A 72,089-nucleotide genomic window follows, 5' to 3' on the forward strand; every position below is an offset into this window, starting at 1 on the left:
AGACACCAGAAACAGCACATTCTGAAAGGGACTGCAACAGAGGGAGGGTGGGAGGCAAGAATCTATCCCTAAAAGCTATTTTCAGCAAACAGCTTCAAAAACATTTTATGTTTTAAGTTTTATGGAACTCATAGACCAGTGTTAACTTGTTGATAAAACTTGGCCATCAATATGGCTCCCACAGGAAGGCTGCAGGGCTGCAGACAATGTCATGCCATGTCACTGTCTAGCTCCTCGAACTCACCCCTGCCCAGTGCCATGGAGGCTCTACTGTCCAGCACTGTGGGGGTCCAACCCTTCAAATCAGTGATCCAATTGACACCTGTTCCTGGTCTCTGGTCAGCAGCTCAGTCGACACCTGCTCCAGGTCCAAGGTTGCCCAGTGTCCCTGAGGTCCAGCCCCCCAGCATCCCAATCTACACCTCTCCAGTTCCTGTACTGGAGCAATCCCCTGAGTCAGTGCTCCTGCCATCTCTGGAGCCAGTGCTGCAGTCACTCCCTGAGCCATAGCTGCAGTCATCTCCTGATCCAGAGGCGCAACCCTCCCGTCAGCCAGAGCTGCGGCCATCTTCTGACCATGAACTCCAGTCATCGCCTGAGCCAGAATATCAGTCATCCCCTGAGCCAGAGCCGCATCCATCTCCAGTTCCTGTGCCACAGCCATCTTCTGAGCCAGAGCAGCAGCCATTTCCTGCTGTCCCGTTGCCAGCCTCCAGCCCTGCTGTTCCATTGCTGGCCTCCAGTCCTGATGCCCAATCGCCAGCCTCCAGTCTGGAGTGGACACGTCTACTTCATTGGTGTCCACTCCAACGTCCAGAAGTGCTCAACCTTTGCTGCCAGCCTCCAGAGGGGCTCCGCCTTCGCCGGCAACTTCCAAAAGGCTCTGCCTTTGCCGTCAGTCTCCAGAAGGGTTTTGCTTTCTCTGGCAGCCTCCAGAGGGGTTCCTCCTTTGCTGCCGATCTCCAGAGCAGTTTTTCCTTTGCTGCCGACCTCCAGAGGGATTTCATCTTTGCCCCCCTCGTCCAGTGGGGCTCCACCTCCGTTGACCTTCTCCACAAGGGGTTCACCTTTGCTGGCAATCTCCAGAGGGGCTCCACCTTCACCTCCGGTCTCCAAAGGGGTTCTGCCTCCTTCACTGCACTGTGGCCACTCCTCCTCCCCCTCCTCTGGTAGCTGGTTTCTGTCTTGGCTTGTGATTTCCCATCTTGTTTTTTGTATTTATTGTATGCATTTGTTTGGATGTTTTATTGTGTATTTGTAATTGTATGTATTTGTTTGTATGTACATATTTTATGTACAAATATTTAAAAGTTGTGGATGACCCTTGCAACCTCTGATATTTCACGGATACACTCTGCTCTGGCCTACTGACAGAAAAAGCCTGCTTCGGCATACCTACAGAAAGAGCCTACTGGCAGCTAAAGCTAACTAGCACCAAGGTGCCTCTTTCCTCCACAGATGACCTCTACAAACTTCTGCAGCAGGTTGCAGTGTTACAGTTCAGCTTCTGGAAATAAACACAGATGTGAACGGACCTTGTGGAAATGACAGCACTTTGCCGCTGACTCAAAACAGCGGACTGGAGAAAGCTAACATTCAGCTAATTAGCTCTGATACAGCTCCCACAAAACTAAAGGGCTGCGTACTGGGTAATAAATCTGCCAGTATTATTCCTCCCTGGAATGCTCTCGGGGCAAAGCCCAAGAGTAAAACAGCTGATATGGGCAGACGTCCAATAAGTAGAACCCAGCGCCCAGAGATCTGTGATGCGACAGGCTGGCTTGCGTTATCATCCTCCTCAACACCTATGCAGAGTAAAACACAACCGTGGATAAAAGCTAAAGGCAAGATGAGCAACAAAGCTCCCACACCAGCTAGTGTGCAGTTACAAAATCGGTTTGCTCCACTACTGCAGGACCCTGGATGTCCAACTGAAAACCTGGATAATTTTTTGGACTCACAGAGAAGAGTAGAAAGCTACAAGGAAAGCTACTGACTGGTCCTGAGACTCTGGTTGCTGGTGATTCTGCTATTAAAGATGTGGGACGAATGTACAGCAGAAACACAAAAGTATTGCGCTTTCCTGATGATACAGTCTCCAACATGACCGACCGAATCCTCAGTATTGTTGCAGAAATTCCAACTTTGAAATACCCTGTACTTCACACAGGGGCAAATGCAGTGAGTTCTCTGAATGCTGAAGTCTTCTTCAGTGGGCCCTTACCACCAGTCAGAGGAGGAGGAGAGAGATTCAGCAGATTGTTGGCAGTAAACAGATGGCTTTCAACTGCATGTGATGTCCACACTTTAACTTTTTCTTTTTTCAAAGGAGACGGACTTTCCCTAAACAAGTCAGGAGTAAAACTTTTTGTCTCCAACCTATCTTTCTTCCTACCTCACACTGTTCCCACTCCCAAGGACAAGATACAAGAGGAATCCAAACAAAAGCAGCAAACACCAAAACATGAAGGAGAACCAACTCTCCCCCCGCCTGTGTGCTCTAACCATGAGGGATGCCAGAGCAAAAAAGTGGATGCCTCATGTCCTCCACCAGGGGCCGCTGTTCGTGAGGATTCACTGACACTAAAACTTCACCTAGGTCACCATCTCCAACTGCCCAAACTCCATCTAGCTCATCATCTTCACTGAGTATCCCATCACCCTCCTCCCCCCACTGGAGTTTACTGACCAAATGAACAAACTTGTCAGCGCTGGTATCAGGCTTACTCCTCGCCCATCTGGGATCCTGTCCCCCCAAATTCCACCCCACCCCCTACAACCACCCTGTCCCCCTCTACCACCACAGCGCCGACGGGCACCACCACCATCCTCTCCACGGCTTGATCTGAACCTACTCCAGTCCCCTAGTAAGAGCCCAGCACAGCCACCTATTTGTGTTCTGGGTCTAGCTTTGAAGGCAAATGTTATGCCTAACTTTTCCAAGGAAAAGGCAGGGCCCATTGTGCTGGAAACTTCATTGATTCATGTCACAATAGGGAGGAGAAGAAGATCAGTTCATCTCTCCAGAAACATAACATCATCAAATGTAACATGTATTCCACGTCAGCCACAGTATGTTCTAAAACATGGGGATGTTTGACTTTTTTTTGCACATTTAAGTTAGTTCTTTTAAATGTTAGGTCTTTGGCAGGCAAATCATTCTTAATCAATGACTTTATCATCAAGCACAAGCTTGATTTTATGCTTGTCACCAGGTGACGTGGTGAGGTAAGCGTATCGTCTCGCTTCCTGTTTTCAGTTGTTGCGTGTAGCAGCGTGCGTTTGTCGCTGTTGCTCCTCTGAGTGTAATTCAACATTCATGTTGATAATGTCAATGTTAGGATCTGGCAGTTTGTCTCACCCTTGTGTTTCCTTTTCCCTTTTCCCAGTGTGTTTTTTTGTCTGTCTGTTTTTCCCCTGCTTGTGCAGCTGGGTGTGTCCTGTACCTGGCCAGCTCCGCCTATCTGTGCACACCAGTTGCTCATCAGGCTCAACAGTTTAAAAGGAGAGAGCTCTCTCCTAGCTGTTGTGGGATTGTTCCAGTCTCCTTCCTCCCGTGATCCTTCCAGGCCTGTTTGTGATCCAGTACTGTGAGTACTTTCGCTCTCCAGCTATTGCGAGTGTGCTAATGAGTTTTCTTTGTTCCACCACTGAAGGTGTGTTTTCTGTGTTTCAGTTGCCTGTCTGCCACTTCCATGAGTGCCTTGCCTCAGACCCGTCGTACGGAGCTCCCTTTGTTATCTCCACTCTGTTAGAGTGCGCTTTTCGTTGTTTGTTTTTTCTTCCACTCCTTTTGAGTGCGCGTTTCGTTATTAATAAATTTTTGTTCATTTACCTGCCATCTCTCTGGTCTGCATCATTGGGTTCGGTGAAAGCTTTGGTGAAAACCGCAACACTCAAAGATGGATGTGCTAAAGAACTTATAAACATTCTGGATCATTTTGGCCAATCTCAACAAGTAACACATTCAACACTTAACAAAGGGCATATATTAGATTTGGTTATTTCCAAAGGGCTTAATATCTCTGAGGTTGTGGTGACAGATGTTGTTCTTTCTGATCATTACTGTGTGTCATTTAAAATGGCCACACCTGCTATCCTTAACAAAAGTGGAACAGAGGTAATCAAAAAGCGTTATATTAATGATAACACCTGTGCAGTCTTCACTCAGTCTTTTACACCATCACCAACACTGCCCTCAGCTTTAACTGATGACCTTGTAAATAGCCCCAATTAAGACCAAAGTTTTGTCACGAAGGAAAATGGCACCTTGGAGAAACATCACACTGGTCAAAGTCCAGAAAAGAGTCTGCAGACAGACAAAGCGCAGGTGGCGAAAAACCAAACTCCAGGTTCATTATGAGATTTACAAAAACAGTCTCCACACCTATAACCATGAACTAAAGGAGGCAAGGCAAACATTCTTCTCAGAGATTATCAACAGAAACTGTAATAATGTCCGCACTTTGTTTTATGTTGTGGATAGACTGACAAACCCCACAGCGTCAGTCCCTCCTGAACTGCTATGCAACAAGTCATGCAATGATTTTGCAGCCTTTGTTAAGGATAAAATTTCAAGGATAAGACAAACAGTGTGTAGCTTCAGCTCAGGCAAAATGATAAGTCCATCTGTGCCTTTTTGTTCTCCAGTTAATCTGACACATTTTAACCTTCTAGATCATACAAGGCTGACAGAAACTGTATCACAGTTAAAATCCACAACATGCTGCCTTGATACTCTGCCAACAAAGTTTTTTTAAAAATGTTTTTAATTGCATAGCTCCAGATGTGTTGCAGATAATAAATAATTCTCTTCAGTCTGGTCAGTTTCCACAGGCCTTGAAAACTGCACTAATAAAACCTCTCATAAAAAAGACTAATCTGGATGCTTCAGTAATAAGTAACTGCAAGCCAATATCCAAACTTCCCTTTCTGGGAAAAATATTGAAAGGGTTGTTTTTCAACAAACACATGCTTTCATGATGTAGAACAATCTTTTTAATGCATTTCAGTCTGGATTTCGTCCACACCACAGCACTGAGACTGTACTTATCAAAGTTTTAAATGACTGTGACTGTGAATAATGATGCTTCCAAAACCTCAGTCTTAGTATTATTAGATCTCAGTGCTGCCTTTGATACAGTTGATCATGACATACTTCTTGACAGACTGGAAAAGTGGGTGGGACTTACTAGCACTGTACTAGACTGGTTCAAATCCTATCTACAAGATAGAGACTACTTTGTATCAATTGGTGAGCATGTGTCTGAACGAAAAAAGATGATGTGTGGGGTGCCACAAGGGTCCATTCTTGGACCACTTCTTTTCAATATCTACATGTTGCCCCTAGCTCAGATTATGGAGCATCATAACATTTCTTATCATACCTATGCAGATGATACACAACTTTATATTACTGTGTCATCACATGACTACACTCCCTTACTTTCACTGAGTTTCACTGAGTGAGTGTACTCCCTTACTTTCAATGAGTGGATGTGCCCGAATTTCCATCCATCCATCCATTTCCTATACCGCGTATCCCTTTAGGGGTTGCGGGGGGTGCTGGAGCCTATCCCAGCCGTTAATGGGCAAGAGGCGGGGTACACCCTGGACCGGTTGCCAGTCGATCGTAGGGCACAAACACACAACCATTCACAGTCACACTCACAGCTAGGGGCAATTTTACAGTCACCAATTAACCTAATGAGCATGTTTTTGGTATGTGGGAGGAAGCCGGAGTGCCTGGAGAAAACCCACACATGCACGGGAAGAACATGCAAACTTCACACAGAAAAGCCTGACCTGGGAATCGAACTGGCGACCTTCTGCTGTGAGGCACGCGCACTACCTGCTCCGCCACCGTGCAGCCATGCCAGAATTTTCTTCAGCTTAATGGAGATAAGACAGAAGTGATTGTATTTGGCCCCAAAATGAAAGGTCAAAGATCAGTGCTCACCTTAACTCCATGTCACTGACAACAACAGATAAAGCCAGAAATCCAGTGTAATTATTGATTCTGACCTGAATTTTAACAACCATTTAAAGCTGATTTCCAAATCAGCCTACTACCACCTGAAAAATATAACCAGTGTCAAGGATGTCTGTCCAAAGAAGACATGGAAAAACTTGTTCACACATTCATTTTCAGTAGGTTGGACTATTGAAATGGAGTCTTTACTGGCCTAAACAAAAAATCAATTAGGCAACTACAGCTGATTCAAAATGCTGCTGCACGAGTCCTTACAAATACCAGAAAATGGACCATATCACACCAGTCCTCAGATCACTACATTGGCTTCCTGTGAGTCAAAGAATAGACTTTAAAATCTTACTGTTGGTCTACAAAGCATTAAATGGTCTAGGACCAAAATATATTATAGATTTTTTTAACTCCATATGAAGTATCCAGACCTCTCAGGTCATCAGTGACAGGTCTATTGTGTGTTCCCAGAATGAGAACCAAACAAAGTGAAGCAGCTTTCAGTTATTATGCTCCTCACCTGTGGAACATTCTCCCTGCACACCTGAGGTCTGCACCAACTGTGAGCTCATATAAATCAGGGTTGAAAACATTATTATTTGCTACAGCTTTTACTTAAAGTAAATATATTTGCTCAATGATTTTAATCATTCTAAAAGCTAAATTATTGTCTTTTACTGGCTTCTGTTTTCAATTTTCCTTTAATTGTATTTTATTTTTTTCTATTCTCTTTCTTTCTTTCTTTGAAATGTATGATTTTAATGTATTTTTATGATTCTGTAAAGCACTTTGAATTGCCTAGTGTAGAAGAAGAAGAAGATTTACTTTAATTGATCACTGCACACATGTTACAAGGAGGAGACTGCACACACGCCATGCATTGTTTTTGACCCATCTTGGTCCGTCGTTCCTCCACGGCAGACCAGGAGCAGTGGGCTGCTAGCTGCCAGCCAACACCGGTGCCGTGCCCAGGGACTCATCCTCTTTCATCACCGTTGGTCAGGCGGTGATCCTCTTGCATGTTTTTAGTGGGGGTTATTTAAGGAGGAAACCCCAGGTAAACACGGGGAGAACATGCAAACTCCACACAGAAAGGCCCCTTTTTTTCCTCGAGCAGCAGGCACCGAAGACATGGTGGAGGACACGCCACCAGCGCCCACAGCGGGATTCGAACGGGGGCCTTCTAGCTGTGAGGCAACAGTGTTACCACTTGTGCCACCATATGAATTGTGCTATACAAATAAATTTGCCTTGCCTTGCCTTGCCTATCATAGAATGCTTTGGCTGTTGGTCCAAAAATATGTGATTTGTTGTTTTTGTCACTTGATGAAAATAGTTAAATGATCGTCGATATACAGGCTGCTTAAATATGATCATCTGATTGCGGGAACAGGATAATGATATGTTTATATTAGTGCTGTCAATCGATTAAATATTTAATTGCGATTATTCTCATGAATTTCGTAGTTAACTCACAATTAATCGCAAATTAATCGCACATTTTTATCTATTCTAAATGTCCCTTGAATTATCATTTTAATGCTCTTATCAACATGGAAAAGTGGATAGGCTTGCTTTGTGCAAATGTTTTTTATTGAAAACAACAACGTGTAGTATTATATTTCACACTAACATTCTCACAAATCTCACACAATTTAACACTGTCAATAAACAGATGACAAAAAAATAAATATTTGGTTCCAAAAAAGCCCCTTCAACAACTCTTCTAAGTGATCAAAACACGGTGATCCAAAATAATGTTACAAAGTGCACATCATTGTAAACTAGGACTCAGCCTATAGTGCAGTTAAACCATGGCTTAAACTTTTTCTTTTGAACATAACAGCATCCATATGCCTCTGTTGAAAGCCATCCATTGTTGCCTGGTTTTGACAAGGAGGCGGCGGAGAATTCGCATTCGCCCGTGTTTGGCCATCAAGTGGTATTTCAGACTGGATATGCTACAGTGATAACTCATTTCACACCAACAATACACACAGATAACTTTGGTTTTGTCAGTCAACCCATCTGGCAACTTTTTGAAACTAGACTTTCCATTCAGAATGTTGTTCGCATCCAGCGGTGTTTCACGCTTGACATCCACACAAACCGGTAGCCTACTCTTTTACAGCTAGTGAGCAGGCAAGACTAAAACATGCGTGGGGCGTGCCTATTGTTTTGTTTTCGGTTTACAACCGGATCCTGTAGTTTCTCTTATGTTACTAGCAGTGGCCACAGCTTCTAAAAAACTACAAGTTCACTAGGTCACAGAGAGAGTTAATCTAGCGATAAAAAAAAATGACACTGTTAAAATTGATTTGTGTTAACGCGTTAATCACGCAAAACTTTTGACAGCACTAGTTTATATTCAAAAAGACAAAATGTGGGGTAGCTCCCCCTAAATGAGCAATGGAGATGCATTTGTTCTACTTGCACCATTGCTTGGGCACCTATGCCATGTCTGATGATCTTTCTCAAGTCCATGACACCAAATACAGACCACCAAAGTATGCAGACTGTCTCCACAATTCACTTGGAAATGGCAATCATTTGTACCACTGGGGCCAGCAAATACACCTTGAGCAGCTATTCTGTCAAAAACACGAAACACAAGTAACTGGTATGTCTGATAATGATGCTCAGCCAAACAATCTGTGTGCTGAGAAGATTCATCAGATCACATTATACTAAAAATGAGACTGATTAAGACATAACAGTGGTTCTGCTTCAAAATGCTCCACACCAGTATTTTTCTACATCATGTCCAGTGTGTTGTATGCATAATTTCCGATGGGTCTCTTGAGCATGGGGGGTGGACAATTTGAAACCTGCTCTGTAAAATAATGGCAGCTGTAAGTTTGATAAAAGGAAAATCTTAATGGTGGATGTGTTTCTTGCTTTGTATCTTAGCAAAAATTCATGATGCATGTCTTTCCTTTTTCACCATTCCAACACTGATGTTAACATAAAAGAGGGGCAGGTTTCATAGGTTCACAGACACATATGTCTCCGCCATTGGTATTTCTTTCCTTACCAAACTCTTCCATGAAGTTTTCCTCCCTTTTCAAATGGAGATGATTTAATGTGACTTTCCAGTTCAGGTATGGCATATGTTCCCTCAGTCCCCTTTTTCAAATTGTTATAAAAAGGCAGGCAGTGCTGAAAGAAGTAACCATTTTGTATTCTTGTCCAATGGTATTAGCGCCTCTGCTCAAATGTCTCACGGAAGGGTGGGTATGTTAAGTCAGAAACTGAGATGCTGGTGTCATTTTAGATGTCACCACAGCATTAACTGCATACTGTTAAAATGTATGCAAAGACCTGCAATGTGTTTTTACAGGGCCTAAGCACAATTAATGCAATGTTCTTGACCTGCAGATAGAGAAGAGCAGTCATCTCTTGCATACATGTCTGAGCACTGTTTAGCTGCTGAATGGGAGATAGGCCCTCTTTGATTGCTCTGAAAGCTGAGCTCAGCTTTCCTCTTGAAAAACACAAATGCAGAGAAAAAAAGAGGATTTACCCCAGAGAACAAAGAAAACTACAAAATCACTTCTGTTTTCCAGGGGCTCCTTTTGACGAGAACACCCATGCTAGATACTTAAAATAGAAAGTTAACAGCTCATGTCACTCAGCTGCTGACAAGCAGAGGATAAGAGGCCTTGCTATAATCTCTGTGTTGTATCTGAATCCCTAAACAGGCTCCTGAACAGGGACGGCACTGTGGCAGGGCATTTATGGAAGAAGGGGGTCCTAGAAGCTACTAAGTGGTTCCTATCTGCTTTGGAGAGTGGGCTCTCAGTGCACTCTGACTCATGCTGACATATGCACTCCAGCGACAAAGCCCAGAAATGTAGCTTCAGTTGTTCAAAAAAGTAAGGTGAAAAGCCTGTGATCCTAATCAAATGTTTAATATGTGCACCAATGTAATACATTCACCATTTTGCAATGGTGAACTGTATGGGCTTTCTGTCTCTTGGTCTAAGGGTTTTGCTTGGTACTGTTTACAGATCTTGTCTGAGTATCTGCACACTTCCAAACTTCCTGGAGCAGTCTCACCTTTTTGAACAAGCAAAGCTAAAATTATCTTAAATACAACTAATGCTAAAAGAATTTAATAAAATGACAACTAAACACTGAGTGAACAATATGCATTTGGCACAGTTTTGGTGGTTTGGTTTCTCTGTGAATCTCAGTGTGCCCTATCAGAAGGAGAGTCTCAAGGTGCAGTGATGCTAATCCAGTATCCAAAAGTGAGTGTGCTAGCTTAAAGCACATTGACATTGTTCTATTATATTTTGGCCATTTTATTGAATGAAGGCACACCCATACAAACCTGTCTGAAATTGCACAGAAACAACCCTTTAATTGTGTTTTGTTCATATTTCCACTGTTATTTTACAGTCCTCAACCAGCTGAAATCACACACACACACACACACACACACACACACACACACACACACACACACACACACACACAAAACCCCTTTTTTTTCTAATCATGGTATTATTGCCAGCCTGCCAGAAGTAGGCAAATTAAGTGACTCTTTACAGCCATCTGAAGACAGCAGTCAGGTGAGTGAAGTGATGTTTGGCACTGTCAAATCACAACTGCCTATGGCAGATCCACTGGTTAAATTTTGTACAAGCAGTACCACACAGAGATGTCAGTGCTTATGTGCACTGGCCAAAGCGTCACCTGCAGCTTCACATCCGTACCCTACCCCATACTCTAACCCTAATATTATCACATTGCAGGTAGATGTGTGGCTCTAATGACCGCCATAATGAGAAAGATGAGAGAGTTAAATTTTACCGTGATGTTGGATGAGACAATGATGAGATGTTGATGTTACAATATGTAGATTTAATACATAATAATTTTGTTACTGGGTTGTTACGATCAAGATGTGTTTAAACACACACACACACACACACACACACACACACACACACACACACACACACACATTGAGTCTGTGTGTATGTGAGTGTCCACCTCCACCTCCTCCATGTTAGAGGATGAAACATGGGCCAAACTCATCAAATATTTTTTTCCCAAAGATGGTTTCATACATTTGAGGTATCATGCTTATGTATGTTTTAAGTGTTCATTTTTTGGTTACATTTGGTTAGAATAAGTTATTTGATGCTATAAAAAAATGGGTATGATGTAGGGCTGGGCCGATAGAATGATAGCGATATGTCTCGCGATAGACACGCCATCAATATCAATATAAAATGCGTTCGATAAAGCATTCGATTTTTTTTTTTTTTTCGTCGGAAGAAACCTGGGCCGTTTCTCAATACCAAGTACGCCAAGTTCGGACTTACGAACTTGGCAGTTCGGACTTAGCAAGTTCGACTTGGGAGTACAGTCTCTCCAGGACTGGAGGACGCAGGACAGTCATTCTGCAATTGGGACAGCAGCGTACTTGATGACGTTAGCAGGACAACACATCTCCGAAAACTTTGGAGCAAATTTTAAACTACGCGCTATCGTGATGAATCGACCACAGATTTTAAGTTTTAACATCCACTTTCTCACATAAAATAATCTTAAAACCACATTCCGTACTACTAAAACAGCAGTATTTCCAAACTTGTAACTTATAGTTGTCCTCTCCTCCGGCATCGTTGCGACGAAATGCATTCTGGGATACGTGGTTGCCACAAGTCACCATCCGATGCATCTTCGATAAAGTGGGAGGGGCAAGAACACATCCGGGTATTTGAGTGTACTTGTCGAGATGCGGACTTGAGAATTGGAACAGTACTTGGACTCAGAGTGATGACGTTTCTCAAGTACACAAGAACACAAGTACAGAGAAGAACGCATATTGAGAAACGGCCCTGAAGTTGCGAAGCGAGGTTGGTTGCACGAACAAAGGCACTCGCTCTCAGGTAACTGAGCAACGTAGGGAGTAATCGCTGATCAGTGAGAGAGACACGCTAACACGCCAATCATGTAACATTATCAAGTTCGGTTGCGCCGTGTCGTTGTCACGTGTTTGTTGCTCCGCGAGGAGTGAGATGAGAAATAGAAAGTGAGTCCTGCAGCGAGCGAAGAAATCGTCGATAGAACAGGGAAAGTCAGCTCGCCAGTATTTTGGATTTTATAATTCGGACCGTAGTCAGACCAATGTGGTCTGTAACTTATGCAAGACTTTCGTCCCCACCAAGACCGATAATACCACAAACTTGTTTAACCACCTTAGCCGCGCTCACTCTTTGAAGCGCAGCCGTTTTCGCCAACGTCCGCCAACCGCAGCACCACCGCACAAGCAGCTGACCACCATGCAGAGGTATCTGCTTCTGTGCCTGATGACAAATCATCTAAAAGGCACGAAGACGTAACGGAGGCAGCGGCATATCATATAGCTAAAGACATGCTTCACTGTGCACTGTGGAGAAGCCAGGTTATAAACATCTCTTACACATTTTTACACTTTTTTTTTTTTTTTTTACTTTTATTATTTGAGTGTTTTCCATGGTTGTGTTGACATTTCCTTTCTGCCTTGATAGCTGAGGGGATTATAATCAGAGGAAGGTTAAATTTCAAATAAAAATGTTTAAATTGAATGTATTTTTCTCCTGGGTCATAAAAAATATCAATAATTATCGATATCGACCAATATAAAACACATATCGCAATAGAGTTTTCAGCCATATCGCCCAGCCCAAGTATGATGTCATGACTGACAGCTGAGCCCCTCTTGCTATTGGGTTGGGTGGGTGTATGGGTGGCTTCAAATTACATCACCAACGCAAGACGGCTGTGCCCATATCTGGGATATTTTGGCTTCCTGTTGGACTGTGTGAGGAAGTTGAAAATTTTAAGCCTGTTTCTTCAAACTAATCTGTCATATCATAGTGCAGGGTGTTTCTCCTCTATTCTGAAACTTTGAAAACAAAACCTTAACTGCAGCACAATACCACAAGCAAAAACCTGTAGGTAGCATAAAGTATTTTAGTGTGTTAGTCTCAGCTGCACATGAGCTGTGATGCTCCCATGCTAAAGCTACTGCTTCTGCTCTGGTGGCTGAGCCTTGTGATGGTCAATGATATTTGCACATGAGGTCATCATGTCGCATGTGTGTCTAACAGAACAGATATATTTGTAATTTCTAAATAATTGTAATTCATCCAGCTCCATAACAGCTTGCATTTTAGTACCTCATGTATATTTTCTTCTTTTTATCTGCATAGCTATTGTGAGTTCTGAGTGGGTGAGCTACAACAATATTAGCGTGATTTTGTCAATGAAAATCATGACAAAATATATTTGTCAATGACCATGAGTCAAAACTGACCTTGTTGAACAATAACTGTGACTAAAACTCCATATAATATTGCTGATGAACAAGTTGATAACCAAAATGGAATTTGATAATAAAAACTCTTATCTGTCTTATCTCATTATTTTTCAGTGACAAGAAATGTGGAGATGAGATTACAAATATAGTTTTTTGTTTGTTTGTTTGTTTGTTTGTCTTTTTAATGGCACAAATGAAAAAGGTAACGCCTGGACACAAAAGTTAAATGATGATAATGTTTTGAGCTAAGATAAACGGGACATTCTGACCTGAGGAAGATCCAGGTGGGATCTAAATGTTGTCACTATTAAAATTTTGTGGCATGGAGTTTCTTTTTTCTTTTTTTTTTTTTTTTCCATTTATGCTGTTTTCTGATATCCTTGTACATGTGATGTGCCAATAACAGCTTTCCTTCAACTCTTTTTTTTTTTAAATAATCACATTTTAACAATCACAATAATCAATGATGACATTTTTAATAATCTCTCTCCTTCTTGTCATTAGATGGTGACACATTTTCCTTCATCTGTGCCCAAATAATCCCTCTCGTCACTTTGCACACCAGCAGTGCAACAAGAAAATTAAGTGACAAGTGAGTGTGTAGCAACATTATTGTTGGGAGAGAAGCTCTGCAGTTACAAAAATAGCTGGAGTAATACTACAAACCTTGAGAGACACCACAGGTGCACTACACCAAAAGAGAGGTAACTTTATGTTAGTTTTTAAGTTATATTAACTCAGGTCAAATAAGTTACAAAAGGTAGTGGTATAATATTATTTATTATTAGCATCATAACAATAGGACAGTGCTTATACAGGGGTTAAGCTGAAATGAAAGTCAGTATTCTGTGTTGTTCAATTGGATAAACTAGAAATGCAACCCAATTTATGAAAGGGCTCTCTTTCACTGACTTGACCCAGGATATGTGGAACATAGGGTGGACTCTCATGGAGCAGGGGAGGCTCCACCTTAACGCCATGGGGCTGATTATTCTTGCACTGGGGATGGATCTGATAAACCTGGGAGCCAGCTTTCTGGATTCCATCCTGAGCGCAAGTTCCCCAGTGGACAGCCACACCCTCTGACCTTTGTGGTATTCGGTGCCTGAGTGTAGCAATAGTTGGGGGCAGCAGTGTAGCTACTCACCACATGAAGGAGTAAGGCTCTGGTTCGGGACCAGGTGCCTCAGCAGCAGCAGATGAACCTCTGGACGGAGGAACGGGAGACCTCCCTTTCCAGTGCAGGGAAGAGCAGGGGCTGAAATCTGTAGGCGCACAAAAAGGGTGACAGACCAGTGGCGGAACTGGTCAGGGTGTTGTGCGCATACTTGATCCATAAGATCTGTTGCGACCAGGAGGAGGGGTTCTGAGATGCCATGCAGCGAAGCATAATTTCCATTTCCTGGTTCATCCACTCTGTCTGCCCATGGATGGGGGGTGTAACACGGATGGTAAGATGGCTGTCGCCCCCAGCAGACTGCAAAACTCCCTTCAGAATACAGATGAGAACTGGGGCCCTCAGTCAACCTGTAGCGCCATCTCAATGGTCTCTTTGGTGGAGAGAAACTTGGGAAGAGGAACAAAGTGAGCCATCTTGCTGAACCTGTCCACTACTGTCAAACCATGACAAAATCCAGGGAGATGTAAGATCAGGAACAATGCTGGATAGGGAGAAGCTAGAGGAGGCCTGCCAGAGTGTGGTGAGAGGTTGGTTGGTTGGTTGGTTGGTTGGTTGCACACGGAACAAGCATCGACAAATCCTCTGCCATTCTCTTCCAAGGTGGACCACCAGAATCGTTGGCGGAGGACGTCTTGGGTCTGTTGGATTCCAGGGTGACAGGTGAGCTTGGAAAGGTGCCCCCACTGGAAGACATCATGGCACAGGTTTAGGCAAATGAATAACCGGTCCTGGGGGCAGGTGCTGGGCCCAGGCTAGTAATCTGTGGCAGACCTGACCATCTCTTCAATCTCCCAGGGACAATGAATACAGGTATCCCATGGGTGGAGACGTGCTGAGTTGAGTCTATGGCACAGTCGTATGAACAGTGCAGGGGCAGAGAGGTGGCTTTGGCTTTGCTGAAAATTTCCTGATAATCTTGATTTTCAGGCAGCATCAGTGATGCAGATCAGTGGCAGAGCATGGAGTGGAGGAGCATTAGGTCACTGCTGGTCTGAGGCAGACCTGGTGGCAGAAGGTGCTCCAACCCAGGATGGCTCTGTGCCTCTCTCTCATTCAGCCATCCCCCACAGGCAAGGCCTTCCTGTGATTGATGGCAAAGGCTACCTTGGCTTGCTTGGAGGTGAATATGTGTGTCTGCAGTGCAAACAGGATGGAGCAGTTTGTTAGGAAGGTGTTGCATGTCTCTGGGTCTGCACTGTAGCATTCTGGGTCGCCTACTCAGGGTTCGCTGACGGGGGGACGCGGAATGGAGGGTGGTGGCTGGATGTGTAGCAGACCCAGATTGCACTTCTGTTGTGATTGCATTTCTGTCTGTCTCTCTCTGTCTCTCTCTCTGACTGCATTTCTGTCTGTCTGTCTCTGTCTCACTCTCTCTCTCTCTTGCTGAGAGAGATGGTGGTGGCACTGTGGCGCCAGTCGACTGGCAGCCCACCGCTCCTGGTCTACCATGGAGGAAGGACTGACCGTGGATGGGTCAAAAAGCAGGAAAGAATTTCACAGATGCATGGTGTGTGCAGTTTCACCCTCAACTCAACACATGTTGTGTGTAAATTGTGGCGAATAAAGGAATTCTTCTTCTCTCACCCAACCAGTCGAGGCAGATGGCCACCCACCCCGAGCCTGGTTCTGCCTGAGGTTTCTGCCTGTTAAAAGGAAGTTTTTCCTCGCCGCTGTTGCCAAGTGCTTGCTCATGAGGGAATTGTTGGGTCTCTGTCGATAAAAGAGTTTGGTCTGTACCAGCTCTATATGGAAAGTGTCCTGTGACAACTTCTGTTGTGATTTGGCACAATACAAATAAAATTGAATTGAAAAACTCAGGCTGGGAGCTGCCACCAGCCATCTACTGAATCTGAGCTGCTGCTAGCCATTGCTCTTGAGCAACTGTGGCCTGACGGACTGTTGCCGCTGTGGCCACCATCATGGCATTGTTTTGCTGGAGGACCTCTTCAATTCTCTCGAAGCGGATCTGAGGGGATTTGACATGCTTTGGGAAGATGCTGGATTGCCCAGCCGGAATGTGACACAGCCATGTCTTGTGCAATCCACAAGTAATGAATAGATCTACAACGCTATACTCAGAGGTTTATTCACCCCCCCTAAAAGTAGCATATTTCATAATTAACAATACATTGGTAGTATTATGACCTGACACCCAGAAAAGAATAATATTCATAATTGCTTTTCCATTTTCTCAATGTATCCGTTAGCCAGTGTCTACTGTATTGATAATCTCCCAGACTCGCTTGATGAAATTTACAGTTACACCATTACATAACCACTAAATCAAACCCAAAAAAGGCAAACATCATTGACCCGGTTGTTTACAGGGTGGCATCACAGTTCACATTCACTATTATGATCAACAATGTACAAGAGCAGCCGATCTAAATAAACTGAATGAGCACTAGTAATGCTCTTTGAATAATAATCCTTAAATTTGGATGATGACATTGTTAACATTGGTTTTTCAGTCAACAACTTGAAATTGATGATTTCCTAGAACATCTTCATTTAAAAGCAATGAGGTTGTAATTAATAGGAAATCTGTCAACTTAGTCATTGCTTCCATGGCCAACAATAGCTATGTGCTTCCTATCAGAGAGAAATCTCAATGCATAATGGGCTCTGCTGTGCTATCACTGTTCACTTCAAACATCAGCTCACATGTATGTGCTGTCCTATGACAGGAGCACAGGAGTAAGTAAGTAACATATTATAAAGAGCAAGAAATTCTGCATTTTGAGATTAAGTGGATGGATGGGTCAAACAAACATAGGACTTTCACCCACAAGACCACTGTTTGTGTCCTGTACGAGACAGCAAGTCAACACTGACTTTTTGTTAACTCATGCAACATGCTTAAGTTTTGTTATATATCTAACAGTAACATTTTTAACCCAAACCATGATCTTTTCCTAAACCTTACCAAGTATTTGTGTGCCTAAACTTAAGAAAACTGCAACCATTTCACAACGCTAACCACTTGACAACGAAGGTGGGTACAACTATGGTTGGTACTCTCCAATGGTCATATATGTTGTTATGTTGTCACTGGCAAACAAACTTCAGTTTTTTTAGGCATAAAAATATGTTGATGTGGCTCTATGTTGACATACAGAGACAAAGACTGCTCACTGTGCAGAAGTCATAGCTACTCATACTCTGTTTTCTACGGACTTTACTCCACCCCAACACAGGATACTGGTGGCTTCTCAGGTCATATTCAAGACACTGGTGTTTGCCTACTAAGCTGTGCTCAGGCCTATTTTATATCCAGGATTTAATCAAACAATCCACCCCAGGTCGTTCATTATGCTGTCCTAACTGTTAATAGGCTTGCTACTCCCTCATTACAAGGGGGGCATTACTGTTTGCTGTCCTGACTCCACAACAGTGGAATGACCTTCCCAATGATTTCAGCATAACATGAACTCTTCACAACTTCCATCATAGACTGAAAACTCATCTCGGCCCATAAAATAAATATCTAAATAAGTTTCTTATTGTTTCTAAATAATAAAAATAAATAAAAATAAGTAGCACTTGAAGCACTTCATGTCACAGTCTGCTCTCCCCCTCTCCTGCTCTGCTGCTCAGCCACACCCCTCATCAGCCTTAGGCTACGTTCCCACCAAACGCGATGAAACAAGATCGCGCCGCAAGATTACATACAAAGTCAATGCAAAGACACGATTTGAAGCGTCATTTTGCCGGGCGACGCGATGGCCGCGATTGCACGGCGCGATGGACGCGTTGGCCACGCCATCGCTTCATCCCTCGAGTTGAAATTATTGAACTTTTGCGGCGGATTCGCGTGAAGACGCGCCGCGACAGCCTATCAGCATTGAGATCGTCATCGACGTGCTGACGTACGGACGTAGTCGACGAGAGAATGAAATGTTGTTGTTGGGCGGGCTTGTCGCGCGCCGCGATGATGCGGGGGTTTTTTGTACCAGTGTCAAAACTGGAGCGTCTGGCGCGACGCGATTTCATTTGAGGCGCGATTTGAGGCGTTTGGTGGGAACGTAGCCTTACTGCTTCCACCTGCTGCTGTCACCTGCTCACCATCTCCAATCAAGCCAGTATATATGCAGCTTCACTCTGCTCACTCTTTGCCAGATTGTCTTTGCTCTCATGCCTGACTCTCCAGCGTTTGTTCCCAGACTGCTTACCTGGTATCGACCCGACTCGTCTCCGACCTTTGCTTCACGTCTCAGCCCCGGTAAATCCACCAGCCTTCTGTCCCCGACTACGAGTTTTGCCTGCCTGCTGTCCGTTCCTCGTCTGCTTGTGGCTGGTTGGCACTCAGCCTGTTCCTGCTCAGCCTGTTTAACCACTGAGTCAGCTTCACCTCGTCAGCCCCTCTCCTCTGGAGCCATCTCATCCCATCCACCTTCCAGGAAGACTTCCTACTTCAGTGAGTTGTGCTATCTTTCCCTCATTGAATCTTTGGAAAACTGTGAACTGCTATCTGCTCACGAGTCTCTCTGCAGTCCCTGCCTGCCCTGTTGGTCTAGTGGTAACGTGCCTGCCTGTCATGGGAGACCCGGGTTTGAATCCTGCCATACCCATCTGCTCTAAACTCATGCTTCTTCGTCCTGCATTTACCTGCTAAATAAAGACTGTTAAGACTGATACCTGTTTGGTTTGTGCTGCTATTGGGTTCACTCTACACTTGTTACACTTCAGCCTATTTGATAAAGTTGATGTATTTGCATGGTTCTTGGAATTTTGAGCATGGATGAAAGCATCAGTTGAATGAATGTAATGTAATCTAATGCACTCTAATTAAATATTTATTGAAAAATTTAGGTCTACATTGTCTTACAGTCTCCACAACTATAAGTCATATTACCTGGTCCCTATCAGGTGATCTCTACTGATTTTGGTGACTCCCTGACCTGCCCTCCTATGGGTCTGGTCATGATGAAGCATTGTGAAACCTACTAGAATTGCAAGATATCTATCTGAATGAATGATTCAGTCATTTCCCCTTCGACTTTGATAACAAGCATTACAACAAATAGCTCACCTTACAACACAGACCAGGAGCTCATTTTCAACCCTTCAGGCAGTTATCTGTTAGAGAGGACTGCTACACTGCTGAACTTCTATCTCCTAACATCAATCTACGCAATCGCACTTGGTTGCACTCAGCAAACCATATCTCCTGACGCTCTCTGGCTTCAGTCTCCGACAATTCCAACATCGTCAGTCCCTCACCTACCAGAAACTCCAGAGTAACATCCCATCCTCAGCTCTAAACGACTTCCAGACCCGCTCGAGGTCAAGTCTCCCAAGCAACAGGCAAAACTACTGTGATGTACATTTGCCACACACAATCGGACCGCCGTCCAGCTTAAAACATATCCAAATTGACAATAACTTGCATGAAGAATGATCTCAGACAGTGCACACATCCCCTCATCCATTCTTCACTCCTCCCATTCCCTCACCCCTCATCCCTCTTCACCACTCCGCTGTGTCCATGCTGACGCTGATGACATCATAGTGCATCCCACAGCTGAAGAAGCCAAGCCAAGCCTTTCACATCAACCCTGTCTGAGGGCCAGGTCATATCAAACCTTATTCAAGCTCTCCCCATTTCAAAGCTGTCTCATCCTCTCCATCCTTCCCCCAAACATCACAAATAACGTGGGTGGCTTTGGCTCAGGAGGTAGAGCTGTCATCCACCTATTAGAAGGTCGGTGGTTCGATCCCACATGCCGAAGTATCCTTTGGCAAGATACTGAACCCTGTGCTGTGCCATCAGTGTGTGAGTGAATAATCGTAGTAAGCAGGTGCCTTAGCTGCCGTATGAATGTGTGTGCAAACGGGTGAACGCAGACTTGAGTTGTAAAAGTGCTTTGAGTGGTCTTCAGACTAGAAAAGCGCTATACAAATATATTTCCTATTTCACCTCTCCATTCCTCCGTCCCAGCACCTTATCATATCCCTTCTTCCTGGGCCACCTCATCTCCTCATATCTCCGGTATCCGGTCAGCACAGCCATCCAGACCACTCCCTCAATAGCGATACACAGTGGTACCTTCAGCCATCCATTAGCGGCTCGCCATCCAAACATTTCTCATCTATAAACACAAATGCTACGTTCACGTTTATACCCTCACTATACTACTCTGTACTCTAGTATTCTAGTATAGAGTACTTTACAACAGTACTAATCACTGTACATAATTATGCACACCTTACCAGCTGCAATTTTTAATTTTTTATACCCATTTATAAAACGTGCATATATGTAGTTGATTTTATTTTGCATCTTGTATTTTTTATCCTCTTCTATGTCTCCTTTTTAATTCCTGCTACTATTTATGCTGTTTGTAACACTCTAATTTTCCCAGGGGAGGATTAATACAGTTATATCTCATCTCATTTAATCTCATATACTGTCAGAAATCTTATATTCCTATGAATCAGCTGACACAAACCACCTCAAGATACAGTCACAACAGGAGGCACAATAATCACCAACAGCAGACAAACAACACAACATTGAAGGTACTCTAGGTTATATCTCTGTGATACCATAGATCAATAACACTGTGATTAAATGGGCCGGCAACATCCACAAAGGTTGAGACAATCCACTGCAATTGAGATATGTGGCCCAAACAAGATGGTAATCCACAGAAATATGTTTTCTACCTTCCAATTAGCAGGCGATATGTTCGTGTTCCCTTTTACAACTTCTGGAAACATAAGCAGAAGGGTGCTATCTCGCCTCCATATACTCTCTGGAGTCTCAGGCTGCAAATGACACCTTTTTTGACCAATCACAATCTGGCACATGAAGCCTAGCAACTAGAGTAGCCATTAACAGTATGAGTTGAACTAAGGTCCTCATTCTCTTCCCACGTACAAATATCTTGCTAACCACAGTCAGTTTCAAGGATGGCCGACGCTTTGAACAGTCAAGAAAATTTTGAGTATGCTGATATGCCACTTCAGCATGTCATTTACAGCTCCCACAGAGATTTTATACATACAACATTTACATTCTAGGCCGCAGGTTGTGCGCAACAATTGAACGATGGAACTTACTGTGGAACACTAGATCATGAGTTCTACTGTCGAGTTGCAACTTACTCTTTGCTGATTTTTTACCTGTGCTGAACACCATCCCATCCAGCTAGATCTTACACTCTCACCACTTCTTCCATTGGCTCACTGCCTCTCTGGCCCAAATAAATGAATCTCCACCATCTACTGTAGCCTGCCCCCACCATCCATCACCCCCAAACTCTGCTGGATCTCGACAACAGCTCTAAACTGCCGTACGTCATCCATCTCCTAAATGACTTCTTATTGTCACTCCACCATTGATTTGCCCTCTCCTTAGAAAAACCGAAAGTCTCAGTACATCATATTCATGTAAATACTGCTTGGTCAGATTATTAAGCTTGTTTATTTGGTACTCAATTTGTTTGTTTGTTTGTTTGTATTTTATTGTTGCTTTTGTCAATTTAAGGCTTTTTTTCTGATAGACAGCGGCTACAAATATCAAACTCATATTTAATAAATTGCACTTCAAAACACTGGGGCATTGAGAGTGTCACATCTGCAGATCCTAGCATGCATTTGTATGTTCCAAGTCACACCTTAAATAAGTTATATGTCCCAGTTGTTCTGGTGCTGTCACCACAGAATTTTGGATGATCTTTTGTTTTTGCAAAAGACAAAATGATTCACTGAGAACAAGGACAACATAGAGTAAGAGGAAGACATTGTTTAAACTATGCCAGTTTCTCTCAGATTCATTACTCCTGACTTACAAGATAACCTCATTAAATGTTAATTACCATTGGCATTTTCATATGTTGCAGCTATTCCAATTAACACAGTCATATTTTCTCACAATGATCAGATTGTAATTTTGGATGGCTGGGGAAACAGTGAAGCAAGACAATGACACTGGATGATAACACCAAATGTCAGACATAATAAGTCTCAGTGTGGCTCTGCAGTATGTGGGCTGTCGTTTTTAGACTGGTCTCCAGGCAACAGACTATTATTTTAGTCTGTGGATAGACACTTCAATCTGATGTTGCAGCCAAATAGCTTTGAGTTACTGCATAAAATAACTGCAAACATGTTCACATTGCTAAAACATGTATGGCTGGCATGGTACTAACTTGTGTAATACTACATGTCTGTTTTCCTTCTGGTAGAAATCTCTCTCAGTTGTTCATATGTGGCACAGCCAATGTGTGCTTTTAATACTGGAACAAATGGTGCATAACTGGTTAGGCGGTTTAACATAAGAAGGTTGAATCCCAGGAGCATTCCCTGCACAGTTATTTGATTTGTTCTTGCAGCAACAGCCTAGTCCTGCCTAAGTGCTATACAGAAGCATATGGCCAGGCTTGTGTGGTCCTAATTACAGGCATTATCTCATTCACTATTGTAAGGGACTGTTGTGCCATCTTCCATTTATTTAATTAGGCTTTTCACATATCAGAGAGGCCTGTTTGGGCTGAAAATGTAACATACGGGTTGAGAGAACATAGACATTTGGGGTGTTGTAGTGTATTAAAAATATATTCAGTCTTTTTTTCTGATGTGGAGCAATTTGTCAAGCAATTAGCCATACTAATTAAATTTTTGTTGCACTAATCAAACGAATATGCTAAAACATTCTTTACATTGCCAGTCTACTGTCTGTTCCCATTTAACTTGATGGCTTAAAAGAGCCTCCAACTCCTGGCTTCCACTCCACTTGATCACCTCATTTGCATTTTATATTGGTAAATCAAATTAAGCACCCGTAGCTTTTAACATGATTGACTGTGGCCAGGGCTGCTCAGATGGGACTTTTTCTGCAAAGGAAATTAGACCAATTTTAATGTGCAGACCAGAGAGCCTGGCAAATCGCAGTCACTCAGCTAATTAAAATGATTTTTTTCCCCTTTTTGTCTGTGTTTGCCAAGGGGCTTTGATAGATTTGCCCACCTGCTGTTTTACTGTACATCTCGTTTTCCAGCTTTTTCCCCAGTACAGACCTTTTGCACACTGTGGTTCTACTATCCCCAGGCCACAATGCATGATTACTGTTGCATCATATTTCTAGCCATCAGCTTTGCCAATAACCAGTCAATAAGCAGCAGTTTTCCATCTTTAACTCTTGAAAATACATTTTTCCTAATGGTAATACATATAGCTATGTCTGGAGGGTTATTGAGGGCATTTGAAAATAAACTGTATCACTTGATTATAGTGTTGCACAAGCAGTTATCAGACTTACATTCAATTCAGTGATAGTTCACAGATATTTAATAGTTAAAGAAGGCTAAACAGGATAATCAATCAGTAATCAGGTCGTGTGTGATGAAGGGTTGAGCCAAATGTGACCTGGTATGTTTGATGTATTGATTAATGTCTCAATTATTATTTGACTGAAAAAAGCCTAAAGTTGAAAAAACTAAAACTAAAAAGAAATTCAGTACTAAATAAACAAGCTTAATAATCTGACCAAGCAGTATTTACATGCTCAACATGTATCCATACTTGATGCTATGGACACAATTTAGTTGGTACTCAGAATATATATATATATATATATATATATTGCTATTTTCACTTTACATTGAATTTAATCATTCTAAGAACATAAGAACACAGATTTAACATTGCACAGTTGAACATACTAGTGGAGCAGGATTAAAACAGGCAATTCAACTTCTACAATAACAACTGCTGTATAACATTTGGCTACTTTGAAATGATTGATTTGGCTACTTTGAAATTATTGATATACGTGACTGAAAATGTACCTCAGGTTTTTGATGATTGTAAATTAAAATTCATTATTTCTACCCAAGGAAAACTGCATGCACTCTCATAGAATATTTTGAAAGATAAATAAAAGTTATGTGAGCTGAGAAAAAGATCAAGGAGGAGAGGAAATTCTATTCTTTAGGGAGTATTCCTACTGGGAATAATAGGTGCAGCACAGTGCCGGCACCAGGCGCTTCCCCGGAACGCAACAGTCAGCTTAATTGCAGCTTTTAGGATCATTACTGCTCCCATGTGAATGTCAAAATGGACAAGGCTAGTGGGCCTTTGACAAACAGGCAACAGGCAACCACCCACCGCCCTGCAGTTGCAGTCACAAGGGGCAGGCCCACAACTGAGAGAAAAATACAGGCCTTGTTTGTTGTCCCCTGTCCTTCAAACCAGAGGAAAAAAAATGCTACAGAATAGATTTTGGAAAACAAAGCACATTTATTGTCTTTCAACAAAGAACATATCTTAATAAAGCATCATAGCATATCTATCTATCTATCTATCTATCTATCTATCTATCTATCTATCTATCTATCTATCTATCTATCTATCTATCTATCTATCTATCTAAAAAGATAGATAGATAGATAGATAGATAGATAGATAGATAGATAGATAGATAGATAGATAGATAGATAGATAGATAGAGAGATGTGTGTGTGTGTGTGTGTGTGTGTCTGTGTGTGTGTGCAGCATACACGCACACACACATATACATATATATGTGTGTGTGTGTGTGTGTGTGTGTGCAGCATACACGCGCACACACATATACATATATATGAACAGCTCTCCTCTCCCTTTTACACCTCTGATCATTGCAGACTCCAGTTGTCATGGCTGCGAATGGCTCATTACAGATCCGCTAGTTGAGGAGCCCATTCATCATTCAAGAGCAGAAGCTTGCATCCAACTCAAGAGCTGGAGGGAAGTGGCTCTCCAAGAACCTTGGCCTCATCCCTACAATCATCCAATGAGGTCCTCCATTGAGCGCCATTCCTCATAGTGTAGAATATAATGTAAAGTACTCCTTTTCTAAAAGCGCTATCAAAAGTCTTTACTTGTCATAATTTTGTCATTGATGCCTCACTTCAGTTTTTCTGAAAATGCAGGATCTTCTTCGCAGTTCATTTTTTTTGTACAAGCACAAAAGTCAGCAAAGAACAAACACTCTTATGGAGCATCTTATTTTTTTAATAACATATAGGTGCATGTATATCTTATATTAAGTTTTACTTTAAATGACACACACTTATTGTGTTATTGTATACGATTTCCTCACAGTTTAGTAATGCTTATGTTTGTGAGTTTCAGGTAGTTTTAGAGTAAGTCTTAAAGAGACTGATGTAAGTCTATGTAATGTCAAAGACAAACCAACCAAAGAGTTTCGCTGTAATGTTAACTCACCTGTGTCAGTAACTTTTTTTTTTTAAATTTCTTTGTGAACAAAGAAAACAACAAAACAAAACAATATTGTCTGAATTGACCTGTATCACTTAAAATTATTGAGGCCAGAATCAATTTCATGGTGTGATATGCATACCAGATAAGAGCCTTTTCAATGATTTTCCAGTCAAGCTTGTTTTGGTTTTCAATGTTGTTGTGCCAATTTCAGTGATGACCCTGAACACGCAATCCAGCCTATCAAAACAAGGAAGGTCAAAACTCTCAGGTGTTGTGCCCGTCTGAGTGCTTTAAAGCCAAGTGCGTTATCGTTTTCACCCAGAGAGAGGCTGTGATAGTAGGAGAGGATGAAGGTTAGTAGACAGCACATCACTTGGAGTGCTTTAAAGTCATACCTGATTTGTTTTGTAGAGCTGCCGGTCTGCCTTGTTTTGCACATTCATATGAGGAGAGTGGTGTGCTGATTCTCCTTCTGCTGAAGCAGAAGCTGAAGCTGAAGCAGCCTGGGCGTTGCTGTGGAAGGCAGCAGGCACAGTGCACTGTGGTTGTTGTAGGTTATTCTGACTAAGGAAAGCAAAAGGGAATACAGCAGCACTTTACCTCAGTTTTCTCTGGTCACGTAGCACCAATTTAAAAAAAATATATATTTGCACCTTTCTACTGCATAGACAGATCAGTTTTATGATAAGATCTTTCCAGTGGTGAGATTGCCCTTGAAGAATCATCTCATAACCTTTTTACATGACCTGAATCCTATTCTTTAGTATTATTAAAGTCATTCTGACCAACAACAATTGTTGAAAGAGCAATTACAACAGGACTGGTCTGAAGTGCCTCAGGCCCTCATAATTTTTTTTTACTCTGTTCCTTACATACTGAAAGTGCCATTCAGATTAACTTTATTGACATGAAAAGAATTAAGTAAATATTGCCAAGCCAGGTTTTACAAGATACATCAGATTTAGAAGGGCTTAGCTGTTTTATGTGCTGTTCTTCTGATTTTCTCTCAGGTGTGATGTGCTCTTCTATTCTGTAGTTTGCTCTTTCCCTGACAGTGTCAAACATCAAGTTTCAGTATGCAGACTTTTTTGAGCACACCACAGGCTCAAAACCTGCTTAGAATTAGTGTGTGGTATAGGAGTGGGACACAGCTACAGTCTGTTTTCTCTAGTCTGTGTTCACTAGTTTCAGTAGGCACGCAGCCTGTGCTCACTCACTCTTTCTAAGTTTCTTATATTTATACTTTGGACATAATGGACATAAGAGGGCTCAGCTCTTCTGGTCATGGGGCCCTTAACTGGCCTGCAGTTACTCTGGTGAGTAAATGCTGAACAGGGGCACCTCCAACAGTCTCCTCTGTAAAAGGATGGGGGTAATTAATTATGCTTTATTATTGTATATTAATTATTGTATAAATAGGTGATGAGATTAGAAGACAGCCAGAAGACAGCCAATAGCTGCAGTTAAAGAAAATCATTAGTTGATTGATATTGATGATAGTCTGTTAATAGCTCCTGCCCTGTAACACTGGCTATTATGATATCTGGATCTGAAATAAGATCACTGAGGATTTCAGTGGACAGCCCTCTCTGCATTTTATGTGGCGATCGACTCTCTAATGAGGCAATGAAGCCTTCAAAACTGCTTCGCCACTTTCAGACCAAGCACCCTGGATTAAAAGACAAGCGGGAACAGGAAGGACAGAAATGTTAAGGGCCAAAAATTACTAAGGGCCACCACATCAACAAATGCGAGTGCACTGAGAGCATCATACTTGGTGGCTAATCGTATTGCTAAGGCTAAGAAGCCATTCACTGTTGGTGAAGAATTGATCCTGCCCGCCACTAAAGACATTTGTCGTGAACTTCTAGGAGAGGATGCGATTAAAAAGATAGCACAGGTGCCTCTGTCGGCTAGCACCGTTACTCGGCGCATTGAGGAAATAGCAGAAGACATTGAGACACAATTACGTTAAGGTGAGTTAGATTTTTCATGCACTTTTTTACTAATTTTTGTGGTGTATCTGTATCATATTTTGAATGCATGTTACGTTACCATAGCGACCAGAGAGCATTAGGGGGCAGACGGTCATGTCATTTTATTTTGATGTATTTATCCGCCACACTTCAATGGCCGGTCCCCGAAAATATTGTCTGATATTATACCGGTCCTTGGTGCAAAAAAGGTTGGGGACCACTGCATTTAAGGACAAGACTGGTGTTATTCTATATTTTCCTCATTGTCAACAAAAGTCAGGAAAAAGATTTCTTGTCATACATCTTTAAAAACAACAACAACAACAACAACAACAACAACAATAATAATAATAATAATAATAATAATAATTTCCCAAAACAGCTGGACACTGTCATTCATAACAAACGCTACTCAAACAGGACAAAATAGTGCATTTGTTTAGGGACTGTTTTCAGATGTGGATAATACACATTTGATGACATTTTAATGTTTATTTTATAACAACATGGCCCAGATGCAAAAAATCTGAATATGCACAGTTCTGTTTTACAAATCCCAATCATTGTGGAATTATGCACATGAGCAAGAGCCTAAATTTAGCTCCCAAAGTTAGATTTAAAAATGCCCTTGATTACCTCTTTGCATATTAATATCCCTGCCTAGTCGTAGGACCTGTTAATGGGAAGAATTACAAAAAGAAGAAGAAATTCAGATACACACACAATAGTAGTTAGATACTTGCATTTTCTGCCTCATCTCAGTGTATTGAGATAATAGTACTCGTACTTGTTCTCTGACATGCAGCATAAGTCAAATCCAAAAAGTAGAGTCTGTGAAGCCCAGTCAGATGGTTTTTGGGGCACTGGTGTCTCAGCAGACACCACCAGATTTGTGTTGCCTTGGATTCTGAAATGCTATCAATGGGATGATAAGAGGTGCTCTAATACAATGTACATGCATTCAGATGAGGATTTTCTGGTTACTGCTGGTAAATTAGCTGGATTTATATATTATTAGCACGCTAAACATATAGACCTCAAGATAAAACTCAAAACATTAAAGGGAAGCAAAGCGTGTTCTGAACAGATGGATCTGAGTTAGTCTAATGCAGACAGTTATGCTTATTAAGTATTCAGTTATATTAATGGACAGTCTGAAAGATGCAGTTTTCCTCTTAGGTTGGCTTTACTTGCTGCAAAAATGGCTTGTGTGAGGCATTTATGTTCTTTTTGTGTTACTGGAGGTAAAAGAGAAAAATACAGACGTTTTTAGCAACCTTATCATCCTGTTGTCATAGTCTTGGTCAAGGGACACTCTAATCAGCAGAGTATGAGCTCACAAACACAAAACAGAGTGTTACATCAAATTTCTCATTTTAATTATGTGGTGAATAACATCATTTAAACAACCTAATCAGAGCCACATAGAAAACAAATAATGACACTGGATGCAATTCTCAAGCAGGATTGTATACACTTATAAATACAGCAAACAGTGTTTACCTAATTTGTTGCCAATAATTGTTTGGATGTTAGGTGAGGGCAGGCACCCATTGTTGAATTGTTCATGTGCTCACAATGCACTCCATTCTTGTGTCATTAGGAAGTATAGTTACTGAATGGCAGTGTGTGAGTCAGTCTGTTTGTCAGGGTTAGCATGACATTTGGCACCTGCATTCCATTTGGCCCCTAATTTACCTATTCATACATGCACATGCACAGATGGTAGTAAGCTGCCATTTCCAAAAATGATCAGATATTTCTTATTGTTATGCTAGTGACCCAGTCTGTTTTGTTAGGGTTAGACATAGAATTTATACAAAGCAGTAAGTTACTCCACGCTTTAATAAACATGATTTTGTTTCAATCAAGATTTCAATGGGGTTATTTTACAAACCATTATGCCAAATAGCACTATATTATCAGTTAAATTCTATTGAAATAAGAGGTGTAGCATAGGTCACAATGGAAGTGTTACCTCCTCCACTAAAAACTGACCAGCATCCCAGCTGGACTTGGCTGGGAGTCTTGCTCCATGTCCGTTGTTGTAATCTCCCTATATTAATAACTGTTACTTCACACTGCCAGATGAAGAACTTTTAGACAAAGATGGGCCTGGGTCTCAAAAATTAAGAACACTCCTGCATGAAGTGCTGTTATTAACATTTTTTTGAGGCATTTAAGATCTCAGTCCAAAGTGTAAAACTCATAATCAAGTTTTTTGCCCTTGATCAAAACCCTTGTCCTTTGATATTATACTGTCCTTTGACGGTTTCTTATATTTTTGTGTCATACCCCAGCTTCGTTTAATTTCCAGCAATAATTGAATATGAAGTTCAGATGTAGCAGCAGTTTTGAGTGATGATTACGGGGAGAACATGCAAACTAGGCATGGTGGAGGACACGCCACCGGCACCCAAAGCGGGATGCGAACCAGGGACCTTCTAGCTGTGAGGCAACAGTGTTACCACTTGTGCCACCATGCTACCTAAGGCTCTGAAAGCTGCCAGTTCATTGTTTGTTTGACTCAAAACTTTCAAACTTTGCAGTGTAACTTTTCAGCCTGTTGGGTCCACTCGCAAGCCTTCATATATTTACTCATGCTTATAGGCGACATACTCCTTTTTACTGAAACACACAATACACCACAACACAACATTTCTAAGAGGTGCGCTATTTAAGTTGTCAAACTACAATCACTCTGCAGAAACTGCTGCTGCACTGCTCAGTGACAGTATCACTCTGCTGCTCATATAAAGTTAAGTGAAATGCCAGAGGGAATGACATGCTAATACCCAGTTGCCAAATTTACATTTGCATAGTCTTTACTTACAGATTAATATGACATGTAAGTTGGCTGACGACACAGTTCCTCTGGCTGTTGTGTAGGAAACTGAACATTTTAACAGTTATTGCACCTTTAAGATCATTTGGAAATTTGGTTCACCTTATTCTTTCCAGTACAAACATTTACAATCAAATTATTTTATTGCCATATGGAGGCAAATAGAACTGATACAAGCAGTGTCATTTGCATTGTCCCTTACAACCCTTTGACCTGACAATGTCTCTGACTCCCACCACTAACCTGGTGGGTTTTTTGGGAGTGAGGCGCCACATTTCTGGGAGGGTTAGTTCCCTTGCTCTTTTCCCATCCCAGTTCAATGTGGTCTCATCCAAAGACCCGCAATTGTTTCCTTCAGCCTTTTCCTTCAGGTACAGTGCTGCTTTTGTCTGATCTCTCCATCGGCTCTGAATACAGTCCCAGAGCCAGACAAACCTGTAGGATATGTTATCAGGATTCTTTGTCCTTCCCCTACCCAGATCCCCATCCATACAACAGAGGAGAGGCACCACTGTAGGCAAAGAGTCTGTCTCTGCATTTCCTTTTGTCACTTTGTAGAGGCTCAACAAACTCGGTTCATATGACTCCTGGTTCACAATTTTAATATGGTGATGAGCGTAATTTCACAGAAAATTCATGCAAACTTTGGACTTTGCAGACTTGATCAGGGCAATTTGTTCTCTTTTTTTTCCTATGAACTATCATCAAATCTTAAAACTACCCTCAGATTACTGCTGACCATTTTCCAAAGCACACCATGAAATTAAACTTATCTGAATATGATTTTCCCACCATACAAGTTGTTATTACTTCTATTCATTTTACAATGGCTATTATTAAAATTATATAGCAAAAATATTGCTTGGACTATTACTAAATTATTAATACTAAAGCAACTGTTATATTATTGTGTCATTATATTATTATATAGCTGTTGTGTAGTCCAATTAAAAGTGCAGATTGATTTAAAAAGTATGTCCTGCATCACCACACAACAATAATGTAACTTTGGCACTTTATATTATGTCCAGTCACTGGAAGGTTATTTACATTACGTAGTGAAATGAATGGAGAAAAATGACAGTTTCACAGGAAAGACTTACAGTATTGCAACAACACAACACTCTTGCAAATCTGTTAAAGTACCTGTGGGAGCGACACAAGAAGATGAATGGACAAATTGTTGTCAATTAATAAGTGTATTTCCAAAAATGCTCAGATATTTCTTATTGTTATGCTAGTGACCCAGTCTGTTTTGTTAGGGTTAGACATAGAATTTATACAAAGCAGTAAGTTACTCCACACTTTAATAAACATGATTTTGTTTCGATCAAGATTTCAATGGGGTTATTTTACAAACCTTTATGCCAAATAGCACTATATTATCAGTTAAATTCTATTGAAATAAGAGGTGTAGCAAAGGTCACAATGGAAGTGTTACCTCCTTGCTAAAGCCTAAAGGCTTAAGAAATATGATTCAGCAAAGACACATCTGGTGCTTTGGTGTCCCGACTGCTTCAATCACTGATGTCGAAACGCAGCCATGTTTGCTGTGAAAGAGCAGCGTTACTGGTTAACTTTACTGACTGTGCACTAAAAACTGACCAGCATCCCAGCTGGACTTGGCTGGGAGTCTTCCTCCATGTCTGTTGTTGTAATCTCCCTATATCAATAACTATCACTCCACACTGCTGGATGAAGAACTTTTAGACAAAGATGGGCCTGGGTCTCAAAAATTAAGAACACTTCTGCATGAAGTGCTGTTATTAACATTTTTTGAGACATTTAAGATCTCAGTCCAAAGTATAAAACTCATAATCAAGTTTATATTATGTCCAGTCACTGGAAGGTTATTTACATTACGTAGTGAAATGAATGGAGAAAAATGATAGTTTCATAGGAAAGACTTACAGTATTGCCCTGTGGATCAGTGCCTCCTTTTCTAGAGAAAGCCAACAGTTAGCCAATCTCACTCATAAGTAATTATGAATAAATGATGACATGACTTTAGCAGATGTAGTTTGGTCTTTACAAACTGCAGGGATCTACTATGAGTTTTTCTCTAGACTTCTGATAAATCTCTTGTCTACCATATTTTACTGACAAAACTTCATATTTGGGAGTGGGAAAGTGAGGTTGCTTATATGTTCTTAATCAGCTGCTCATTGGAAAAACTGAAGCAGGTAATTTCTCAAGACATAAGAACAAATTCATTGGTGTATTTACTCCAGGTTATGACTGCCAGTCGATGCCATTTGCCAAGTGAAATTCCAGGTGCTATGTTAGCTGCTGTAAAGATAGGCTCATTAAAAAAAAAAAAACAAGTTCAAGTTTTCCAGCAAGCTCTTGTTATTTCCAAACACTGATCTATCATAGCATTGTACCAATGTATTTTCTGCCACTTGGCTACATGTGGGTAGATTGATTGGCCAACACAGTGCGCTGCCCTATTGTTGCTTGGCTCTATGTTAAAATTTAGCTTGGATGAATTTTTGACAAGCAAGTCTGTTTTGTTGTTGTTGTTGTTGTTGTTGTTTTTAATACCTGAGCCCAGACAAGAGCATTATATTTAATGTGTGTGGGTCTGTACAAGAGCATTTTTGGTATATTTTTATTTTGTGGTCAGTGGGTCAAATGTGATCTATGTTTTATGACAAGCGACCTCTAGTGGCTGTGAGAATTATGACTTTTGACTATCAGAATCAAAGGTGTGAGTAGCAGAAAATTGATAAAGCCTCAAAACTTCACAGGGAGGAGGTTGTAGTGTCTAAACCTAAACCAAACCTTAACTGTATAGGCAGCCTTTAAATGGCTATATGTGCAGCCATGACTGAAAGACAGAATTTACACCATAGAAGCTGAGGTGCTGTTGTGGATGACTGCTTTTGGAAATTATACTTACATCCAGAGGAAAAAAAAAGTGTCCTTGAGGTCCATGTAAATGCTTTTTGGGAAGTGTAGAGGGAAAGGGAAACAGACAAGAAAAACATCATAAAAAGGATCTATGTGGGTGCACAGGTGCACTGTGCACTGGGGTGTTGACCTGCTCTGAGTAGCAAGCAGAAGGTGCAAACTACAGTGAATGTTGATGCCAAAATTACAGTGCATCACAGGATTGCTAGTGACACTCCCCCCACTGCCCCTCTCTGGATGGAGAGACATGGGAATACCAGACAGACAGGCGCAGCATGTGGCATTTTCCTCAGTGTAGCAAAAAGGCCAGAGGCAATGCATTCGTACAAAGATAAATCCATACACGCTCACTCACAACTTGTTCTAAACTTTCCTGTCTGTTCCAGCATGCTCTCAAATCTAGTCTTGCAGACTGATTGTACAAATTTGTTTTGTGTTCACTCAATAGTTTTCATTTGTTGTTTGTGAATTAATTGATGATGTTATGCAATGATTCTGAATGATTCGATTGTTGCCCTGAGTGGGTGATCTAGTCATTAACTCAACAAACAAACAAACAAAAAACCCCAAAGACAATTAGCGCTCAGAAATGCTCAACAGCAGTGATCAAATGTGGCAGGTATTCCCTGGAATAGTGACATTTCTCATTTTACTATCATTAATTCCCATGCTTCTTATAGCGTGCCATCACTTCCTGGTAAACAGTGATAACACCTACGTCTCTGAGAACAAAGCCAAAATTAAAACAGTGCCAACATTGACCTTGTTTAAATGAGCTGAAGGAAAAAGACCGAAGACTCTGGGTGAGAGAAAACTCCAAGTAATCAAAGATATTAATTGAATTGAGCTGCTGGTGTGACTTACTCCACTGCTAACTTCAGTCATCAACTGAAAATCCCACTATAGGTGATATCATTGAGTCCCTTCATGGTTACAATCTAAATTTCAACACGACATTGTATTTACCTTTACTGATGAAAGCAAATTTTGCACAAAAATCATGGTTGTCTTACCATAATTACTCTCATGTCATATTTTCAATTGGATTTATTGAAGTCCATATGTGTCTATTGGACATTTAGATAAAAAACTTGTGTCATTGATCAATATATTGTACATTCAAATTCCAGCTCTGAAGGACATTTACTGTATTTAATTATTTTGATAATACCATTCTGCATTATAGTTTTGTTCCAACTGAATTTGTGTATTTTTGGACTGAAATCGGTTTCATATGTGATGTACATTAGTCATGTTGTCTACAGGATAAAAGACACATGTTGTGCCACTCACTAAACAATATTATGCTGAAAACTTATTTTCCTTCTGTTTTCAACTGAAACACCTACAATATATAGCCCTTTGGACACAGACAAACCAGTGGACATTTACCACCTTAGTTTCCATCACAATCGAACATGTTATTGTAAGAAAGTATACAGGTGATGCCTAAAATGTGAGATTTAAAGAGAATGGAATTATACAATATATCATATCAGCTTCATTGTATATCCAATTCCTGGATGGAAAAACATTTCTGAAAAAAATAATGATGTTAAGTGTCTGATCTTGGTCGATTAATTGGTTATTTGTTTTGTTTGTTTTGTTCTTGTTTTTGAATAAATAAATCAACTAATTTTTAAGGAACTTTTGTTATAAATTCAGTTTCATTTACGACGGTACGACGTGGATTTCTAGAAAGTGCTGATGCACAGAAAGCTCACAGGACATTATATAGAATTAAGTGGAGGCACTAAATAAATTAAGTAGAGTTACAATGACAGTGATGCAGGACAGAATGATATCAACACATGGTCTTCATGAAACTTTTTTTTTTTTCCATATTTCAGTGAACAATCTCAAACTTGTTAATGCATGTCTGCATTAACCAATTTGCAAATTTTTAAGTTTTATAATTAAGAATGTAAGAATGTATACCTTAAAATCTTATATAAATCTGTCAGTGTCCACATGCACCAACAAACTAAAACAAGGTTTAAAACCTATTTTTTGACACATTATGAAAAACCTAAATTCCAGAAAACACATATATTATTCCTCTTAACACTCCAGTTGTGTTTAACATTTCTAGTGAACTCTGAATTGGCTCTTTGATAGTAAAAAGCGACAGGGCTGAGAATATCTGAAGTAATTTCATTTCAGATTTTTCTTAAAACATGAAAAAATAGTGGTGACATTATTGTACTTGTCTATGTCTTGTAAAAATGGAGATAGATGATGACACTAAAATCAAGATAATGACATTCCTTAAATATTTCTTGAAACTGATTCAATCTCATGTCACTATCAGATCTGATCACTTAATTACAAAGTATGATATTAGGAATCAAACGTTTGTTAAGATTGATTTGTTTTGCAGTGGAGTTTATTCTAAAGCAGATATTTAGCATGTCGGTAAACTGAGACAGCATCTGGACCAACATGACACCCAATTAACCACATGATATCTACCAAGTCATTTAATAGATCTGACTGATGTGTGAATATTCACAAAGAGAAAAGAAATCACTTTCAAGACAGTTAAACTCTCCTTATTAGCCTGTAAAAAAAAATAAAATAAAAAATAAAAAAAATAACCATGAAACATTAAATTGTGATAGAAAATCCACAGACCAATCTTCAATCTTTTTTGTTCCTTTTTTACTTCAGTAAAGAAAGTTACACAAAAGGTGGCAAATTTGTCGACAATAAATAATAAATAATTTTTGTTGCACGGGAACAAACGAAACATTTTCTTCCAGAGCTACGGTATTTTTTAACTTATTATTAATTATACACATCTTTGGGGAGAAAAAAAAAAATCTTGGACGGACACTAACTCACACAAATGTCCCACGAAGCTTGTGGCAAAATAGAGGTATACCTTGTTGCAAATGCTTTAGTACTTGGATCATGAAGGAAATTATGTAATTAAATGGAGAAAAGCATTGCTATTCCCCTCCAAATAGTCTCTACATGATGATGTGCATGTATCGAATTAAAAAATCACCAGTCAGTCATTGTTTTCTTTTCAGCGTAGGGCACAGCATTTTGCAGGTATGGGATTCAGATTTCTCTCCTACTCAGCGGGCCCATTGATCGATGGAGTCGGGTTCATGTCTTATCGTTTTGGCAATTGTAACCAGGCGTGAACGTGCAGCTCCGGCCATGATGACGTAGACGTGTGTAGATCCTGGGTGGACATTAGAATGGGTGGCTGTTGTAAAATCCCATGATTGTCTTCACAGTGTCAAAATACAACCAGGGGGGTTGTTTGGTGCAGTCGGGGTGGGGCGGGGCGGAGTGGATGAACAGGGTCTGTGTGTTCAGTTCAATTCAGTTCAGTCCGTCCATGCGGCGTCGGCTCAGGCCTCGATGGGGCTGGATACCATGCTGTTCGGCGTGTCTGGAAGCTGAGACGACATGGACGCTACCTCGCTGCCCGTCGAGTTCGAACCCGGTCCTCCCTCCGAGAAACTGACCTGCGGGACACATCAAGCAGCGGTCAGCAACATCTGGACTCACCACAAAGGACTTTGTGTCAGAGCGATGACTGGAAACGCATTTTCAGTTTCTCACCAAGTAGTATGGAGATATAGACAAAAAGATGGAAGAAAATCGCGCTATGTGGATAAACGCATGCTTCTGTCCATTTACAAACCAATAATCTTCAGCCTACATTATTGTCCAGTGGGCTACTTTCGAAGCATGCTGCAAGCTACTGCAGCCAATCATTTCACTGGGCAAATTTTCCAATGAAAATTAAGTTGTAAAAACTTGAAAGTTACTCTAATTGTATCCGTTTAGTGATCAAAAGCAATGAACATCATGCCTCTTATTGTTATGAGAAGATGAGAATGGTTGTTATTAACTGCAGATAGATTTTTATTGCGTGATACCGGGTTGGAACAATAAGGCGAAAAGCTCGGTGGCTGCTCTGAAAGCATTCTATTATTGGCTATTGCTGAGATCTTAACACAAAATAACAGTTCCCCAATATTTACTTAACCCATAACTAACAGTATTCTATATGTCTGAACGCAGCTCAGCTTTTCCAGCAGCCGAAGAACGGATGAATCGCGTCCCAGTTCTTGTCATAGCCTAAATGCTAATAATCCACTTATTTGACGAAGAAACACATTGCGTTGTTTTGTGTACAAACAAAGCCTCAGCACTGCGATGCTTGGCTCATTTTAGGAGATTGTATCATTCTGTGTGTGAAATGACTCAAAAAAAAAAAAAAAAAAATCAATACGAATAAAATTATCGCCCAACATTTGTTATGTGTCTGTTCTATGTCATGAGCATCCGCGATGAGACAGTCTGTTTTTCTGTCCTGGCCAATTATGAACAGGCCTCTAAGGACGTGAATGTAACAGAAAAATAGTGAACCACTGAGATGATTGACATAGTCAGTGGTGGTGAATACAAAATTCACAACCTACAGCTGGAACGGCTTCTTTGGAAAACAAAAAAAACAAAAACAAAAACAAAAAACTAAAAAAAAAAACAAAAACACTTGCTCCAGCATGAAACCATACTATCACAATGATGATACGCATTTTACGTCCATGGAAACATTGGAAACTTGAATAACAAGTGTCCAAGGGTGTGGAGAAAAACAATTAAAAATATATATCAATATATTTAAAGCATGAGTGTCTTAATGGTTTAGCGAACAGAAAACACGAACCAGTTGTTGGAAGGCCGGCTGGTCGATGTCGCTCTGCAGGGCGAAGTCGCTGAGGACTTTCCAGGGAGGTTGGTAGCTCTGCACCTCCACCTGGTTGGCCTGGATGCCGCCGTCGTGCCGCTCCGGACTCGCTGCCACCATCGGGGTGCCCGTCATTCCCTGGATGTTCTGCGAAAGGACGTCTTGTGATCAGCAACCAGCATACACATCTTTCTCTGTGGGTAATTACAGTTGATCTCTCTCTCTCTCTCTGTCTCTCTCCCTCTCTCTCTCTCTCTCGCTCTCGCTCTGTGTGTGTGTGTGTGTGTGGGGGGGGGAATCCACAAGTCAGACTACAGCACAACAATCAATCAATAAACAAGCAAAGAAAACAAACAAACCAATAAATAGAAGAGAAAGAAAGAACAGAAAAATAGACAAGACAGATTAATATGTTTGTCGTTGGTCTTGCAGGTGTGAATTCACAGTCCACGGCTTGTCCACAAAACTCCTGGCCCTTCAAACAGCTCAAGGTCTCTAGCCATGGGTTTACGCACACATTTCACAACATAAACCATTGCCCCTGACAAGGATGTGATTTGGGGATTTATGAATATAACTAACTTGACTACTGTTTGGAAGCGTATTGGTCATGTCGCTTAAATAGAGGACAGAAATTGCCTTTTATTTACTCAGGGGTAATATATCTTAATTTATTATGGAAAATTGAGTTGCAAAGTTGGGGTCTGTCTTTGGTCATAGAACAATATACGTAAGTTTTGTCCCAATGTCGTCGATTTCATTCACATCTCAGCATGTCAATATGCAGTATCCTCTTACCGTTTTGTCATTGGGCTGCTGCTGCTGCAGCTGCTTCATCAGCAGACTCCTCTTCTTGTCTTTACACCGCTTATTCTGGAACCAGACCCGGATGACCCGCGGGCTGAGGCCGGTCATCTCTACCAGCTGCTCCTTCATTAGGGCGTCGGGCCTCGGGTTGGCGTTGTAGCAAGTCCGCAGCGTGTGCAGCTGCTTCTCGTTCAGCACCGTCCGGACGCGCGTGGTCTTTTCCGGCTGTTTGTGGACGTGAGGTCGCAGTGCGGGCTGCCGAGCAGAGATTGGTTCTGCTGTTGAGAAAAACCGAAAAAACAACTCACAGCAGGCAGAATCTACGAATATATCAGCACAGTGCCTTTACAAGAACAGATAAAGATTAGAAATTATGTGGACATATAACATAGGCTGATGATTTTTATTGAATTATTTTCTGTATGAAGACATGCTCGTGCAACTCTGATGTACAACTTTATCAATTGTGAGGTAGTTTAAATCATCTTTATGGACACTTTTCTTGCTCAGTAATACTTTTCAAACACAACGCTGCTGACGTTAAAGGCCACTGAAAATCAGACCCGGACCGTTTGAACAAAACTCTACATTGCGTTTGTAAATTCTGAATAAAATAGTCCTGTGGCACAACCATATTTTGTGGTTTCGGGATATCCAGATTTTATTAGGTTTAAATATAGGAGAACGGCGAACCTCTGACTGACTCATCCGATCCAAGGTCAAAATGCATATTAAAAGCGAGCGAGCTGGCGACACAGCAGGCTGCTCTTTGCTAGAGAAAACCTCCAACCCATTCACACACACTGTGCAGCATTTTTAGTTCAGCCCAAACGCATCCCGGACCCACAGTTTTGCACTCCTCCAGCGGTGATAACTTGGTGTATTTCAGGACAGGAGCGCCCACAATATCTAATCTGAGGAGCCTTGCCTGACTGAGCAGTGGTATGCAGAAAGGAAAACGTAGAGCCAGAAAATAGAGCCAGTCCAACAGAAAACCTCCATGAGCCGAATATGAAAACAGAAAAGCTCCTCTTGATAGTTATGATATCAGGAGCGGCTTCATTATGGCTGCAAGATCAAAAACTGGCTAGTAAATTACTTGGACATTACATTTGGAGTCTGTAGAACCGTGCGCCTTGATCTTGATACGACTCAGTGGCAATGTGAAATATAAGAGGAGTTTAAAAGGGTTTTTTTTTTTCCGTTTCGTTTGTGTGTGTGTGTGTGTGTGTGTGTGTGTGTGTGTGTGTGTGTGTGTGTGTGTGTGTGTGTGTGTGTGTGTGTGTGTGTGTGTGTGTGTGTTGGAACCTTGGGGAAAGAAGAAGTCGCAGCCAAGCACGCCGAGCAAATGGCAAATTAAAGTAAGCCCAGGCTGTATATTTGCCAGCATCAGGCTAACTCGTGGACTGTCTCCCACTCGATCGGACTTTACCTGCCATCTGTAGCGGTCTGGCAGGGTGCAGCGGGCTGAGCGGGTCTCCGGGGCCCAGACTGGCCCGTTCTACCACGTCGTGGTCGGCCCGACAGAAGAGCCCGTCATCCCGCAAAGCGAACTCGTCCCCCGGGATGAGCTGCCGGCTGCAGGCCACGCAGCGGAAACACTCGATGTGGTAGACCTTGGAACGTGCCCTCATTACAAAGTCGTTCTTGCTGAAGCCGATGTTGCATTTAGCGCATTTAATCCCGTATAACCTATACAGAGAGAGAGAGACACAGAAACTCGGTCCGATCAGTTTGAGCTGCGGTACAGCATGGCTGAAATAATAATAATAATAATAATAATAATAATAATAAGAAGAAGAAGAAGAAGAAGAAGAAGAAGAAGAAGAAGAAGAAGAAGACGAAGAAGAAGAATATATAAATTGGTGGCGGTAGTAGTATTACATCATCAACATTAGAGACACATTCTTTTTATGTTGTACCTCCATATAATAAAATTCGAGTGAACTTTTGTTATTTTTTGGATATTTTTATCCAATATTTTTTTTAGTAGCCTCCAACTTTAAAAAGCATTTTCGCACTAGACAATAAATTACGGTCTGCTCAAATTTTAATCGAATAATCGTGGTGTTAAAACACCAAATCAGTGAGTAATTTACAGGCTGTATCGTAACAATAGTTTAAGACAGGGTGGGTTTTTTTTTCTGATTTTGTGATTTCCTCAGGTCCATCTGTCAAAGCAGGGCGTACGGGATGCTACAATCTGACCGGCATCATTGACTAATAAATAAGTTAAGCAGGCTTAATATACATCGTTCCGGCTCTTTTAAATGTATGATAAACACAAGACAATGAAAACCTTACATTTAATGGCATTATAAATAAGCACTGTCTACAGCAAGTTGTTGTGGCACTAAAGATGATTATGACCATATTTTCTAAAACCCACTGAAAACCCACGTGTTTTAGATTGGTACAAATATTCTCAATCTGATATTGTACAATATGAATTAATTAGAATTCCTAATTCTATGCTTTGTATCTGAGGCAGGTCGTCCCGTCCTGGTCGTCCTACCTGATGTAATCCCGTTTACAGTAAGTTTTTCCGTCCCTGACGAAGCACGTGCACGACTCATCCAAGTACTGACTGCACTCGGCACATTTGAGACAGGCGGCATGCCACTCCAGGTCCGGGGATACCCGCAGGATATACTGGTCGTGGATCTGGTTCCCGCAGCCCACGCACAGAGACACCAGCCGTTTCTCTGGAAGACCGGACCGTGAGCAGGACATATCACACACAGCTCTCAACTGTCTGCTAAGTAGGCTCATCTAACAATGTACCAAATGGCCTTAAGAATAGTGAGAATGCATAATATTGTTGTTGTTTTAACAGCCTGGAAAAACAACAACAACTTTATTAATAACTTCTGATTCCGTAAACCCTCACTGACACTTTTCATTACTTAATGAATTATTGACTTTTCAATTCATTATTTTGTGATACCGATTACTTTAGCAGGCCAAGAAAATATGTTCAGTCTTCGGGCATCACGACACAACTAATTCAGCTATCAAATTGTGATAAATTTTGTTTCAGGATGTATCCCAACACCGAATAAGTTTCTTACTTTTCGGCGGATCCCCCATGTCTCCCATGTCCACAAAATAAGGCGATGTTAGGTCCACTGTAACAGCGGGCTGCGGCACCTGGAAGCCTGGATGTGTCCTCCGCTGCCGGGCTGCCGGGCCAGGGGCTGTGCTGTCCGAATCGGAGAGGGAGTGTGTGTGTGTATGTGTTTGTTGCCGGTGTGTGTGGCGCTCTGATCCTGACAAGCAGCGGGGCTGACGTAGGACAGCAGCACGTCATCTGCATGAGCAGCTGATTGGCTCTGCAGACCCTGTCCAGCACGAACCACACACACGCGCGCACACACGTAGGCACAATTATTGGTGCGCATAATTTGTTTTTAGCCTTCCCTTTTTCCTTTTCTGTTATATTAATTTGTTGACTACATGGTTTTCCATAAAGAAAAATTCATACCTCATATCATAATTTTTAACTATTAATTTTAACTGGACACACAGTAGGCCAGGAAACACTCCTCTATTCCTAAAATATATATTGGACTCGAGTAACAGTCCATAGTCAAACGCTTGAGACGTGATGTAGACCTAAAATATTGCGCCTTGCTGCACATATTAAGCATATAAGCCACAGAGCTTATAGGTCTATGAGTGGTTATAATAGGTGCCTTCTACTGCTATCATCCGAAAACCTTTGCTTGTATGCTTACAATATTAACTTATCAAAAACTTAACACGCTCAGAAAAAAAAAAAAAAAAAAACATTGTGAGAGATTACTTCAGAAGGTAAACCGCAATGAAACAGTATAATTATCTAGAAGCCCAGAGAAATGTGTAGTCTCTAAATCTAACGGGAAAATGTCAGAAAAACTTGCTAACGTATGGTTCTCAATAGAGAACAGCTGATGGTGTGAACCTTAGAGCAGTGGCAGACGAGGACCTGCAAGAGCAGTTGCAGGAGCAGCTCCGACACACACCAACACGCCCTCTTGTGTTTGTAACCTATTCACACCGTAAACACTCCACAGTAACAGGGGAGACCTCTTGGCAGTCTTTTTTTAAAGGAAAATTGAATAGTTTTAAAGCAGTGTGGGAAAATAAGATATGCAAGTATAATAGCCTGACGACAACTGGATAGATAGATAGATAGATAGATAGATAGATAGATAGATAGATAGATAGATAGATAGATAGATAGATAGATAGATAGATAGATAGATAGATAGATAGATAGATAGATTCAAGAATCCGCCTCCTTCCGAGACCAAAGAGGCTGGGGGGCATTGCCTTACCAAAGCATTCATCCTGTATGCCAAATTCACTGGCTGCTTCGGATTACACCCCTAGTGGTTCAGGCTGCTCAGACTAGTGTAAAGCAATCGTCTTTTAGTCAAGACGATTCTCAAAATCTGGCATCAGTTTAGACGCCATTTTCGATTGCAAATCTTTCCACTACAGGCTCCTATATTTAAAAACCAGGCTTTCTATGCCTCTCTGGCAGATGACATCTTTTCCGTGACATAAAGTTAGTGAATTATTTATATATTGAAGGCGTCTTCCAATCCATATTTCAGCTAAAGTTGGTGTTCCAAAAAGTCATTTTTTAAATATCTATAAGTGCATAGCTTTGTCCAGGACCCAAACGCCCCATTTTCCTAACAGCCTGTAAGCCACTTTATTGATACTTTGTCATTACCACGCCTGCTTCAAAAGGTATAATCTCATGTGGATATTAGAGATTTTTTTCTTTTCAGAGTTCCTCATTGTTTGCTGTCAAAACATTGAGTCGGATAGGCAGACAAATTAATGAGGAAATGGGACAACATCCTTCTCTTGGTCCACTCCTCATTTATACATGCCAAACATGTAAATCAAACACTGTACTCACTGAAAAAAATCATATTTTCTCAAATTTATCCTGATTGCAACTGGTGTGGACAAGCGCCCATGACATTGCCCATGTCACTAAAGGTGCAATATTTGTCTATTTTAATGATCATGATATATTTTCTAATGTCATATTATATAATCATTATTATTTTTAATGATTAACTTTTCTCATATGTAATGAATGTATATACTTGTCTTCTTTGTAACTACTGCTTTTGCCATATACGAAGAGTTTATATGCCATTACAGCTGCTGTTTATGGCGAGAATAACAGCAACAAAATGGGTTTTGAGAAAAAAATCTGAATTCTTATTTGTAGTTTGAATTAAAAGAACCAGATTTCACGACTTTTATAGATACTTCAAGCAAACCAAAAGGATTAGAGGTTACAGTATACCAATGCCAGAATATAACTGAGGCAATGACTTGTATCTATAGAATCTATATAATTACTGTTCCTTACTATTTTCATGGACAGTAATGGTCAATAATTTGCATAGAGCTCTGATTGACATACCAGTAATAGTAGACTAGACCAGAATAAACTAGAAAAGTATGAAATAGAATATAATTAAACAGAATTTCAAATGTTGCAGTTGATATGTTAAACACCTGTACTAATATATGTGAAACTTGATTTCATATGTGATGAATTCACAAACGTGAAAAATTCAGATCCCTTACAAAAAACATGTGAATGTATACATTAAAAATTTCCATACTGTCAATGGAGTTTTCAGAAAAATAACATGGAATATTCATAATTTTTACAAATTTGTTTTTGTAAGCCCTTCTTTTTTAAGCATTTTTCTTATGAAATATACTTCACATGTGAAAACGGTTTAGTATACGATAAGCACTGGCTTGGAAAAGACATTCAGTTATTAATGTTTTATTGCATGGGTTTTGGTTTACTGTATTGTATTGTTGTTTTTAACTCTATCATTAATAGTGGTGATACTTTATAAAGGTGTTTTCTTATTGATGTTTTGAAAAATGCCATATATCGTCAATATTGGTATTATCATGTCGATTATACATGCAGGGACATAGCAGAATATTCTGGACCCTGTACATTTTTTTATTTTCTATTGTATAATGTATTATCCTCCTTTTTTAAAACCATATGTGTGTGTCTCTTTATGTTGTTTTCTATTTCTTGCCTCATTGTGTGTGTTATGTAAATCATTCTGAAATGCTTTGTTTAAAGGTGTGACAGAAATAAACTTGCCTTGCCTTGCTTTAAAGCAAACAATGATATTTCTGGTCTATAGTGTCCTCCCAAATTTGTGGAGTCCACAGTTTGTGTGGAGTCCATAGTTTGTGAAACTATGTTTCGTCCTTTCATGTTTCAACATGATAACGACCCTATGTATTAAGCCAAGCCCATAAATGGTTTTCCTAGAAACTGATTTCCCAGTTTGGTGTGGAGGAACTGGACTAGCCTGCACAGAGCCCTGAATTCAACCCCGTCCGACCTCTTTGGGATGAACTGAACTGAAATGCAAGCAAGCAAGCAAAGTTTATTTACATAGCACTTTTCACAGACACCAGTCACAAAGTGCTTTACAGTTACACAACATAAAAATCAAATATGTATTTGCACAACAGTCATGTATACATACAATCATATATAGCAACACAAAATAAATAAATAAAATAAAATACATATATAGGGCTGCACGGTGGCGTAAGGGTGCGGGAACTTCTTGATATATTTGGGAGCCTGGCCGTGTAGGGCTCTGTAAGTAAGCGCTATGATTTTAAATTGAATTCTAAATTTGACTGGTAGCCATTGCAGTTCCTTTAAAATAGGGGTGATGTGAGACCATTTACTAGACCGGGTTAAAAGCCTAGCAGCAGCATTTTGAACCACTTGTAGACGGTGAATTGAGGATCTGTTGAGGCAGGTAAAAAGGGAGTTACAGTAGTCTAAACGTGAGGAAATAAAGGCATGAATTAACTTCTCCAAATTATTTATTGAGACAACGGACCTTAATTTAGCTTTGTTTCTTAAATGAAAGAAACTAGATTTAGTCAGTGTCTTAATATGAGCATCAAAGCTCATTGACTGGTCAAAAATTACACCAAGGTTTCGCATGTTGGAGCAAATAGAGAGGGATAGGGCACCAAGTTTTTCTTTAATAGGGACTTGAAGAAAGTTATTTGCCATCCACTGCCTAATTTCCCATAAACAGTCATTTAAAATAGATAGGTTGTCAATCTCAGCAGGTTTAAATGAGAAGTATAGCTGAATGTCATCAGCATACAGATGGTAGGAAATGTTAGGGAAAGAACAAATAATTAGACTGAGTGGAAGCATGTAAATAGAGAATAAAGTTGGTCCCAAGACTGACCCTTGAGGAACACTACATGCCAGCACAGCAGCGTCTGAAGTAAAACCATTAGCAGAGACAAAGTGTTCTATTAGCCAAGTACGATTTAAACCACTCTAATGCAATACCTGAAATGCCCACCAGGTGTTTTAGCCTATGAATTAAAATGTGATGGTCCACAGTATCAAATGCTGTTCTAAGATCTAATAAAATCAAAACAAAACAGTGACCAGTATCAGCAGCCATTAAAATGTCATTAGAGACCTTAAGAAGAGCTGTTTCATTGGAGTGGAGTTTGCAGAATCCTGATTGGAAATTGTCAGCTATATTGTGCAAATCAAGAACCCGAAGTAACTGTTCTTCAATAATCTTTTCTAAGACTTTGGAGATGAAAGAAAGTTTAGATATAGGTCTATAGTTCTCTGGCAAGGATGGGTCTAGGTTTGTTTTTTTTTTAAGCAGGGGGTGAACACTAGCCTGTTTAAAATAACTGGGTACACATCCTGTTAGAAGAGTGCCATTTAAAATGTTAACAATGCTGGGGCCAATACAATTAAAAGCCTTTAAAAACAGGTTGGTTGGAAGGACATCGAGTGGGCTTCAGGTGGGTTTCATTTTCTCTACCAGGGTGGTAATTTCAGCTAAGCAGACAGGGCAAAAGGAATCCAAGATGGATGGGTTGCAATGACCAGTAAATGGAAGACTGGAGGAGGGTGAGATATTTGCTCTAACCTTGGCAACCTTATCCATAAAATATTGCAAGAAGGAATTGCAATCCTGGTCTGAAAAACCTGGTAATTTAGGAAGACTTGGAGAGACAAGAGAGTTTATGGTGTCAAATAAAAATTTTGGATCCCTTTTGTTTGTTGAGATGAGTTTGGAAAAGTATGACGATCTGGCTTCCATCACCATATTATTAAAAGTACTTATGAGGTCTTTGAGGTGTAGCCTGTGCACTTCCACAGGCGTTCTATCTTCCAACATTTGCGCCTGAAACTCCTGATATCTTCATTAATCCAGGGAGATGGGTTTATATAGTTACTCTTACTGTACCTGGGAGGGGCCACTTTATCTAATATTGCGTAACAATGACTGTTAAAATGCTGACTACAAGTGAGACCCTATTAACCAACATTACTGTTCGACCTTCCTAATGCTCCTGTGACTCATCAGTGCTGCCTGGCCAGTGTATCTACTGATTTTACTGTAGTTAAACAAATCACAACAATCTGTAGTATGTTTGTTACTTTATAATTTTGCATCAAAGTCTGGCTATTACACTGTTTGTAATTATATCCTGGAATGTCTTTTAAGCTTTGTGAGCTTGAACAAACTGAATTTTACTGCAATATCTGGTTTTGTCTTTTCCCCTGAGGGCAGTGACAAGACCTTCGGGGAGTACAGACCCCTCCATGCATGCATCCGTGTGGTAGGTCTGAAGAGTGGTGGTCATTTTAATCATCTTGTATGTTTGCTTTTCCTTGTGATGTAAAACCTCGTGTTGGCAGTGATCACAGAGTGTACATTTGGAGGTTTATGGTGGGGTTTGTAATAGCATTTCACACTAAGTACCCTGCCTACTTGATTACTACCAGTATATACAGTACTTCCTTGTGTGTTTTATTTCAGAGTAAAGCCAGCCAACCAGAGGGCATCACTGGGACATGGAGAAAGAGACACTTGAGGAGAAAGTAGCCATCATGGCGATTCAGAGTGTGACTGAGAACCCATTGAAGCCCTTGACTAATCCACCCTCACTAAGAGAGGATAAGATTCCTTTTTATCAGTCTGTTTCTCCCATTATGGTGACTTGGGGTGTACACTTGGGGTGTGGTCTACTTATCTTCCTAACTGTAGCAGTGAGGACGGAAGATTCTACCATTAGGCCCTGTGTCGATTATTGACTCCTGACCTCTACAACTAGGAAAGATCCCTTCCCCTAGCTTGATTGAGGAGTCCCTTAACACTCTATTGGGGCCTGCCAGTTTTCCACCTTGGATTTTGTTAGTATTCAATTTGGGCTCTTTGAATATAACAGCATGCCCTTTAGCTTCTGTAATGAACCCGGCACTTTTCAAAGTCTGACAATGTTCGGTTCACAGACTCACCAGTCATTACTTGTTAGGATCTGGCAGTGTATCTCTCCCTTTTGTTTCATTTTCCCCTGGTTTCCCCAGTGTGTTTTGTCTGTTTGTCTCCTCCTGTCTGTCCAGGACCGTGCAGTAAGGCTGCACCTGCCAGTCAAGCTCCACCTGCCTGCCTCCTCTCACACCTGCAGATCATCAGCTCATCAGCAGCTGCATTTAACCCAGGCTTTTCCCTCCAGTACTCGTCAGATCGTCTGCTTACCTCCGTGGTAGTCTGTCCTTCCTGTGTCAGTCGATTTATCTTCTGTGTGCGTCCGGTCCATTCTGACCTGTGTTTTTGTCTGCCCTCTTCCAGGAGCCTTTGCCCTGTGGAAAAGCCCTCAGCCCAGTCTAGCCTCGGTCGTGAGAGGAGTTGGAGCTTCCAGCAGAGTGTTTTTGTGCTCTCGCCTTTAGTTTTTTCCCGTTTTTGTGGACACCCTTAGTTGATCTGTGCAGAGTGGTTGTTTGCTCTCGCCTTTAGTTTTTCCCGTTTTGGAGGACACCTTTAGTTGGACGTTGCAGAGTGTTTTTGTGCTCTCGCTTTTCGTTTACCCGTTTTTGTGGACACCTTTTGTCAATAAACCTTCTGTTGAATTTACCTGCCTTAGTTTTGTATTCTCTCAGCCATCCCTGAGAGTTCGCCTTCTTCTGGTCTCAGTGTGTGTACTCACATAACATTACTGCTATATTTGAATGATGCCATTGTTTTCTCTGCTACAGAGGATGTGCATATTCAGTGTTTGGGACCTGTGTTGACTTTGTGGGTGCAGAACCTTAAGGCTATGCTGGAATGCGCTGATTCCTGAGGATAGATGTGAAATACTTTGGCCCCATCATTCCCAAAGATAGTGTAACTGACATACTCCAACACCTGTTACTGATGTCACCAGTATGTGTTAGCACTAGGTACAGCGTGAGTAATTGTAGCAGCTGTTTTTCTGCATTGTGTTATGTAGTTAGGAAGTGAGATGCACACTGGGGTTGAGCATCTATGGGAGTTTAATCTTCATAATAAAGAGAAAAAAACAGGTGTCACACACACCTGTGAGATGGCTGAGCTGTGGAAAACTTCTGGAGTGATTTGTCAGCTGCTTTGATGCTATCAAGGCCTTTCTGGCTGAAAAGGGCCAAAAGTATCCAGAACTGGAGGACGAGAAATGGATTGTGAAACGTACGTTTCTCGCGGACATTATAGGACACCTGAACGGGCTCAATCTCAGACTGCAAGGTGCAGGACAAACTGTTTTGGACATGTTTGAGACATGGACGGCTTTTGTCGGTAAGCTGGCAGTATTCTCAGATGACATTTCCACCTTTACTTTCCGCTACTTCCAACACCTGAAGGAGCTGTGCTCCCACCGCAACATCAGCACCACTGAAATAACCACGTACATGCGTGAGCCCGACAGCTTTGATGGACATGATCTGGATGCTACTCTGATCGACTGGATGGATACAGAGGACATGGAGATGCAGCTGATTGAGCTGAAGAGCTCACCACTGTGGGTGACGAAGTTTGCAGAGCTCAGAAAACAGTTAGAAGCCACACTGGTGTCAGATCACGGAGCCTGCATCCTCACCTGCTTGGCATCTGTACCTGAGAAGTTCAGGTGTCTCCGGGACATTGCACTGGCGCTGCTGTCAGTCTTCAGGTCAACATATCTCTGTAAGCAGGTATTCTCACACAAGATACATGTGCTCAGCCCCACCCGCAGTCGGTTAACAACAGAGCACTCTGAGGCATGTTTGCAACTTAAAGTAACTAACTGCAAGCCTCAGATCACAGAGCTCAGCCAAGCAAAGCAGGGCCAGGGATTACACTGACTGTCTGGTAGGCATCTGTTAATTTGATGTTGCCCCAGCCTACACTTGGTTTTAGTTTGAATCTGTAGCTGTTTGTCCATGTCCTTTAATGTTGATGTTGCTATTTTGTTATGATATAGTACAGATATGGCACTGTTAAGGCTGTTTTGTTATGATATATAGATAGTACAGTTGGACTGTAGTCTCAGTTTTGGCCTCTCTCCCAAGTGCAATATGTTTAAAATGTGTTTATGGAAGCAGTGTTTTGAGTTAATAACAGAAACTTATCTTTAAAAATATGATTGGATGTGCTCTTTATGGATGGAATAAAATTCCAGGTGTGTTGGAAATGTTTTTGTATTTTGTGTCATAATATAACTTTGCGTTATTGATAATGATAATGATAATGATGATAATGGCACACTTGTTGAGAAGAAAATTTCAAATTGGCACTCCATGTCACAAACTTTGCCGACCCCTGGTCTAAAAGAATTAAATTAATTCACCCACATTAGCTCATTTTTTATAGTGCAAAAATATCAAAAAAATTAACTGAATTAGACAACTAGCATACCTTCATAATAAAGAGAAAAAAACAGGCGTCACACACACCGAGCCACAATGCAACTCTCCACCACTCCACAAAAAAAAAGTAAATTAAAATTCACATAACCACAATAAAACATCACATTACATATGAAATAATAGTTATTACACAGCCATAGCATGCAGAGCACAACCTCATGACATCAGCATGAAAAAGAGAGAAACAGAGGAGCAAAATGGTTTAGCTAGCATAAGGCTAAGTTAGCTAACTCTGCATGAATAACTCGGTTTGAGATTCAATTTACAAGTTGTTAATCAATGGAGGCTTGACCAAAAATTTCATTAGCATGTTACATTACAGCATATATCAACATATTGTGGTTTTGAACAAAAAAAAAAAAAAAAGTAAATAAGACAATGGAGAAAGCGCCCCACAAAGTGACTCACCAGCTCCCAGCACACAGCTCTATGTCGCTAGGTGGTGTAATGCCAAAACAACACCCCAGGGGAACAAGGGCATACACTTGAAAATCACTATAGGAAACTTTCTTTTTCTTTTCTTTTTTTCTTTTTCTTTTTTTTTTTTTTACAGGAGGAAAAAATCATTTTGGGGAAGTTCACAACACAAAAGAAAGATTTTAGGAAAAAATAAATAAACAAAACATAATAAGAAATTTTGACTTGGCTACATAATGAATAATAAAGGTAACTGTGAGGACTGGACCAGACTCAAAAAGATTTAGGAATGCCAAAAGCCAACAGGAATGGAGACCATAGAGAAATAAAGACATGGGACACGGCTGTAGATTTTCACTGCATGTATTGAACAATGAACCAGGTAATGAGCAGGTTGGACCCAAGGTAACTTCAAGTTACAATGTACTGTAGATATATCCACATATTCACTTCAAAAATAACAAACTGAAACTGTGCACACAAAATAATAGAACATATTGCAAGTCTCTCAACCAAAACTGGTGTGGGACCAGTATGAAGAAAGGTATGTATTTTATCTGTCTCCACAGCTGTATGTGTGTGTACAGTTCAATTAGAGCACACTTGACATAAATGTGGAATATAGAACTATTATTTAGTTAACAACCTTCTTACTACAGGCAACAGGCTCTGTATATTGTGGCTGAACTCACCATCCAGCTGGCACGTGCGGGGGGGTGGGGGGGTGGGGGGGTGCGGGGTGCAAGAGCACCTGCCCCTTTGCCCCTTTGCCCCTTGATGCCCAAAGTGCCCTTTTGTCAAAGTGTTTTTTTTTTTTTTGAGGTGTGTGTGTGTGTGTGTGTGTGTGTGTGTGTGTGTGTGTGAGTGTGTGAAAGTCTCTCTGTGTGGCCCAAAATAATAATAACTAAAACAAAATAATAATAATGTACATCTACCTTGGTCGGTCACATGATCCACAACGTGCCCTCACTCTGGCGTCACTGCCCTGATGTGCCCTGCTGCTTATCGCTAAGTTGCTGGAGACGGCCACTGCTAGTCTCGCGAAACCGAAGAAGACCCTGGGGAGTAAACAACTGGTCCGGTGAGTAGGTTTTGCAGCGGCATTCATTTGTGCACGGTGTATTCTTGCCAGATGACTGATGAAGTGAAGTGAGCAATGAGCATCCTCTGTGTCGTCCAACTCTGCACACACACCTCTCACAAGTTATAGCTGCTAGTTAAGCACACACAGTGTGCTGTGGGGGAAAAGTATGTCTGGCTTTTGTTTGTTTGTTTGTTTGTTTCTGTACATTTCTCTGATCATGGACAAAGTGTATTAGAGAATATCATGTGTTATTTTACTGTGAAGCTGTTTTCCTATGTTTCTAGAGGCAATGAGGCATAGACTATGTTATCTCACTAAAACTATGCAATATGCATGTTCACATAATTTTGGACTATTACAGTATAAATACAACAATAATAGAAGTATTTCAAATTCTATTTTCTCAACCTCTCATTTAAACATATCAGTACTTGTTTGTTTATAACATTTCCACACAAATTAAGTATAATATGCATACAAATTATATAACTTTTAGAACCTTGCTGTCTGTCGATAGTCAAACTGAATAAAAGCACAAAAATATTAAAATACATGATTTGTATACCATTTAATTATTTTTTACTTTATTAATTTAGCACTCGGAATAATAAAGAACAGATTAAGAATGGATTAAATTTGTGGCTATAGAGTACAATTTTTGAAAAGGTATGAAATGTCACTGTGTGTGTGTGTGTTTATGTGTGTGTGTGTTTTATGTACATCAGAATGTAGTTTAACGATCATATATCATTCTGCAGAATTCACTTGCAAAGTACATCTTATCCAGCAGATATGCTGCAGCAATTAACACAATGATGCTCTTTCGCGCTTGCACCAACCATTGTACCAATCATTGCACTTTATTTCACATAAGTTAATTTATAGCTTATTTGTTTTGATTTTTTTGTATTTGTGGATTACTTGGGTTGCTACTGACATCTGGTAAAAAATTCATTTCAATAGCCCCATTAGAGATATATTTACTGAGAAAAATGTTGACACGTTCAATACTTACTTTCCCTATTGTAACTCTGTTTTTGTTTAACTTTTGATATATCACTAATATAGTATAATATAACTTTAAGGATTCATCTTTGTCTCTCTCTTGACAGCTTGAGCCACAATATAATGCCAACCATATTTGCCAGTGTTGCTTTTAGTGTGGGCCTCATATTGAGCAAGGTATGGTATTGTGGAAAAGTTAGTCCTTCATGGTTTTTTTGCAAGTTGATGTAACTGACTTTTGCCAGGTTGCCCTTGTGGATTTAGTGTGAAAGAGCTCTTTTGCTTGACCTGACTCATCAATGCTGTCTGGCCAATGTGTCTAATGATTTAAAAAAAAAAAAAAAAGTTGTTGGACCTAACTGTAACTTAACCTAACTTGTCATTTCAGAATTTTTCTTTGAAGTCTGGCTGTTACACTATTCACTGTTCACAATTGTGCTCTGGAATGTCTTTTAAACTTTTGTGTACCTGAGCCATGAAGTAAGTTATGCTTTCAACAGTTTACCTTAGTTTTTAGTTATTATTGTGAAATAAAAGGTTTTGGCTTAGATTTTTAATCATTTCCTCCCTTCTGTCTCAAGTCCTCCACTGTGACAAGCATCCCATTTTCATAAACATCTATTAATCTCTGCTGCTCTTCTTGAACCCATCAAACTGGATTGTATCAACAGCTGGGGCGTATTATGGCCTCAAAGACTTATATAGAGACATTATTTCTCTCCACCTTGGACACTTTGTTCGGTCTATAGATTTCTCCTGTATCTGTGTTTGTTTTTAGCCCTGGAGTCTACTGACTTCTTTGGAAAGCCTGTTCTGATTACAGTTTGCAATGTAAACTGAAACACTGTACTTTTGGAAATATTGTCATATTTGTCAAATGTATATAAAATGAATAATTAATAACAGTAACTTGCATATATATATATATATATATATATATATATATATATTTTTTTTTTTTTCAAATATATTATTCAGTCAGACAATAAGAAATTTTCATGCATCAATTCTAAAAGTTAGGAGTGTCTATATTTATGACTTTGTAGTGTATGTATGGTTTTCTTGACAACTGTTCATCTGATTGACTTGGCAGGTATATGGCTGAGAAGCCAAGGAAGTGCAGTGTTGAGGGTGAAAGAGTGGGTATGACCTATAACCAATAAATGATTGAGAGTTGCAAAGGTGAAAAGTGCAGATTTTGTAGTTTTTATGGCACTGGGTTAGTGTTGAGGCAGCTGGAGATCAGCAGCTCCTTTGTTTAACAAGGTAAAATCACTGTTTTTGTAAAAGAAATCTGATGACTTTAAAGAGAGCATAGTTGGATATAATACAGCCCTTTTCCATTTTGATTTGAAAAGGGCTGTCTGACAGAGTGGTAAAGCAGTGAAAATAACTAATTCTTTTTGGGTTTTTTTTAGGTGGGCTTTTTTATAGATGTCTATGCATGTTTTGCTGTTGCCCTCATCCACAGTAGTGCATTGCTTAGCTTCCATGCCGGTACTACATTTTATTTTTAAATACAGGCATTGTATTTTATTTATTAGCACTTGAGATGTATACTCCCTCCAGGTCAATATAAAAACTGAAAAAAAATGTTTTTGAAATATTGCTGAATTGTACTTTTTTTCTTTGATTTGACAGCCAGTTGACATCATACAGATGCTGATAAAACTACTAGGCTATTTCAATATATATGGTACAGAATCATAATGCATATAAGACATTATAATGTTCCTTTGCTTGAGATTTTCTCTAACTGGACCTCTTTGAATTTTAATACCACTGAGCAATAAATTGGGTTAGCTGGTTTCACTTAGCATGAATTTTTATCAATAGTAATGATATAGCTGTAAGGATTTCACTGGATAGGATTTACTGTTATGTCTGGATGAAAAATTCCTAGTTATATTTCAATGGCAGAGCTTTTCTTTCAGCATCTCCTCATGTTTTTAGAAGACCTCAATAAACTGTCTAAAATTTTGCAATGGAATATTACTGAATTGTTAATAAAGTTCTAAAATGGAGGAGGGAGAGAGAGAGAGAGAGAGAGAGAGAGAGAGAGCAAGAGAGGAAGGGGTCAGGGGTGGACAGAAATGCAGTCATAGTGACAGCTCTAATAATAGCTTGGTGTAGCATGGGAAAACCCCTGGCAGTTTAATACAATAGCAGCGTAACAAGGGTCTGGTCCAAGGCCAGCCTGAGCAAGCCCTAACTGGAAGCTTTATCAAAAAGGAAATTTTAAGCCTACTTTTTTTAAGCCTACAGAGGTCATCTATGCAGCAATGCTGGTTCTAACTGAACTTATATTGTTATTGAAGAGCAAAAACTGCAGAGAACAATGTCAGCAGATTTGATATTACCCTCATTCCCCACTATCCAAAACCCTGATCTGACGGCATTTCATATGTGCTGCCATCTGCAATTTTTTATGCAGTGGTCTGCTTGTGCTGTGGGAGCTCTTAGAGGGACAGAAGAAAGGCTAAACAAACTGGTCAGGAGAGCTGGCTCTGTCCTGGACTGCCCTCTGAACACCATCAAGGGGACAACTGTGGACAACCCCTCTCACCCCCTGCATGATATAGTGGGCTCCTTAAACAACAGACTGTTGCATCCACTGTGTAAAAAGGAATGCTACCGCTGGCCCTTCATTCCAGTGGCTTTCAAACTGTTCAACTCCAACATCATTTCACATCGTTTAACACAGTACTGGTGTGACGAGACCCCCTCTTCCGCTCGGAGGCTGTGCAGCTGCCATACCACGTTGAGATGCAGTTGGTCAGGATGCTCTCGATGGTGCAGCGGTAGAAGTTAAGTAGGATTCGATGAGCCAGGTTAACTTTCCTCAGTGTCCTCAGGAATTAGAGGTGCTGTTGAGACTTCTTTATCAAGGTGGAGGAGTTGAGGGTCCAGGAGAGGTCCTCAGAGATATGGATGCCCAGGAACTTGAAGCTGGAGACACGTTCAACCTCAGCCCTGTTGATGTGAATGGGGGTGTGACTGCAGCCCTTATTTTTCCTGCAGTTTACGATGAGCTCCTTGGTCTTCTTAGTGTTGAGGGTCAGGTGGTTGTCGGCACCACATCGCCACTGACTGAACCTCATCCCTGTAGGGTGACTTGTGGTTGTTGTTGATCAGGCCTATCACCATGGTTTCGTCTGCACACTTGATGATGGAGCTGGAGCCATGCACAGGCACGCACTCGTAGGTGAAGAGGGAGTAGAGGAGAGGGGTCAGTACACAGCACACACACTGATGAACCAACTTTTGTTCACATAAATACACAGTCCTCCGCCCCTGATCTTACGGAAGTGCTCTGCCATTCTGTCCGCTCTGAAGACGTGACGTCCCTGTAGCTCTATCACGTTGTCTGGGATGCTGTTGTTAAGCCACAAATTTCATGATGTTGCAGTTCATAAACATTCTCTGTGAGGTGAGGCGAAATCATAACTTGTCCATTTTGTTCACTGAGGTCCAAACACTGGTGACGAAGATACTGGGTAGCGATAGTCGGTGCAGGGTTAGCCATCGCTTAGTCCGTAGACCTCCGTGCTTGCCTCTCCTTTGTTTACAATCTCAATACCACCAATGGTCACTTCCGGTCAGCTTAGCTGAGTCGGTTGGCCTCGCTGTCCTGGCGATCTCTTGGGGAGCTGAAGTTCGTCGAGTACACTGCTTGAGCACTGAAATCTTAGTTCCAAAAGTTGTTGTCTGTTGTAGGAAGTGTTCGCAAAGTTGTACTGAGCGAACAGGCTCAAAATCAGTAAGAGAATAATAACTATATCGCAAATTCTCGTGAGACACTGAGCCCTGCATTGTACATGCACCACCATCTTGGTTGACTATATCAAGGCAATAACACTTTCTGTGTATATATACACCGATCAGGCATACTATTATGACCACCTGCCTAATATTGTGTTGGTCCCCTTTTGCTGCCAAAACAGCAATGACCCAGTTGAGGCTTGGACTCCACTAGACCCCTGAAGGTGAGCTGTGGTATCTGGCACCAAGATGTTAGCAGCAGATCCTTTAAGTCCTGAAAGTTGGGAGGTGGGGCCTCCATGGATCAGGTTTGTTTGTCTAGCACATCCCACAGATGCTTGATTACAATGAGATCTGGGGAATTTGGAGGCCAAGCCAAAACCTCAAGCTTGTTGTTGTGGTCCTCAAACCATTCCTGAACCATTTCTGCTTTGTTTTGCTTTCACCTCCTTCCATTGCTCCATGGTCCAGTTCTGATGCTCACGTGCCCATTGTTGCCATTTTCTACGTTGTACAGGGGTCAGCATGGGCACCCTGACTGGTCTGCGGCTGTGCAGCCCCATATGCAACGAACTGCAATGCACTGAGTATTCTGACACCTGTTTATCACAACCAGCATGAACTTTTTTTTTAAATTTGAACAACAGTAGCTCATCTGTTTGGACCGGACCACACAGATCAGCCCTCACTCCCCACGTGGATCAATGAGCCTTTGGCCCATGACCACTTTTGATAGATACTGACCACATCCTTGCGTTTGCCCATTTTCCTGCTTCTAACACACCAACTTTGAGGACAAAATGTCCACTTGCTGCCTAATATATCCCACCCACTAAGTGCCATGATGAAGAGATAATCAGTGTTATTCACTTCACCTGCCAGTGGTCATAATGTTATAACTGATTGGTGTGTATATACAGCTCTGGAAAAAAACAAGAGACCACTGCAGATTTTTCTGAAATCAGCATCTCTACATGTATGACAGCCAGTGTCTGTTGAATTCCAATACAAGCACACCTCATTCTACTCAATGAGGTACTCATTGGGTGATCACCTGAACCAAATCTTATTTAAAGAGGAAAAGTATAAAAACCACAGCTGTGGTCATCACGATCCTCTTGCAATAGGACAAGCTGGACGTCAAAAACGGTGCCAGTAGTACCTCTAAAGTAAGTGTAAACAAAAAATAATTGTTGACCATGCCAAAAGAGTTGAAAAGAAAACTTTTGAGTGAGGAAAAGAAGGGTTCAATTGGTACTGGCAAAGGGTTACAGTGAGCATCAGGTTGCTTCCAACCTTAAAATTTCTAAGATGGCGGTTCATAAAAACAATGTCAAGCAGCAGACATTGGGGACAACAAAGCTACAGACCGGCAGAGGGCAAAAATGACTTTCTGCTGACTGGGATGACCATCAACTCATTCGAATGTCACTCAGTAACCGTAGGATGACATCAAGTGACCTACAAAAAGAATGGCAAATGGCAGCTGGGGTGAAGTGCACCTTGAGAACGGTTCAAAGCAGGCCCCTAGGGCAGGGATCAAGTCATATGAAGCTAGAACAAAGCCCTTCATCATTGAGAAACAAAGAAGAGTCAGGCTGAGTTTTGTAAAAAACCATAAGGGTTGGAACATAGAGGACTGGAGTAAGGTCATATTATCTAATGAGTCCAAATTTCAGCTTTGCCCAACACCTGGGCATCTAATGGTTAGAGGAAGGCCTGGAGAGGCTTACAAGCCACAGTGTCTCGCACCCACTGTGAGATGGGTGATCGGTGATGATCTGGGGGTGATTCAGCAAGGCTGGAATTGGACAGATTCATCTTTGCGAAGGACGCATGAATCAAGTCACATCCAAGATTATCCTGTAAGAAAACTTGCTCCCTTCTTCTCTGACAATAAGATAAGATAAGATAAGATAAGATAAGATAAGATAAGATAAGATAAGATAAGATAAGATAAGATAAGATATACCTTTATTAGTCCCACAGTAGGGAAATTTCAGGTATTACAGCAGCAAAAGTGGATAGCAAACATAGAGGGCATCAGTAAAAAAGACATTAAATATCAAACCAAACAATATAAACAAGGAATAATAGAAAATCCAGTGTGTGCTTCAGCTTGTCCCTCAGAAGTGCAGGCTGAATGGTATTGAAAGCACTGGAGAAATCAAAAAACATGATTCTCACAGTATTCTCAGGTTTCTCCAGGTGAGAGAGAGCTCGGTGTTGGAGGAAGATGACGGCATCGTCCACCCCAATGCCAGGCTGGTAGGCAAACTGAAGTTGATCTAGTGATGGGCTCACCAGGGGGCGGAAATGAACAAGGACCAGCTGCTCTAGGGTATTCATCAAGTGGGACGTTAGTGCCACTGGCTTCTAGCTGCTGAGGTCCTTGGGGTGTGGAGTCTTAGGCACCGGTACCACGCAGGATGTTTTCCATAGCTGTGGCACTCTCCCCAGCTTCAGGCTCAGATTGAACATGCGTTCAACAATCCCACACAGCTGATCTGCGCAGGACTTGAGGAGCCTGGAGCTTATGCCGTCTGGGCCTGCAGCCTTCCTCGCTTTGATCCTCCGGAGCTGGTTTCTCACCTGGGTTGTTGTGAGGGACAGGTTGGTGCAGGGGGGCTGTGTGCTGGAGGGTGGGGGGGGGGGGGGGGGCTGTGAGCTGAGTGTTGCAGAGGGGGAAAGGGGGGGCTGCAGCATGGACTGGGCTGGGGGAGGGGCAGATGACTGATCAAATCTGTTGAAGAATAAGTTCAGGTCATTCACCCACTTTCGGTCCCCTGAAGCTTGAGAGTCAGGTTCCTTGTAGTCAGAGATGGTTTTTAGGCCTCTCCAGACTCCACTGACGTTTTTTTCCTGCAGCTGAACCTCCATCTTCCTTCTGTAGTTGTTTTTCCCCTCACGGATCTTCCTTCTCAGCTTCTTTTGCACAGCCTTCAGCTCATCCTTATTTCCTGACTTAAAGGCCCTCTTCTTCTCCTTAAGGCAAGCCTTTATGTCTGGGTTTATTATGGGGTAAGGTTACTGTCAAAAGTTTCGTGCGTACACACATAAAAATCGTGCACGTATTAAAAATGTGTGCGTGTTAGTCTGTAGTTGTGCATAAATAAAAAATTTGTAAACTCTTGTTTAAGTCAAATCATGCATAGATTATGCAGTGTATAAATTATCTGTGAGAATGCAACTCGTAAAGTTACAACTTTCCAAAATGACAAATACGGATTGCAGTTTACGGACGTACGCTTCCTTCAGAATGAATACGAATCTGACAAGCGTGAAATAACTGTCAAAACTACATCACGAGGTCACAGGCATCACTGCATGAAAAACCACATTTTCGACCTGTAAATCCCAGCGAATTTCGTTGATTTTCGGCGATATACGGCAAGTTTACGGGGAACTTCACCGGCTCCGAAAATCGTCGGAAACGAACCATCTGTCGGCGGGGGGCGGGGTTAATCGCGCCTTCGCGAAGGTGCGAATAGCTCTAATTAGCACATGAATGCTACCAACGTTGATCTACTCAGGCTGGCCTGCTGACTTCACAAACAACCATTGGATGATTCCACAGGCATTTTAAAAGGAAACCATCATGTGATTGGATAGCAACTCCAATCACATGAGTGAGTGATCATGTGCTTGGATGACAACTCTGCTGCTATTGGTCATCTGTGCGCCACAAATAATAATAATAATAATAATAATAGTAATAATAATAATAATAATAATAATAATAATAATAATAATAATAATAATAAATACATTTTAAATTAAATACTATATAATAAATTAATATATTAAAATTGTTATTATATTGTTATATTTATATATATATAAAATATAAATGATATATATATTTTATTTGATTGATGATTCATTGATTTATTTGGCGATCCACCTTGTACACTACCACACAGTAGAACACAAAGAACACAGTTGACAGAAACATTTTGAAAAAAAGTCTTTAATGAAATCGTGACACACACATTAACAAGGATCAACCAAGGAAATTCAGTGACTACTGGGGAAAAAAAGCAAGGAAATGTGCAGAGGGGTTCACTGATAAGAGTCTCTGGGTTGGGCCATGCCGCTGGTTCATGGTGCATGAAAAAGAGTCTAAGGCCTCTGGAAATGCTTCTTTGCTGCCCCTGGATCATACTGAGTTTGCGCCTGTCGCTTTGAAGGGGACTCGATGCGAAGCCTCTTGCGGTGTGTCGCCACATACTTTGGGTCGCTCTCCAGCTGCTCTTGCAGTGTCTGGCAGAGTTTGGAGAGCTAGGACACTCCTTCTTGATTCCAGCAGCTGTAAATACAGGTATTAATATAATATTAATACTGCTAAGAAACAATAACACATGATAACATATGTGAGCATGTTTGTCAAAAACAATGCAACTAATAAATAAAATTCAGCCCATTTTTACATTGTTGTGAAAATAAAGCGGCATTCATGGGACTCTTACCTGCTTCCTTCTTTGTCTGCTGTGAGCTGAAATCTTCACAGTTGCTGCCTGAACTGAAAGAGCTGGCTGGGCATACCTGAAGCTCCTCCACACCATCTCATAATATGTCTTACAGGCCGCTGGAAGAAAATATATATTGGCTTGAAATAATTAAGGCAGGCTTCAGTAAAAACAACGACAAGAAACAACAGAAAGGGTTTAAAAGACTGCTGTCCACACCATCCATGTCTGGACTCCCAGTTAAAGTCACCATCAAATATGACCGTTTCGTTGCGGGGCGAGTTTAGTCTGTAAAATGCAAAAAGTACAAACAGGTCATGCAACGTTTACATTTACTTATATTCTGCAGAATATTTCCTGTGTATTTTATTAACTTACCCCTGCTCAGGTTCATATCGCCTGTCGTGTCCGTCACTATTTTGCAGATGTCGCACCTTTTCCTTTAAAATACAAAATACATTGTAATGTTAAATGTAACGTGAACGATTACCAAACGTTCGGAACGTAGTGCAATAAGAATAATAAAGGTTTGGCGCCCTAAAAACTGCACAATGTGGTACTAAATGCTAAACGCACCGAGGTCGTTTTCTGCCGACGTCATTGCGTCAGAGGAGGCGTCCAATCATATGTGAGGTCGCGCTCTCGGAATTTCTTGCAAGATCATTTTTGTTGTGTAGAATGAAAAACATGCTGTGATTTTGTAATCACACAAGCATTGTTCATCTGGTGTTGAGGTGGCAAAATGCGAAAAATTGTGACCAGTGTCCAAGAACTGTAGATGCTTTAATTTTCAGAATTTTGATTTAGCAATTTAAGTGGAAAATTAAAGACCTTTGAGAGTCAGGACACTTATCCTGTATGTAACCTATAAAATTATTTAAACACACTTTTAAATCCTCATGAAAAAAAAAATCTTTGTATTCTGTAGGCACAGAACACACACACACACACACACACACACACACACACACACACACACACACACACACACACACACACACAAAATCCCAATTTGCATTTGTATAGCTTTGCAGCATTTACATTTGCATTTTAACACCTCATGGTCACAGTGGCTGAGAGAGAACTTCCACGGCAATTTACAGTGACGGAAATTGACGGAAATGTGACTTTTCATCCAGTGCATTATGTATCGAGTGGAAGATAACATCGATTCTACAAACTGCGCATGCGTGAAAAATGGCGGCGGCGAGGCATTTGGAGCAAAGTCATTGGCCGTTTCTCAATACCAAGTACGCCAAGTTCGGACTTAAGAACTTGGCAGTTGGGACTTAGCAAGTTCGACTTGGGAGTACAGTCTCTCCAGGGCGGGAGGACGCAGGACCGTCATTCTGCAATTGGGGCAGTAGCAGACAACACATCTCCGAAAACTTTGGAGTAAATTTTAAACTACGCGCTATCGTGATGAATCGACCACAGATTTTAAGTTTTAACATCCACTTTCTCACATAAAATAATCTTAAAACCACATTCCGTACTACTAAAACAGCAGTATTTCGAAACTTGTAACTTCGAGTTGTGAGTCCTCTCCTCCGCCATCGTTGCTACGAAATACATTCTGCGATACGTGATTGCCCCAAGTCTGCACAAGTCACCATCCGATGCATCCTCGATAAAATGGGAGGGGCAAGAACACATTCGGGTATTTGAGTGTACTTCGAGATGCGGACTTTTGAATTGGAACAGTACTTGGACTCAGAGTGATGATGTTTCTCAAGTACACAAGAACACAAGTACAGAAAAGAACGCATATTGAGAAATGGCCAAATACGTAATTTCAAATTGTTTTAATATCATTTTCTTACTACATTGGTCTCGGGAACTGACTCAAAGTGTACATCGCGGAAACACTGCTAAACTAGGTTAACCATGACCCAGCTGGTCTAAAACACGTCGTCTGGGTTGTTACCCTCACCAATATAAGACAGATGTACACTTTGAGTCAGTCATATTAAAACAATTTGAAATTACGTACTTGACTTTGCTCCAAATGCCTCGCCGCCGCCATCTTTCACGCATGTGCAGTTTGTAGAATCGATGTTATCTTCCACTCGATACATAATGCCTGTGACCTCGTGACGTAGTTTTGACAGTTATTTCACGCTTGTCAGATTCGTATTCATTCTGAAGGAAGCGTACGTCCGTAAACTGCAATCCGTATTTGTCATTTTGGAAAGTTGTAACTTTACGAGTTGCATTCTCACAGATAATTTATACACTGCGTAATCTATGCATGATTTGACTTAAACAAGAGTTTACAAATTTTTTATTTATGCACAACTACAGACTAACACGCACACATTTTTAATATGTGCACGATTTTTATGTGTGCACGCACGAAACTTTTGACAGTAACCTTACCCCATAGTTAATTCAATTCAATATCCTTTTATTCGTCCCGCGAGGGGAAATTCCAATTTCACAGCAGCACCAATAAAGTGGATAGAATATTAAAAGACAACAAGTGCAAGTTAAACACAACAAGTAAATACAAAAAGGTGTATACTTGTTGTGTTATCGTAACTAATCCATGGTTTGTTGTTGGAAAAACACCGTACAGTCCTGGTGGGTAAGGTGTTTTCCACACAGAAGTTAATATAGTCCGTTATGCAGTGTGTGAGACGCTCAGTGTCCTCTCTGTGAGAATCACAGAATTCATCCCACACAGTTGTCTTGAAACAGTCCCTCAGAGCCTCGTCAGCCTCTTCGGACCATCTCTTCACTGTGCGGGACACAGCTGGTTGCCTGAGCATGAGAGGTTTGTACACAGGCAGGAGATGAACCAGGTTGTGGTCGGATCTTCCCAGGGGAGGGAGGGATGATGAAGTGTATGCCTCCTTGGTGTTGGCATAACAAGTCCAACACAAGTCCAGTATCTTATTGTCTCTAGTGCAACATGTAATGTACTGGGTGAAGGTGGGCAGAGTGGAGGATGGAGAGGCATGATTAAAGTCCCCAGAGATAAGAAGGAGGGCCTGTGGGTGCTCTGTCTGCAGCCTGCTTGTGACAGAGTGGAGAACATCACAGCCTGCATCAGCCTTAGCAAAGGGGAGAATATATGCAGGTATCGCGATAACATGCGAGAATTCCCACGGCAGGTAATATGGCCTCATACTAACGGCTAACAGTTCAATGTCCTTTCAGCAGAGTTGTTCTTTAATAGTGATGTGTCCAGAGTTACACCATCTGTCATTCGCAAACACTGCCAGCCCTCCTCCTTTCCTCTTACCACTCTCTCTCGTCCTGTCCGCCCGCAGCAGCTTAAAGCCATCCAGCTCCGCGTCTGTGTCTGGAGTCAGCGGAGTCAGCCATGTTTTTGAAAACATCATGTGGCTGCACTCCCGGCAGAGCACAGCACAGCTCCCACACGGCTCCCCCGTCTCCTCCTCTTCCTCCTTGTGGGGCAGCACCGCAGTGTTACGGAGCGTCTGCAGCTGATCCCTACTGTAAACAATGGGGCCTGGCTGCGTACGGGGTCCCCAGACACAGTCATAGACAATGAAAAAAACAAGAGAAAGACCAGAGCAAACACAGCGACTTTGGTCTCCATCGTGCCTTGATCAATTGTGAACACACCCGTGATAATATATTAAAGAATAATAAAAAGACGAAACTAAAACAGTGAGTGGGAGCTGCTGTAACAGGCTGCCACTAGAGCAGCGTCGGAAGTTATCAATTGTCCCCAACTCTGAGGATTGGTTTTTCCAGCAAGGCAATACTCCATGCCACACAGCTAGGTCAGTCAAGGTGTGGATGAAGGATCACCAGATCAAGACCCTGTCATAGCCAGCCCAATCTCCAGACCTGAACCCCATTGAAAACCCCTGGAATGTGATCAAAAGGAAGATGGATGGTCACAAGCCAACAAACATAGCTGAGTTGCTTGAATTTTTGCACCAGGAGTGACATAAAGTCACCCAATAGCAATGTGAACGACTGGTGGAGAGCAAGCCAAGATGCATGAAAGCTGTGATTGAAAATCAGGGTTATGCCACCAAATATCGATTTCTGAACTCTTCCTAAGGCATAAGTATTGTGTTGTTTAAAAATGAATGTGAACTTGTTTTCTTTGCGTTATTTGAGGTCTGAAAATACTGCATCTGTTTTGTTAATTTGACCATTTGTCATTTTCTGCAAATAAATGCCCTAAATGACAACATTTTTATTTGGAATTTGAAAGACATGTTGTCAGTAGTTCATAGAATAAAAACAAAAATGTTCATTTTACTCAAACACATACCTATAAATAGTAAAATCTGAGAAACTAGTAATTTTGCAGTGATCTCTTATTTTTTTCCTGAACAGTATCACTTTTTATTGTCTATTTGTTCTTTTTTCCATGTCTCCTTTTTATTCTTTTGCTGTTACAAGGTAATTTCCCTGTCCTGGATCAGTGACGTTATATCTTATCTTAATAGTGGAGAATAACATTCTAGAGTTTTCAGCATTCTCTTTTAATCTTGGAAAAGTAATCCTTTCTTGGCACATGGCTTGGGTTTTCTGTATATTTTGCAATGAACTGTGAACTGAGATTTCCTCCTTTTCTTGCAGCAGCTCAACAGATTTTCATAATCTCATTGCTATTGTTTAACCATTTGGATATTCTGTCAGTCAACCTCTTTTTAATTTTTAGTGGAGCAACACAATTTAAAGCAGATAACACAGAAAGTGACATTTTCAATGGCGTCATTTAAACAGCAGTCATAGCTGTGTGACTCAAGCGATTTCACAATATTACAGAACTACAGAACGGAATCTCTTTTGAACAAAAAAATCCCTTTCATATAGTTTGTTTGGCATCAAAATCACACAGTGATGGTAAGAAATAAGTAATTCTGATACTGGAAACTTTATTCCAGTTGTCCATTTGTTCAAGTCCAGAATGTTTCCATACCAGTAGTGGCTTCATTTACTTGTTGGGTAAGTTCAAAGCTGTCCGGTAAATTCACAAGCTTGATAGCTTTGCAGTAATTTTTTTTTACTATTATTTTTTTGGTTGATATCGATATTCAGGTCTCAGTATTCAGGATAATCTATCATATCTAATGACCATAAGTGCTAAGTGAGAATTCCATAGAGACTGTGTCTGCCCGCCCACACAAACTAATTAAACCAAGAGTAAACAGAAGAGGAGTTATACATAAAAACCTAAAAATTAAAACAACCACTGCAATAGTACAAGATAGGAGAATTCAATGTAGACTCTGAATATCAGACCATAATATTGATTTATTTTGTCCAACTGAAACCTCACTGTGGCATGAAGAGTATGTTAGCCGAAATGAAGCTACTCCTTTTTACTTGTTATAGTGTATGGCTCTCCTGGTCCTGATTCCAAATTTCTCACTTTCTATCAGGTTTAGTCCTTAAAACAGATGAAGTAATTATCGAAGGTTATTTTAATGTACATGTCGACATTGACTAGGACTGCCTTTGTCTCATTAGACTCATTTGGCTTCCGCCAGAATGTACATGAACCTACTTATACTGTTTAAACCACACTCTCGGACCTTGTTCTGACATATGGCATTGAAATTGAACACTTAGTCTCCTCCCAGAATCCTCTTATCAGACCATCATCTAATAACTTTTGAATTCTTATTAACAGACTACTCGCCATTAGGCAAAGATTCTTATACTAGATGCCTATCTGTGCAGTAGCTAAATTTAAGCATTTAATTCATTGCCATGTCTCGATACAACAGAGGACTCCGATGCTAACTTCAGTTCCTCTCAAATTGACTACTTGGTTGATAGTGCTACAGATTCATTGCATATGACACTTGACTCTGTTGGTCCTCTAAAAAAAGAAATTAAGAAAACAGGTTAGCTCCATGGTGTGCCTCCCAAACCCACAAGTTAAAGCAAACGTCACAAAAAGTAGCAAGGAAATGACATTCCACCAATTCAGAAGAATTTTGTTTCACCTGGCAAGACAGTCTTAAAAAAAACATATTGGAAAGCCCTCCCTGGTGCTAGAGCAGCCTATCACTCTCAACTAATAGAAGAAAATGAAAACATTCCCAGGTTTCTCTTCAGCACTGTAGCCAGTCTGAGAGAGCCATAATTCTGCTGAATCATGTATTCCTTTAGCCCTCAGTAGTAATGAATTCATGAGCTTCTTTAATGATAAAATTCTTACCATCAGAGACAAAATTAATTTTCTCCTGCCCTCAATAGGTACTGATTTAATTTCAAACACAGAAACCATAGAAATAGTTATTAAACCTGTCGTATTTTTTGAGCATTAGTATGTTGTTGACCATCACAAATAATTTTAATAATTTCATCATGTGGCAGGATAGCGCTACATTCCTCACCGTGAGGGGCAGTGTGGCAGGCCATTAGTGGTTCTCTGTAGATAAAAGAGCTTGGTCTGTACCAGCTCTATATGGAAAGTGTCCTGAGACAACTTCTGTTGTGATTTGGCGCTATACAAATAAATTGAATTGAACTGAATTGAATAGTGGGCGATCACTCATAAATAGGCCTGGTCGGACCCTTCCTCTCCCTTTCCGCTTCCTCTTCCTCCTTCACGGAGCCGGCAGCCGCGTGTGTGTGGCAGCGTCTCGCTCATGGATGTAATTTTAGGGGGGGAAGCAGGGGACATGTCCCCTCCACTTTTTCGAAACGCCGTTTTTGTCCCCCGCAGTTTTTACCGTCCAAAAACAATATTACGCTATATTAAACAGAGACGTGTCAGGCACTAGGACCAAGGGGAAAACGGCCGCTAAAGCTGAAGCCTGTTTCGACCGCTCACACGCTCCTCATGGCTCTGCCGTTTCTGTGTGATTGGCCGTCCCCCCCCGTCACTCAATCAGGTTGCAAACCGCCAGGATTTGTACACCGGCCTGCTAGTTGCCAAGGAGACAGGGGTTCCCGACTCGAGCTTCCTGTTGATCTGTCGCTGCCTGTAGGCTAAGTAATTCAATTCATCCATCCATTTTCTATGCCGCTTATCCCTTTCGGGGTCGCGGGGGGGCCGGAGCCTATCTCGGCTGTCAACGGGCGAGAGGCGGGGTACACCCTGGACCGTTTGCCAGCCGATCACAGGGCACATACACACAACCATTCACACTCACACTCACACCTAGGGGCAATTTAGAGTCACCAATCAACCTAATGAGCATGTTTTTGGTCTGTGGGAGGAAGCCGGAGTGCCCGGAGAGAACCCACGCATGCACGGGAAGAACATGCAAACTTCATACAGAAAGGCCCGACCCAGGAATCGAACCTGCGACCTTCTTGCTGTGAGGCACGCGCACTACCTGCTGCGCTACCGTGCAGCCTAATTCAATTCAATTCAATTCAATTCAATTCAATTCAATTCAATTCAATTCAATTCAATTCAATTCAATTCAATTCAATTCAAGTCAAGTCGTATAGCGCCAAATCACAACAGAAGTTGTCTCAGGACACTTTCCATATAGAGCTGGTACAGACCGAGCTCTTTTATCTACCAACAATTCCCCCATGAGCAAGCACTTGGCGACAGTGGCGAGGAAAAACAGAATCAGGCTCTGGGTGGGCGGCCATCTGCCTCGACCGGTTGGATGAGAGAGGGAGAGTGAGACAGACAGAGACAGACAGAGAGAGACAGACAGAAATGCAGTCAGAGAGAGAGACAGAGAGCCAGACATGCAGTCACAGTAACAGTAACAGTAGTAGCAGTTGCAGTGGATGTCAGGCAGGGCCAAGGCAGGAGACGCAGCTACAATCCACAATCCAGATTCAGCCACTGTGGAACCTGCGAGATGACAAAGCACAGAGACTCCGGGGTAGGAGCAGAGTTAGTAACACGCCGTGGTAGGACATGAAAGCGTGCAGATGGAGAGGGACAGAAGGACAGAGGAGCTCGGTGTATCCTTGGAGGTCCCCCCGACAGTCTAATCCTATAGCAGCATAACTAGGGGCTGGTCCAGGATGAGCCTGAGCCAGCCCTAACTATAAGCTTTATCAAAAAGGAAAGCTTTAAGCCTACTCTTAAATGTAGAGACAGTGTCTGCCTCCCAGACAAAGACTGGAAGATGGTTCCACAGGAGAGGAGCTTGATAGCTAAATGCTCTGACTCCTGTTCTGCTTTTTGAGACTTTAGGAGCCATAAGTAGGCCTGCATTCTGGGAACACAGTGTTCGAGTGGGGCAATAAGGTACTATGAGCTCTTTAAGATAAGAAGGTGCCTGGCCATTTATGGCTTTGTAAGTAAGGAGGAGAATTTTAAATTCTATTCTAAACTTTACAGGGAGCCAGTGCAGAGTGGCTAGTATTGGAGAAATATGATCTCTCTTTCTGGTTTTTGTCAGAACACGTGCTGCAGCGTTCTGGAGCAACTGGAGAATATTCAGCAACAAATTTGGGCAGCCTGATAGTAAAGAATTGCAATAATCCAGCCTGGAAGTTAAGAATGCATGGACTAGTTTTTCTGCATCATTTTGAGACAAAATATGCCTGATTTTTGCAATATTACGTAGGTGAAAAAAGGCAGTCCTTGAAATTTGTTTTACATGGGAGTGAAAGGACACGTCTTGGTCAAAGATAACTCCCAGATTCTTTACAGTGGTGCTGGAGGCCAGCGCAATGCCATCCATAACTGCTATGTCATCAGAAAGTGACTTTCTAAGACTTTTAGGGCCTACTACTATAACTTCAGTTTTGTCCAAGTTTATTCAGCATAAGAAAATTGCAAGTCATCCAGGTCTTTATGTCCTGAAGAAATGCTTGTAGTCTAGTTAACTGACTGGTTTCTTCCAGCTTCATTGATAAATATAGCTGGGTATCATCTGCATAGCAATGAAAATTTATTGAGTGCTCCCTGATAATCTTACCTAAAGGAAGCATATATAAGGTGAATAGAATGGTCCATGTTGAACATCATGTTGGACATTTGTTCTGCCTGGGTCACGTCAGCAAGACGGATTGTAATATTAGAGATTTCATTTGCACTAACATTTGATTTATGTCCATGCGCGTGTCCATGTGCTTCCGGGAATTTATCCCTGCCAGTGATCGAAGACAACATGTGTTTGGAAGCTTTGGATGAGTTGATTATGTTGACCTTTCTGTGGTCTTTGGGCAAATTGACCCTTGTTCACTTTTCATTTGTCAAAAAGAGGATTTAAAGAGGATATAATTGTTAACACTCATTTCAAATCAAATTGATGGTCACTACTGAATGACGGACATTTTATTTAATTTCTCCCCACCTGTGATATTCCTAGGTCAGTTTGACCTGCCCACCACTGGGTGGTGCTATAAAAATGAGGTCTGTTTATCAAGTATTCCAAAAATAAGTGTAAAATTGGTATTACTGAGTTGGAGTGAAGTTGACTAACAATGTGACACACAGAATTGGGTAATAATATTTTGCTATATGCTTTACAACCAGTCAAACCAAAAAAGGGAGCAGTAAATTTAAAGGAAGAAGGAAGAAGGAATTTTTTCCTTACGACCATTGCTAAATGCATGCTCATGAGGGAATTGTTGGGTTTCTGTAGATAGTTAAAGAGTATGGTCTATAACAGCTCTATATGGAGAGTCTCCTTTTAGAGATTAGATTAGATTAGATTAGATTTATTTGTCCTTTTGCAAAGAAAATAGTTTCCACCCTCAGTACAACCTCAGAGTACACAAATACAAACATCAAACTGGACAGAAAACATCAAATTTGACAGACAATCCCACACAACATCAGAGTACAATTTCCCAGTGCACAAATACATCCAACTGGACAGGATAACATCTAACCAGACAAGATATTATGATCAGATCTTTCACCAGAAAGAATTTGTTGCCCCTGATCTGACATTAAAAAGCTGTAGGCATTCTGTAACTGGAAAGGAGTCTGGCTATGATAAGGTTATGATTATAGGTACCAGGTGGTTTATTGCTACAGTTCGTTTGACCATGCCAGCAGCTGATAAAGATAAACGGAAGTGGCAGGGCATCTGTCTCAATTTCGATAGCCACTGGTTACTGATGTTAAATAGTTCATCAGTTTGACTGAGCTTTAGCATGGCAGGTTTAACTAACTCCTTCATTGGTTATTGTGGTGGAAGCGCGGAGAGGCGATGTTGGGTCCCTGGCCGCAGTGATGGAGGGGCATAAAGGAAGACGTTGGATCCCTCTAAATTTCTTGGGTAATGTGGGTCAAAGGGTCAGGTGTGGGTGGAGAGATACAGGCTTACTACCTGAGCATGCTGGCTTTTGTGCTTATCTGTACATTCTTGTTTTGGTATGGCATGCCAAGAGCTTGATGTCAGTTGCCACGGAGCAGTCATCAGATACATCCATTCATGTTTGGATGTGTCTGATCAACCTTAAAGTTGTCTTTACAGTTCCAAAACATTTTTAAATTGTCTGAACTTTATCCCATGGGTGAGGCACATGCATGTTATCCATGTATTCAGGACAAGGATTCTTCTGAAAGATGTCATTCCTTTCCCTGTGGTTGGAATGAGGCCTGATATGAATACAGGATGTGACAGTCACTCAGTTTCTGAAGTAGCAGACAAATTGTTACAGTTTGTAAAGTTGGATCAACAGTAGCGGAGCCGGACACAGTCAAACAGTTTTCACAATTTTTAATGTGTAACAGAAAACACTGCTGGAGACGTAGGCAAG

The 72,089-nt window shown here is 41.2% G+C and overlaps 1 protein-coding gene across 2 annotated transcripts; it reads right to left on the reverse strand.

Annotated features, from left to right (window-relative positions):
* Window positions 1–35,245: 35,245 nt before the first annotated feature.
* Window positions 35,246–42,253, reverse strand: isl1a (ISL LIM homeobox 1a). Of its 2 annotated transcripts, none has more exons than XM_070964412.1 (6): window positions 42,019–42,253; window positions 41,463–41,652; window positions 40,380–40,639; window positions 38,939–39,225; window positions 38,120–38,287; window positions 35,246–36,908 (listed from the first exon to the last, which is right to left on the reverse strand). In XM_070964412.1, the coding sequence occupies exons 1-6, from the start codon at window positions 42,044–42,046 to the stop codon at window positions 36,792–36,794; spliced, it is 1,050 nt and encodes a 349-aa protein (XP_070820513.1). In that variant the 5' UTR covers window positions 42,047–42,253; the 3' UTR covers window positions 35,246–36,791. The 2 variants fall into 2 exon arrangements, with proteins under 2 accessions (XP_070820513.1, XP_070820514.1); XM_070964413.1 differs by having other exon boundaries at window positions 38,939–39,222; window positions 42,019–42,188.
* Window positions 42,254–72,089: the final 29,836 nt, after the last annotated feature.

The sequence above is a fragment of the Chaetodon trifascialis genome, chromosome 6, assembly GCF_039877785.1.
Source record: "Chaetodon trifascialis isolate fChaTrf1 chromosome 6, fChaTrf1.hap1, whole genome shotgun sequence".
In the NCBI taxonomy this organism is placed as follows: domain Eukaryota; kingdom Metazoa; phylum Chordata; class Actinopteri; order Chaetodontiformes; family Chaetodontidae; genus Chaetodon; species Chaetodon trifascialis.

Coding starts and splice junctions, on each gene's coding strand:
- isl1a (XM_070964412.1), bottom strand. CDS start 42,046: ATGGGAGACATGGGGGATCCGCCGAAAA. Junction 41,653..42,018: donor CATGGGGGATCCGCCGAAAA/GTAAGAAACTTA, acceptor CCGGTCTTCCAG/AGAAACGGCTGGTGTCTCTG. Junction 36,909..38,119: donor AGCCGGCCTTCCAACAACTG/GTTCGTGTTTTC, acceptor TGTGTCCCGCAG/GTCAGTTTCTCGGAGGGAGG.